Genomic DNA, 60,948 nt, shown 5'->3' with positions numbered 1-60,948 from the left:
AAATATATTTATTTTGGGTGACACATCCAGCCTAGAGACGAATCCCGCTCAATTTTAATGGGTATGACCGTTAATAATAGATATGCTCCAAAGTTTTATTATTTTTTATTTTTGCAGTGCAAATTGACAGCAGCTGAGTGCTCTGCACTGAGCAAGTCCGGGAGTGTGGTAGTGCGCATGCGCTGTGCCTGGATGCAGCGCTGCTTGCGCTCCAAGCCTCGCTGCCGTCTGTATTCCATCACTTGTTCTTTGCGCTGATTGGTGAGAAGGGAAAGAGACGAGACACTGCACATCCTCAGCAAGCAGCATGGCTCCGATGCTGATACTGACCGCTCTGCTCTCCCAGCTGTGCGCCGGACAACCGGGGCACCCCGAGTCTCCTGGCAGAATAGGTAACAGGCGGCATATGTTGTGCTTATTATTAATATATACTAAATTTGATGGAAGGTGCATATCTGCTCTAAAATCCTAACCATCAATCAGACCTATTTAATCATTTAACTTGCACTGTACATAAGCATTTCTGTTTGCTTTGGTTTTAGTAAATAAGTCATTGCGTACATTCTGTTATATATTGGATATAATGACAAAATGTGCTGCTACTTAGTACTTCACAGGTTACTGCTGCATCTCTCTAAGGTCAGTGTCGGACTGGGATATGGGGGGCAAATTCTTAAGAGGTGTAGCCAGCCACCACAGAGGCTTGCCCAACCACTATAGAGGATGGGTTGGTTATGAGTTCCCAGTGGTCGGGATGCCGCTGGTCAGAATACCGACAGTGGTAGGTAAGGGTTGGAATGAAAATCTGGTAAGGAATGAAAGCAAATGACAATCAGCAATTTGCTCCCAAACGGCGGATCAATTGATTGGCCAATGTAGCTGTCAGTGTGTACCCAGCATTAGTCTATAGTCCCTACCACATGCGCACACACACAATTGGGTTCATTTTTGTTGGGAGCCAATTAACCTACCAGTATATTTTTGGAGTGTGGGAGGAAACCGGAGTACCCGAAGGAAACCCACACAAGTACAGGGAGAATATACAAACACCATACAGTTAGGGCCGTAGTGGAATTTGAACTGAAGACCTCAGTGCTGTGAGGTAGTAATGCTAACCATTATACCATCCTTTTACAGTATACATATTTTTACTAGTAAGTCTATGAAAAAATAACTAGTTGTGCAATCTCTTTAAATTGGAAATCTCTACTGCATTTGGCTGGTAGACTGTAAAAAACGCCATGCCACCATTTTCTTTAACTACACAATAATATACCATAAAGGCATTTCATAGTTTCATAAATGCAGAATAGTTATTAGAAAAAGTTAATGCTGTATTTCTAAGCCAATGTAACATAGACTGTCAAATGGTGGTAAGGTAAATCCACAGGGGTGTATTTACTAAAGTGCAGGTTTTTAGAAGTGGAGATGTTGCTCATAGCAACCAATCAGATTCTACTTAACAGTTATCTAGCATCTTCTAGAAGATAATAGCTAGAATCTGGTTGCTATCAGCAACATCCCCACTTCTAAAAACCTGCATGTTAGTCAATATACACCATAGTCTATAAACTGAAATGAATGCAGTTGGTATATTTATTGAATTTGGGGCTAATTTTCCTCCATATAAATATAGTTTATCTCCACTTTGTTTCCTCCAATTCAATAAAACTGTCACCCATGAAGTTATTGTAGTAGTCGCTGCAATTTCTGATTTTCTCTCTTGTTTTCCCAGCTGTGGTTGGCGCTGGTATTGGGGGCTCAGCCGTCACATACTTTCTTCACCAGCACTTTGGACCCCAGGTGCAAATTGATGTCTACGAAGCAGACCGTGTTGGGGGGCGGCTTGCCACATTAACAGTGAATAGTCAGCAGTATGAGTCTGGCAGCCCTTCAATTCACTCATTAAACTTACACATGCAAGACTTTGTCAAGCTTTTGGGTAAGTTTTGGGTGGTGTTCGTTCTATAACTCTGTATGTGAGACTAACTTCATTCACACTTTACATCCGTAGGCACGCACCTGTATAAAGGGCTGTGGAGTGCCAAATAGGGGAGCATTATCTTGTATCAAGGGGTATGGAGACTGTCCTGCCAAAATCACACATTGGCCCCCACAGGGAAAAAAAACACACACACACTTTGGTGCTCACAGCAAAATACAATGCCCCCCCACAGGAAAAAAACACAACATTGTCCCTCACATAAAAAAACCATACATTAAATTGCTAGAGCCCCCCACAGAATACTGACCTGTTTGAGAGTGAGAAGCTCACAGTCCCTACCTGCCCTCAGCCATGGGCGACACCAGCAGTCCTTCGAGCCGGCCCTGCCCACCCTTAACCTGGCTCTGGCGCAATGGAGGTTGTTATATGTGGCAGCCTCAGCCCATAAGAATTAGCCTGATTGGTAATTGGCTATTGCTGTTACAGTAATAGCCAACAGAGACAGCCACAGCTAAGGTTCAGCGCAGCAGAACTAGCCGATAAGAATCATCCTGATTCATATTGGCTGCTGATGGGCTCCTGACCTTAAGTAACCATAAACATGGTAGCCGTGGCTTCAGCTAGCCTCAGCTCTACACCCCACCTGTGATTTCGGTGCAGCAGCCAAGAAGAATCGCGCTGATTCTTATTGGACGTTGCTAACTTATGCTGGATGGGCAAACACGATCAACTGGTTGAATGTCTGCGGTCGATCGTGATTGGCGCTTTGGCCACCTCTGCCAAAGCGTTTTCAGGAGAGAGTCTGTTTAAATATTATGACCCAGGATACCAAATGTTTATTTCAATGCTTTTAAATATTTTGAAGTTAACAAACCTTTGTGTGTACTATAGAGACCTGCTGAGTATAGGTGCTGGATGTTTATAAATAATATCAACAGCAGGAGGTGGAGTTATGTTTTAGAGAAGTTCATATGGGTGAGATTTATCAAAGCTTGTGGAGAGGGCTAAAGTACTAACCAGTTAGCTCCTAACTGTCATTTATCAAACACAGCCTGTAAAGTGACAGGAGCTGATTGGTTGGTACTTTATCTCTATCCAAGGCTTATTACATGTCCCCCTGTGTTTGAAAAATTAAAGTTAGGAGCTAATTGGTTGGTACTTTATCTCTCTCTAATATTTGATAAATCTGTTTTATAATTGTATAAACAAATTTCATTTTTTTTAAGTGAATATTTCGTAAGAAAAGTTTTAATTCCTCATACACCTACAGTAGGTCACAGGTTCTCAAACTCTGTCCTCAGGACCCCAAACAGTGCATGTTTTCCAGGTCTGCTCACAGAATCACAAGGGAAATATTAGCTCCACATGTGGATGTTTTATAATGTGTTGGTGAGTAATGAGTACACCTGTGCACTTGCCAGGAGACCTGGAAAGCGTGACCTGTGTGGGGTCCTGAGGTCCGAGTTTGAGAACCTCTTACCTAGGTGTTTTAACATTTAATGCCCGTTGTGTGTAATCTGAAGTTGATTGTCCAAAAAAATAATGTACACCTTACGCACGCACACATTTATGACCTGCGTTTGCTGTGTGTCACATGGAACATGCATTCTGTTTAAGCACAGACAAAGTACACTGTTTTGTCTACACTTTTAATCCTCTCCCACTAGCTCTCAGTACATTTGTCCGAGGCAGTTTTTTCAGTATGGTAGCCCCATGCTCTGTACATTGCTTGGTCAGGTAAGTGTCCAGGAATCATTACCAGTTGTTATTGACTACCATATATTACATTGATCACATTAAATCATTTGATGTCACAGTAGTGATGTCATCTTCCTAATGTGTAAGCCAGTGGTTCCCAAACTTTTTTGAACCAAGGCGCCCTAGTGTATCAGCATTGTTTTCACGGCACCCCTAAGCCAAAAGTATGTTTGAGAAATTCAGAAAACAATGTAGTGAAGTAAATTGTACTGACCTGTCATCCTTAGGCTCAGTTATGTGGTGGTGGACAGGTTTGCACTTCTGTTTGCCCACATATTTACATAACATTGACCATAAATAATGTGACTTGATGCTGGACCACCAACCTGACGCACCCCTGCATGTGTCCCGAGGCACCCCAAGGTGCCACGGCGCACAGTTTGGGAACCACTGGTGTAAGCACTTAATTTTTACAAGTATATTCATTTTAACCTGTTTAAATAAAAAGAGATGTCCTGAATAAACAATGTGGGATTTAGCAAGTTACACAAAGAAGCTAAAAATAACTTTTATATTTATTTTTTTTTAAACTGAAGAAAAAAAAAAAAGACTTAAAATAACTGAAGTATGGTCTGGTTACCTATGTTTATATGAGCCCTGATAGGATTTACTTTAGCTTCTTATGGAAAGCTATAACGGTGTTCCTCATTAGTATAATATTATTTCCCTAAGAAATTGTTCATGTGCCAATCAAGACAGTGGTTTAATCACTCTTGTTGATACTAATCATTTGTATTAAATGTTTAGGGGCCCTTACATCAGCAATCAGAAAAAAAACCAATACCGATTCTGCGTTTTTTTTTTTTCTCCTGAATTCACAATTCTCAAATCCACCAATACACACCCATACATTACTGATTGTTTTCAGTGATTTGCAGATCATTTTCAGCAAATAACAACAGATCTGTGAGAGGCTCAACATTTTACTAATAACGGTCGGCAAATTGGCTGATCGTTACCATACACTAACAATCTACCCCCCAATTGGTCATTGAAATACAACAAGTTGGACTAAGTGATTTTACAGATTCCGATCACTTTTTGGTCAGAAACTGCAATCTGTGAACCCCATACATTTGCAGCTATTTTTACACAATCAACTGCAAAACGCAGAATTGCTCCAATTTATTGGTGATATATGTGCCTCATTAGGTGCTGTTGAATAGGATAAGAGCTATACAATCAGAATGGTGGTGACTAACTAGCAGGAACTGTAGTGGATGGTGTTAGAAGGATAAAGAGCAGAGTATGTGAGTAAGGGGCACTACTGTGTGGCGTAAATGGAATTGGGGGGTATTATTGTGTGGCTAAGCCCATTACCCTCGAGACCATGCCCATTTTATGGTGCTTTTACCTCTGGCGCACTGTCCCCATTTAAACTATGGGAGGACACCAGTCCCTTACTTTGCCAGGGGCGCTCGGACCCCTAAATACACCTCTGGAGCCGACTAGGACATCAGACATTGTAGTGGAAGGTTGCTATACCCACACGTAGCCAATAGAAGCATCTAAACCAGCTGTTCCCAACCATAGTGTGAGGCACATTGTTGTATTGAGATACCAGGCTATATACTGTATGGTTAACAAGAAAAAGGTGTAGAAGTCTGAAGACAAACCTGTAAATTATATAAAAAATATCTGTAATCAACTTTATTTTCCAAACATCCTGTATGTATTTATTCACAATTCTAGTTTTATCCAGAACAATATTTATCAATGTGTCACAAAACATTAAACCTGTTGCATTTGTGTCATCAGGGTGATTCTCTGTGTGACGCACGTTACATTTACATACATTGAAGTACGTAAAATGTTTCTATACCACTATTTTTATTTTTTTTTAATCTGGTGTCCAAGTCTTAAATATACACTAGAAAACATTTTACTCCTGGGGTTTTTGAAAAATCTGTGTGATGCTGAGTCCTGTGCATCACGCAGAGTTTTCAAAAATTCCAGAAGGATCAGTTTACTGTAGTGAAATCTTTTCTGGTGTATTTATGACTTGGACACCAGAAAAAAAAACTTGTGGTATAGAAACATTTCACATACTATGTATGTAAATTTCCCGAGCATCACACAGAGAAACGTCCATTAGTTGGATCACAAAAATAAAAAAATATCTAAACACGTATAGCAGTGCACAGTATAGTGCAGGGCTTGACAATTTTTTCTAAAATCTAGGAGCCAGGATGAAAGTGTAGGAGCCAGATCACTGTCCACCCAAAAAAAATGACAGAAGTGAGGAGCACAGGTCTGTGTGTTATACACACTATACTAGTCCACAAAATGGTCACAGTTGAATGGATATAGTAACATGGAGGCCCCCTCACTGCTCTGCACAGCTCCTCTGCTCCACCCTCCAGTAATAACAGACCACATTTCTTATAAAACAATGGTGCCAGAACGTACAACAGAACCCCCCTCCCCTCGTGGTCACACGTGGTCACACCACTATCCCTCTGAAGCTGCTCCGCAATGCTGGCCACGCATAGACCCTATTACTGGGGAGCTCTATGAAGCCAGAGATAGGCGACAGTAGACAGCTGGGACATACAGGAGGATCAGCGTAGACTGAGACAGACAGCAGGGATCAGAGCAGGCCAGGATGGACAGGAGGAGTCAGCGCAGGATGGGACGGACAGGAGGAGTCAGCACAGACAGGCACAGCAGTCACTGCAGGCGACACTCTGCACGTGCACTCCTGTGCATGATATGAACACCGCAATACTATAGGCACGAATCTACGCAGGAGCTGATGAGGAGCTGCTTCCTCCCTCACTGCAATATCTGGTAGCCAAGCAGCAAAATCTGGTAGCCATGGCGACCTGGCACCTGGGATTTGTCAAGCCCTGGTATAGTGATGTGAGGTAGGAAGATTGTTGTTAGATCAATGATGTTCGGTGAGGTCAATGGCTGGAGAGGCACACATGTATAATAACACAGTTTTATATCACAACTCTGGGGCAGAACAGGGAGTATGACAGGGGAGGCCCTGACTGCACATCCCTGTGTTTGATACACCTTTTATATGTCAGTGTTAATTTATCCAATTTGTATTGTTTGTTGCTAACACCTTGTGTGAACATACAGACTAATGTATTGTCTGTGTGTGTTGCATAGGCCACTGGCTCACACCTAAATTGTTTTTTGATGAAGACTAATACCAACTTTGGGATGTTCTGCTCTCACACAATGCAGGGCTGAAGCATCGCAGAGATGTGGCTGGGAAGAGTGCTATTTTCAATGGGGAGCAGTTGGTTCTAGAGGAGACAGACTGGTATCTCCTGAACCTTTTCCGACTCTGGTGGCACTATGGGATCAGTTTTTTGAGACTGCAGATGTGGGTGGAGGAAGTCATGGAAAAATTCATGAGGTTAGTCACCATTTAATTGTGTATAGCTATGATTCCTTTCACAGATGACTAAAACATGAAACGTTCACAATTTCTATGACTGGTAAACACTCCCACGTTATATGCCCATTTGTTAGTGTAATGCAAGTTGGAAGGTTTATAAAATGCGCCCTTGAAAAGGTAGAATTTCAGCACCTGCCACTATTGATTTAAATTAAAAAAAGTGAATGCAGTATTACATGTGTGGTGTCCAGTCAGAATGTCGACAACCGACATGTCAACATTCAAAGAGCTCAACATGGTTAAAATGTCGATATGTTCATTATGTTGATATGTAATATGTTGACACCAGAATGTTTTTTTGTTGATTGTTAGGCTAAAATAAAAACTTATGTCGAGATTTTGGTCATTTTAACTGTCAGCTTTTCTGAATGTCGGCTTATTGGTTGTCGACATTTTGTCGATTTTCCATACCACACCCAAATGTGCACATTAGCCCATTCAGAAACGTGAATAAAATCCTTTTTATATGCAGATGTGACTGCGCCTCAACTACTTCTAGAATCTATTTATTTATTTTTAAATGTTAATGTATAAAGAATGGCGTTGCTTAAGTGATGCAACCGTAGAAGTAAGTGCACGATTCAGACCCGCTCGCTAGGCTGCATTCTCACGCAGCCTGCCGATGTTTGCAATCTGCGCATGCATCGCAGTGCGCAAACTAGTCCATGCGATTGGGAAGCGTTCGTCCGCTGCGCATAGCCACATCGCTGGAATGAGTGACAGGAGACGCCGTTTGTGGGTGGTGACAGGGCATGGCCGATGGAACGGGGTTGTGGTGGTGCGAACGCAGGCGTGCCTGAGCGTTTTAACGCCTTTTCAGAGGTAAGCATAATTAAGATGCAGCGCCATAGTACACATCACGTTTTTTTTACACACTGAAGCACTCTCAATGCTTGCGGTAGGGTATGGTCAGCCACAAGTGCTGCGTTCGCTTCCGATGGTACTCGATGTTACCGATGGTTGCATACACATCCTGGAGATGACATGCATAAGTGGGCATCTTAAGACAGGCTGGTGGGCGTCTGCATACACACCGCGAACGCATGCCAAGACATAGTGGGCGTGCTAATGCCATGCAATCACGAAAATGCATACTTTTCTTGCGTGCGAGCGGGTCTGAATCGAGTCCTAAGTTCAGTGGCCACCAAAAGAAGAGTCTCGCTAGTATAGTATCTAGCCCATCCATTGTCTATTTCTATCTCTATATTTTGTTCTCAGAAATAAATTGGCAAATTTTGTAATTTATTACACTCTATATCAGTTAACCTAGAGGTTCCCAAACTCCGCCATTACAGTCCATGTTTTAAGGATAACCTTGCTTGAGCTCACATGACTTAATTAGTACAACAGTCAATTTGATTTAACCATCTGGGTTCAAGCATGGATATCCTTAAAGCCTGGACTGTAATTTAGGCGTTTGGAACCGCTGAGTTAATAAATACAAGTAACATTTTCCCAAATACGTTATGTTATGCTGGGATGCAGTCAGGAAGCCGACGGTCGAAATGCCGACCGCCGGCTTCCAGACTGTCAAATCCCAGCAGGGTACTAATGACAGGCGTCAAAATCCAAATTTTTTACCAAATCTGCAAAAAAAAAAATCTATATATATATATATTTGTTGAGTAAACACCTTTAATTATGGAATTGTGTAATCTACTGTAGAAATCCTGTTGTGACATGAGAAAAGTGGTGTTGTAGGCAGGGGCGTAACTAGGTTATTTGGAACCCAGGGAATGTTAAAAACCCCCGTCCCCGAATGCACATGCACCGAACCCATGCCACAAGGGGCGTGGTCACTGCAAAATGGGTGCGTGTCAACGTGACACACCACTGTTTCTTCTAACTGTGGGAACATTCCATTCCTTTCCATTCCATAAGCACCTTAATGCCCCCAGTAGTAGTGCCCCTTATGCAATGTCCCCTGTAGTAGTGCCCCCTACACACTGCCCCCAGTAGTGCCCCTTATGTAGTGCCCCCCCCCCATGCAGTGCCCCCAGGAGTGGTCCCTCCAACGCAGTGCCCCCAGTAGTGGTCCCTTCAATGCAGTGCCCCAGTAGTGGTGGTCCCCCCTATGCAGTGCCCCTTGCATATATAGCACAAAAACAACCAACACAACACTTACCTGAATCTCCGCTCCTCCGTTCTCCCTGCTTGACGTTATGGGAGAGACATCATGACGTCTCTCATCACCCACTGTGAGATCTGGAAGACGGCGCTCACGAGTGAGCTCCAGCCCGGCATCGGCCGTGGGTGCAGCAGCCTATGAGAGTCTGTCTGACTCTCATTGCCTGCAAAACAGACACACCGCCGGCAGGTAGTAAGAGTTTACTACCGGCGCTGCTGGCGGTGTGTTTGTTACTGTGTAGTGGGGACCGTACTCTGTGCGGTCCGCACTACACTGACTAAAACCACTGTCCTGGACCGGGGCCCGGCCGACACCCCCTAGTTACGCCACTGGTTGTAGGTAAAATACCTCTAGAATAAAATAATTTCCCTCTCCAATCTATGTAGGGTGTACAAATACCAAGCTCATGAATATGCTTTCACAAGCATAGAGGGGTTGCTGCACTCACTGGGAGGAGAGCATTTTGTGAATATGACCAAGAAATCCGTGTCGGAATCTCTGCAGGGTATCGGAGTGTCACCTCGGTTCATTGATGATGTGATTAGTGCGGTGATGAAAGCCAGCTATGGACAATCAGCGGCCATTCCAGCATTAGTTGGTGAGTCTATATATTTGTTTATCATGTACAAATGACCACTTTGCTATTATTTTGGAGAGGAATGCATTGCTTGTATGAATGTCTTGACCACATTTGCTTGACATTTCAAGGAACTAGCACACTGTGGCAATTATGGCATTTGCAGTGAACCGCAAATAAAGTCATTTACGCAATGTTATGAAATGAACGTTTTATAACTCAGCTCTCTTACCCTCTAGCTTTGTATATTGACACTTATACCGCTTTTATACCAAAGTACCGGGTCTGACCCGGAGGTTGGAACAGGGTTCCAATCCGGAACTTCCCTGGCGCCGACCCAGGATATTTCCGAGTCGGCGCCATTCACACACGAGTCGGGTCTGCAGTGACCCGGCTCTTCCAGTTGAAGTGGATGCTTGGAGATGATGTCATCTCCACACGCTACTGAAGCCGGCCAATCGGCCAGCATGCAGTGTGATCCGGGTCATAGCAACTTGGATTGCGCCGTTTACACTGCAGGGTGGCACTGGAACAACCTGTGGCCATCCTGCAAATTACCTGAGTTGGATCCCCGGGTCCCTGGACCCGGGTGGATTCCTATGCACCGTAAGAAATCCCGCGTTGATGCGCATCAACTCGGGATTTTTAGCGAGGTGTAAAAGGGGTATAACATGCTTCTCTAATCAAAATGGAGAAAAACTGCATGGGTAATTTCCAAAATAAAAGTCCAGTGTTTGATACCTGTTTTTATGAAAATTGATTAACTTGTCTAGTTAGCGGTAACATTTTTCTCATTATATGGAGGGAGGCTTGGGGGGGGGTCAGTGCAATCCTTGGGAAACTTATGCAGTTGCAGTAATGTGCCATGAGCTGACGGATGGTGGCGTGTGTAGGAGCGGGGCTTTAGGTAAGTACAATGTTGTGTGTCATTGTGTAAGGGACACTACTACTGTCAGCATTGCATAACTGGCACTACTACTGTGGACATTGGGCCTGATTCAGAGCCGAACGCTCTGACCAGAGCGCTCGCTCTGAATCAGGGCCCTCCATGAAAATGGAGTGGCCTCCTGGCCGCTCGCATAGCTATGGGTGACCACCCACAGCATATGCGAGCGTCCATGATGATGGTCGCGATGGTCTTGACCTTCGCGACCATCGGGCTTGCGACGGAGACCCTGCAGTAGGGTCTCGCTGCCGCAAGCCCTGGAGTGATTTTGGCTCTATCAGAGCCAAAATCACTCCCACTGACATCACTAGTGATGTCAGTGGGGCCGGCTTCAGACGGTAGGCGTTCCCATGGGAACGCCTCTATCTGGCAGGCACGCCCCCGGCATGCCCACCAAAGGGGGCGTGCTGTCAATCAACATCGACAGCACGCCCCCTTTGGTGCGAGACCCAGAGCGATGGAGAGCCCGTCGCTCGCCGGGTCTCGCGTATGCGCACGACGGAGCTCCCTCCGTCGTGCGCATGCGCAGTGGGGGAACATCGACCAGCTTGCGAGCGTCCTGCGCTCACGAGCCTGAATGACCCCCATTACGCGTAAGGGCAATTACTCTGTGTGGTTGAGATGTGCGTTGGACAATTTTTGATGGTTTTGGTTCTAATTCGTCAGCCGGTTTTGGTTTTACCAAACCGCCGTGACTGGTTTTGTATTCATTTCCAAAAATTGACTAAAAAGCTAAACACATAATATGAGCCTTTTTTGTTTCTAGAGTATTATTAACCACAATAATATTAATTTCCACTCAATTTTGACCATCTCACAGATCACAATATTGTTTTCATCCAGTTTAGGCCAAAATGTTGCACCGAGCTAGCTGGCTAAGCATGTTTGCAGTTCAACATCAAACATAGCACATCTAGGAAACAGAGTGGCACTCCAGTAGCAGACAGGATGGCAGCTTGAGAAGCTGCACTCTTGCCTTGAGCTATTAAGATAAAGCACCTTTTAACTGCTGTTTTTAGAACCATATTCTCAGTTTATTTGCTTTTAGTATATATTATTGGGCCTGTGCAATATATACTATTGTCCATCTGCACTTTATTCTAACACTATGGTGTTGAGATTTATTGACATGCATTTTTAATTCAGTAAATATTATATAATATCATCTTTGCTCCTTTACCTTGTAGCCAATAGCTTGACACATGTACCATTCTGTGCATTCTATTTTGCATATTTATGTTAGTATGTCTTTATGAATTTTGATTAAATTGTTTTTATTTTACATATTTATTGCACTGTGCACTTTTATTATTAGTGACGCCGGTCGCTGTATCTTTTAAAATATATATATATATCTATTATTATTATTATTATTATTATTATTATTATTATTATTCTACTTCATCCACTAGGGGACCCTGGAGTCATTACAACGGGGGTATAGACGTGTGCTAACTGGGAGCTGGCACTTTAAAATCTTAGTGACTAGCTCCTCCCCCTCTATACCCCCTACAAGCCAGTCTTAGTAATGTGCCCAAGGGAGCTAGTCACGCTATACCTGTTCTCCTCAGGGCATTGTTTGCCTGTCTGCTACGTTGGAGCTGCCGAGGGGACCCTATCACAGCTGCTTGCGGTGTGCGCTAGTGTCCTCTGCTACAGAGACCACTGTCTCTGGGGTTTCACCTAAACGTGCCGCATGCGGTGCACGTCGCGGTCCCCCTCTAGCCTCTCCGCTGCCGGCAGCCTTGGCAGTCACAGTAAGTAATACCTGGCGCCCTGATTAGCAGGGTGGCCAGGTCAGTACAGGCAGTGTTTTTCAATAGCTAGCATGGCAGTCCGCAGCGCCAGTTTATAAACTGGCGCCATAGCACAGGGGGCGGAGCCTAAATGAGTTTGGCTTCTTCCTACCAGCTGCCCCGGTGCTTCCATAGTGACTGCCGTCGGCCATCTTAGCTGCTGCCGCTGCTAGCTGCGCTGACTGCAGCGCGGAGATTGAGAGCCTTCCCAGTGTGAGTTTTATCAGTGGGGTTAGTCTGTATAGGAGAGCTGTTCATATCATATGCTGCATCACTACAGCATTTTTAGCGCTGATGGGGTGAGTGTGTTCCTCCCCCTCTGTGCCCTTCTCTCCTTACTGCACATTTCTCAATCTCTATCTTCACACTGTTCTATACCTTTTCTAGTGTGTATGTGTGACAGTGGTTGTGTACCATGACTGGTAGAAAGGTCCAAGGCTGCACAGAAGGCTATTTCTTGCAAAAACTGTGCAGAAAAGGTTTACACAGGGACTGTTATCTAGTTCCCTGCTGTGTGACGAATGTGTTTCAGAGTCTCAAACTCCAGGTTCGGCTTATGATCAACCTACTTGGATATTCAGTTTAGCTCTGTTATGTCACACCTGTCTGCTGAGCTGGAGGTCTCTCAGTGAGAGAGAAGTTTCCAGAACTCAGACATCTACTCTGCCAGAGCCAGATTGGACACTCTCTCTGGCTAAATCTATGAAGGGGCTTTCTAAAGCTATGACGTCCCGCACTCCTACAGCTGGGACGTCTTAACAGCTTACAGATAAGAGACTGTTAACCTCAGTAGTAAGAGATAAGTCTGAGGATGAGAATGAGTTTCATGATTCTGAGGAGGAAGTTCCAGCGGATCCGGAACCTTTAGCCAAGGGTGTAGAAGTGTTGATTACTGCTATACGCCAGGAATTAAATGTGGTTGACATGGAGCCGGCTTCTGCGCGACAGTATATTTTCAATAAGAAAGACAAGCAGCCACATTTCCTGCCTCAGAGGAGCTACAGTAGACGCTATCCTCATCTCGGCTTGGAAGCACCCGGGTAAAAAAAAAAATTCCAGGTGTCCCGTAGACTGTTGTCATCTTATCCTTTCCCTATAGATAGCAGGAGGTTCTGCGTGCCTTCTCCCTCAGGAGACCCCTCCGTGTCTCGTCTGTCCAAAAAGACAGTCCTCCCAATACCTGGATCCACTTACTTAAAGGAACCTTCGAAAAGGAAGTTGAACACCTTAAAGGTTATCTACACGGTAGCAGGAGTGACGCTTCGTCCCGCTTTAGTAAGCTGCTGGCTCTACAAGGCTGTGGAGGCCTGGGCTACATAGCTATCAGAAGGTTTAAAGGCGGGTCTTACGGCTGAAGACCTTATTCCTTTAGCGGATCAAATTGGAGAGTCACTGCCTATCTGGGTGAGGCATCTAAAGATGTGTGTACTCTCTCTTCCAGGTCCTCTGCGTAGGCTATTTCGGCCTGCAGAGCTCTGTGGCTGCGTCAGTGGCAGGCTGATGCTGAAGCTAAAAGAGCAGTGGAGGCTCTTCCATTTACCGGTGACGTCCTTTTCGGGGACAAACTGGATAAGTGGATTTCACAGGCCACGGGGGAGTAAATCTACTTATCTCCCCTCAGCTGCTCCAGTATCCTGTAAGTTTTTATTTTTTATTATTTTTTTTTTTTTCCGAATCCTTCCAGTCCTTTCGTGCTCCAGGAAGATTCAGAGGCTGTCCCAGACGAGGTCCTACCCTTCCCCGAGCATCTAGAGGAAGAGGTAGAGCCACAGTGTCCTCTGCTCACCACGAGGGTAAGCCTCCTACCAAGCCCAGTGCATGACAGGCTTCCCACTCACCTGGGGGACCCCAGGGTGGGAGCTAGTCTTCAGGCCAATGGATCCGATCCTGTCCGGAATGTGTCGGGACATCATCTGTCAGGGTACAAATTTGACTTCCAGTTCCAATAAGAGGCCATAAACAAGTTTCTGTCTTCTCAGGTGGTAGTTCATCAGCTAAGACAGGGATTCTATGCCAGCTTGTTTGTGGTGCCCAAACTGGACGGTTTGGTGAGACCCATTCTGAATTTGAAGGACCTCAATCCTTATTAGCGTACATTCAAGTTCAAGATGGAGTCCCTTCAATTTGTCATTGCGGGGCTAGAGGAAAACTAGTTTCTGGTGTCCTTGGACATAAAGGACGCCTACCTTCCCATTTCCATTTGACTCTGCCATTCGGCTCATCTTTGACTCCTCCAAGAGTGTTCACAAAGGTTATACATGTGACGATGGCCCTTCTGCGGACACAGGGAGTGACTATTGTCCCTTGTCTAGATGATCTCCTCCTGAAAGCTCCTTCCAGAACACAGTTGCTTCAGAATATAGCACTGACCCACACTCTCCTAATACAACTCGGGTGGATCCTGAATTTTCCAAAATCTCTCCTACAACAGAGGCTTCAGTTTCTAGGAATGATTTTGGATACGGTAGCCCAGAAGGTTTTCCATCCTACGGAGAAGGCGACCTCTATTCAGCAGCCGGTGTGTTTAGTCCTACAAAATCGCGTGTCAGTGTACCTGTGTACCTTTCCTCGGAAAGATAGTGGTGGCATTCAAGGCCATTCCATATGGCTGTTTCCATTCAAGACCGTTTTAATTGGACCTCTCTGTGGTCGGGATCCCATCTATTCCTTCACCAACAGATGAAGTTGGGCCCCAGGACTCTGATGTCTCTTCTCTGGTTGTTGATTTCCTTCCACCTGTTGGAAAGAAAGAGGTTCTGATTTTGGAAAGGGATTCTTCTCACCACGGATGCGAGTCTTAAGAGGTTGGGGTGCAGTGACTCTAGGAAGACACTTTCGGGGCCGCTGGACTCAATGGGAAGCCGAATTGCCAATAAACATCTTGGAATTACGGGCAGTGTTCTACGCTCTTCAACTAGCACAGCACCTGCTGCGGGGTCAAGCGGTACAAGTACAGTCTGACAACGCCGCGGCAGTGGCGTACATAAACCGTCAGGGTGGCACCAAGAGTCGGGTGGTCATGAGGTAGGTCAGCCACATTCCACTCTGGGCAGAGGAATTTGCAGTGGCGATATTGATTCCAGGAGTGGAAAATTGGGAGGCCGACTACCTAAGTCGTCAGGACGTTCATTCAGGAGAATGGGCTCTGCACCCACTGTTGTTCCAACAGCTAGTCCAGCGGTGGGGTTTTCCACAAGTCGACCTCATGGCGTCAAGACACAACCATCAGGTTCCTCTGTACTACTCTTGAACAAGAGATCCACAGGCTGTGGCAGTGGATGCCCTCACAGCTCCCTGGCAGTTAAGGTTTGTGCACCTCTTTCCAGCAATTCTTCTTCTACCTCGACTCCTACAACAAGTCAAACGAGAAAAGTTCACTGGAGATTGGCGTGGTACTCCAGCCTATGTCTTCTGCTGATGAGGATCCGTGGCCCCTTCCGTTGCGAGAGGATCTTCTGCAACAGGGTCCTTTCGTCTATCAAGGCTTGAAGCGGCTTTGTTTGATGACGTGGCTGTTGATAGGGCTATCTTAACAAAGAGGGGAATTCTATCGGTTGTGATTCCTACCATGCTAGGAAGGAAGTCTCTTCTACGCACTACCATCACATTTGGAAGGCGTATGTCATCTGGTGTGAACGCAGAGGTTTGCCCCCTACTTTGTTTCAAGATGTCTAGGCTCCTCCTTTTCCTGCAAGCTCAGCGGGCCTTCGTCTCGGAACTCTGAGGGTTCAGGTTTCAGCATGATCTATTTTCTTCCAAGGACACTAGCTTTGCTACCGGATGTTCAGACTTTTTTCCAGGAGGTTATAAGATTACCCCCGCCATTTGTTCCTCCCACGGCTCAGTGAAATCTGAATTTAGTTCTACCTTTCTTAGTCTTCCTTGTTTGAGCCATTACACACTGTGGATTTTAAGTACTTGACCTGGAAGGTAGTTCTTCTATTGGCCCCGTCTTCTGCCAGGCGTGTAATCGGAACTTAGAGCCCTCTCCTGTCGCCCTCCTTATTTGATTTTCCATGAAGACAGGGCTGAACTTCATACACAGATGTCTTTTCTCCAAATGTGGTGTCTGCGTTCCACATTAACCAGCCTATTGTGGTTCCAGTACTTCCAGAGCACTCTCCGATCTCCAGTCAGAGCCCTCAAGATTTATGTCAACAGGACTGTTTCTCTCAGGAAGACAGATTCCCTTTTTGTCCGATATATCATTGCTCGGCGGCCACTCGGTCAGGCCGACTTAACATTTGATAAAAGTATCGTTTTGACACCTTTGCGGTCTTTGCCTCACAGTATGGCCATGCTGCTTTGCAGGGTTCTCAGCGCTCTTCCTCCCGGGATGGGAGCTCTGGGACGTCCCCATTGTGATAACGATACTGGATCAGAACCTCTATATACCCCTGCCTGTACCTTCTAAAATCCTTCCTATAAACCTCTAAGGATGACGCTAATTTGCGTACGCAGTCATACTGTAAATAAAGACTTAGACCTGGAATCTGTGGTTCCAAAGCACAAGTGTTATTCAAGTTAAAAGTTCACACAGTTACACGCAATTGATCCAGACACAATTTAGGCTCAAAAGGAATTATACAGACCCAAGTACAGTATACATACGCAGCGCTTCCGGACCCGAAGATAGGCATCAGCAAGAGACCCCTCGTCATTCAGCACGAAGACTAAGAACCCAGCGTTTGAGCACACATATTTATACCCCCCCCAGAATAAACAGGACAATAGAGAAGTTTGTTGCTGATGTCATTGGTTCCCAGGGGAGAAGCATCTGTTACAGAGCATTTAACAGGCTGGTTCAAATAGACTCTCCCTGCCTCTAACAGCTGGGGATCTTTCCCTTCCCACCCCCTGCAACATCCTAACAGTTGTTCATGAAATATACATTTTGTTGCTTGTAGGCTCTGCGATCCATAACTCGAGAATGCATGATGCGATCTCCCCACCAATAACACCGTAATACTGTAAAAAGAGTACGCATCAGTACGAAACCAAACACGACTTGTTTAGCATGTATAAAACCTTAGTTATCAAATATCTTGATTTCTCAGCATTTAAACTAACTGAACCAACTTAAATCATATACTTTAAAGCTTATTAAACCTTATGTGTGACTATGTAATGTGTGAGTATTCAGGGTTTGATATAAGGACGCTAGTTAACTTGGGGCAGATGCGTGCGCATAAAGCTAATAAAACAGCGGTTTCATACAAAGTCCTATGCATTCGCTAATATGCGACTAGTTAACAGCGCAATTGTGTGTATTAAAGTGTGTATGAGAAATGGTGAAAGATGCAATCGCATGGTGCTAATAGTATTATCGCCACATGTACTAAAATGTGAGTTTATCTAAAATGGCGCTTAGGCGGCCATTCGCAAAATGGCGTCTTGCGATCTCATTTTCAAGATGGCGTCTTGCGGCCAATCGCAAGATGGCGTCGTTGCTATTAAATCTTAAACTGAACTTGTCTCAGCCAATTATTCAGCTTCGACAGTGATGACTCCAGTGTTCCCTAGTGGATGAAGGAAAAAACAGGATTTTGGTACTTACCGATTTAAATCTTTCTCCAATTCCACAGGGGACACTGGTCGCCCGCCCCGCGCTGGTTTACCTGCCAGGTCTGTTTGTCAGCTTTACGTTTTGGCTGATTTGTTTTTTTTCTTCATCTGCTTTTTGCAGGCACATTGTGTTGGTTTGTTTTGGTTCTGTGTGTACTTGCTTCTCCTCCACTGCAGTCCAGCTCTCCTCGGGCACAGTTTCCTAAGACTGGCTTGTAGGGGGGTATACAGGGGGAGGAGCTAGTCACTTTTTAAGATTTTATAGTGCCAGCTTCCAGTTAGCACATGTCTATACCCCCATTGTAATGACTGCAGTGTCCCCTGTGGAATCGGAGAAAGGCATTTATTGGTAAGTACCAAAATCCTGTTTTGGGGTTTTTACTTTGAAGTCGCAGCTCAATTCAAACTGCGTGGAGTCACAGGGCTTAAATATGCACGTGAACAAAGAACACTGTGGTAAAGCGTACCTAACGGTACAAACAATAGAAGGATATCTTTATTTTTCACTTTGTAGCTCAACTCTCACTGTGGCAATTCAAAGGTGTTTTATTATGTACATGAATAATAACGGACAGGGGTACAGCGCACACATGTTGTGCTAACTTTAAAAATAAAGTTAAAATTGATTATTTAAATTTTTTAGCTTTTTAGCTTTTTATTTTTTTCGCAACTGACAGTGACAATTCACAATGTAGTGATGCTTGTGAACAGCCACTTTAGATGGACACAGCACAGCCAATTTACAGCAGAGTACAGCATACAGAAGCGTGTCCTTATACACACTGACTATACCGAGCACAGCCAATACCGCAGAGTACAGCGCACCATACAGAAGCATACCCCTATACACACTGACTATACAGAGCACAGCCACTTGTGAGTGTGGACACAGCTTTTCCAATACAGCAGAGTACAACATAGCATACTACAGTGTGCCTGACCGTGAAATGGTGCAGAGTCCTGGCCGCGGTGCCTTATATAGTATCCAGAACCCACGAGACTCCGACTCCTAGAAAATGACGTTTTGCCTCGAAGTGGAATCAGAGTCTGACGGGAAGACCCGAGATGCTGCTTGGATTGACTTGGATACCGAAAGTTTGGGCATATTGGGATTACAGCTGATCCGAACCACTCATCTCTAGTAGTAACGTGAATAAGGGCCACTACTATGTGGTGCAATGTGAATCAGGGTCACTATGTGCGGTGTAATGTGAATAAGACTGTGCTACTGTGCGGCGTAATTTGAATTTGGGGTACTATTGTGTGGCCACGCCCCTTTCGGTTGAGACCATGCACCTTTTTTGCAGACCTTTTATTCAAAAATAGGAGGTAGGGCGCAAATTTATAGTTTTCAGGGAGCGTGTAACGCCCTAGAACCAGCCCTGCCCCCACCCCCATTTGCAATGGGGGTAAAGAGTAATTACATTTTAATTCTTCGAAATCTGGTTACAGTGATATCCTACCAAACCCCCCAAAAATGTAAGAGGATCTCCTTATCCAATTGCCTTGATTCTATTTGTACCATTGGACTTTTGAGCATGTTTAGAGTGGTATACTGTTTTATTGATTCCTAATCTTCCCCTGGACTTTCAGGCATATCTGTTAATGTAACCTTATTGCCATAAGGGGAGATAACCGCTCTTATTTTTTTTAACTGTGCACTGTTTTCTAATTAGACCGATCAGCGTTAATGTATTTTATACTGTATATTGCTCGTGATGACTTGGAGCATCTAACCCATGCTTTTTTATTTATTTTTATTATTCCTGAGCATACTGTTATTGTTCATCAAGAATATTAAAAAAACAAAACACTTTATACTGTAGAGCACCAGCCATAAATGAAAAAAAAATGATCATCCAACAAGCTGTATTAAAAAATAAATAAATAAATCTGTAATCAGTTTGTGGTATGGTCCAAAAGTTATATCATGTAGGACTTTGGAGGGACTATTTTTTAACTCTCTTTCAGCATGCACAATCTTACAATAGGGAGCAATAGTGCAGATTGCATCTCCTACCAACTACTCTCTTTATGTACACTTTATAAGCAAGAGTTATACTATTCCTTCCTCCCTTTTGTTTCATTCTCCTGTATCTGTTCCTCAGCACACTTTATTTCTGTGCTGGCATTGACACTAGCTGAGTGATTACTTCATACTAGGCCATTATGCAAAACAATGACATCTATATTATGTTTCAAGTTTCCTATTTGCTGCTTCTTCTTTAAATAATAATTTGTAGCATAATGGACCCTCTAGGTTTGTTTAATTGTTTGCTATTCTCTTGATAATGCATGGTATATTCAAATTCTGCACTCAGATTGTGCAGCACTGCAGAATATGTTGGTGCTATAGGAAAACGTATATGATTACAATATGCTGTATTAAACGAGCAAATATAGAGTAGCTAATTACCATCATTGTTGGTTTACATAGCACTACCAATTACACAGCGCTATACAGAGAATTTGTCATTCACATTGGTCCCTGCCTCATTGTAGCTTTACAGTCTAATGTCCCTAACATACAAGCACACACTAGAGTACATTTTAGTCAGTATTCAGTTAACCTACCAGTCTGTTTTTTGGAGTGTGGGAGGAAACGGAACATATGTTGTAAACCTACACAAACGGTGGAAGAACACACAGATGGGGAACTTGTCGAAAATCTAATTCATGACCACAGTGCTGTGTTGCACTGCAGACTAATGCCAGGTGCACACTAGACAACATATCTGGCACATCGTCTAGTGTGTACCCGCTATGTCGCTAACGATATACACTCCCGCGCGTCGTCAGCGTAATTTCCCATCGGGCGACATCTTTGGTAAGGGCCATGCTGCCGAATGCAGCAACGCCCTTGCCATCGATTCGTCGCTGCCTGCACCCCGCCGGGTCCTGTCGCCTACGAGGTCGGTACACACTAGACATTGTCTAGTGTGTAGCGGCCTTAAGGGCACATGATCACTAGCAGTTGCTCACGCTACATTACAAGCAAGCAATTTGAGAAAGTTACTGGGGAAATAGCATGTCATAGAGATCTATTTATCAACTGCCTCTGCTGCCCGCACCAACAATGTTGAGATCACGTGGCTCAGAGTGTTTCTTGCAGTCTCTTCCAAGGTGTATATCTGTGTGGATAGCCCAGTCAGTGTGCAGTAGAAGTCAACTGATTTCATGGCCAATCCCTAAATCTGTATTTGTTTTATCATGTGTTCTATTGGAAATTGTTATAAATTGTTCAAATTTCATAAACCTATTGTAACATTTAATTATAGAAAATGTTGTTTTCACAGATGGACGTATTGTATGCTAAGCTATTAATTTTCACCAGCTTTTTAATAAAACAATGTGACTTTTTGTTTTCTCTGTGAAATGCAAGCTACAGCAGGGTAATTTGTTCTTATCTAGTAAAAAGGTGTTTGGCAGTGGCTATGGATAGGAGGCTCTGCAATTGCTCTCTGTAGGATCTTTGTGCGTGCCTAAGATAAGGTATCGGCATAGCAGCTACCATTCATCTACAGATAAGGGATTTTCTTAACACGCAATGAATTGTGCCAGCTGGGGCTTATTATCATTGCTTATAACCGGTCTAGTGTGTGTTGTCTGCTCTTTAAACTTGGAGTCGTTTTTTTTTCTTCAATATTGCTTTTTCCAAACTTTAATACAACTTGCAAATGGGCTAGAAACGGCTATACTGACCTCTTCTTGTCTGACTCCCTTAGGGGCCATGTCCTTGGCGGGAGCCCAAGGAAATATGTGGTCTGTGGAGGGAGGTAACAAGCTGGTGTGTTCCGGCTTGCTGAAGCTGACAAAAGCCAATGTGATCCACGCAAAAGTGACAGCGGTGTCTCTACACAACTCAGGTATAATATTGTTTAATCAACTAGGAACCCCCATTTTGCATGCACGGAATGGTAAGGACAGATTGTAAAAAGGGAATCTTTTGAAATTGATTTGCTCAGATCCTGTCATTCTAATTAATTTGCCTATTTCTATTAGACAGTCTGAAATGCACTCTTATGCTGCAAACCCACACTGTGATCAACCACTGGGCTTGTGTAACCCGAGAACAGCTGTCAGCTCCACTAATAATCTGAATATCGATTAGTTCGGTTTTAGGGATGTTGGTTAATGTGGTTGGGAGATGGCTGTATGTGGGCAGTTATCCTGCGACTCCACTGACTGGCTCTTATGTGATATTAGAATAGACCACTAGCTTGTCTTGAACGCAGTCTGCCATGCCCTGCAGTTGCACTGACATCTTTTCTCTTCCGACATTTGTGGCCAGCTTTATCATAGAGAGCAGGGGTCTTCAACCTTGGCCCTCCAACATGCACTGCCATAGTTTTAGCTTGCTGTTATATAAAAAAGCTGGCAGTGCATGCTGGGATGTGTAGTTCCACAGCAGCTGGAAGGCCAAGGTTGAAGACCGAAGACCCCTGATATAGAGATTATAGGTCTTTTGAACAAGGCAATAAATATCTCATATTTACATTGCCATTTAACAAAAATCTGATTATATAAAAAAAAAAAACACTCTAAAATAAGTGTGTAAATCTTTTCACCGTAAGAACGCTACCAATGGAAAACAGATTCTCAGTTACTGTGTTCAGTCTAGAATTCATTAGCTGAGAAACACATTATACAACACTACATTTGAACTATTTTAAAGCCATTCTCGTGAACATGTTAATGGCTACATTAATTTTTTCTTATTACTGTCTGGGTACTGTAGCTCAGTAGTTAGTTTCTGGATCAGAGATTTTTCTAAAATTTGGAGCACCTTGCCGATTATATGCTAAATTATATTTACATATTGTGGCTATGCTATCCCTCCAACTGTGTAACACTGGCCTTATGACATTATGGGGAGAATTCAACTGTTTTTATTGTGGCTTTAGTGGTTGCCTGACAGAGCAATTCAGTTGTGCCTCTGATCGGGCACGAGTGCCGGTGACGCACATGCACTCTCCTAAGGTGGCGAGCAAAAAAGTATGTAGATATGATGGCCGCCGGTCTCCATCCCTACATCGGAATCCCGGCAAGGGATTTAAGATAGACGTTGAAATATTGACGCTTATCTTAATCCCAACGCCGAGGACGAAGGTAAATCTGGGGCGTCCTTAGCATTAGCCGCGCGGGGGATTAGGGAGTCAAGTGAGGTTAGGTTTGGGGGAGGGGAGATTAGGGTTAGGCACCCCTAAGGAGAGGGTTAGGCACACCCAGAGACATATTAGGGTTAGAGACTGGGTGGGGGGGGGGTTAAGCGCCCCCTGGGGAAGGTTAGGCACAAGGGGGAGAGGTTAGGGTTAGGCACCACTAAGGGAAGGGCTAAGGGGGGGGGGGCAGGGGAGGGTTGGTGTACTTACCTTCCCCAGTTGGAATCTTCATCCTGTTGGGCATCCGCTGTTTGTATTTCAATCCCGTTCTAGCAGAAATGTGCGAAAAGACAGTTGTTTGAGCGCCCTAACCAAGACTTTACATGGGTTAAGCCGCTTTACATTGATAAAACTGGTGCTTTTGTGTGCGACAAGCTTGATAATTAATCGGAGCCCAAAACAAATGAATTGCTTTGCCGCGCGACCATTAATTATCACTGCCCAATAAACAATTGAATTCCCCCATTAGTGAAAAGCAATAAGTATTGTATAATTTATGATAGAACATTGCATGACAGAGCTGGAGTATCAGAGGAAGGAAAATGGACCTCACATAGGGGCATTAAGCACACACTACATAATCATCGCACCCGTATGTGTTTGTTGAACATCTCATAAAGCATGAGGATTAATATGGAGTTGGTTCTCCCCTTCCTGCCATAACGGCCTCCACTTTTCTAGGAAAACACTACATTTAGAAATATGGCTGATGCTGACAGCATTAATGAGTTTGGCACTGATGTTGGGTCATAAGGCCTGGCTCGCAGTTGGCTTTCCAATTCATTCCAATAGTGTTCGATGAGGTTGAGGACAGGGCTTTGTACAGGCCAGCTACATTCATCCACACCAACCTCCGCAAACCATTTTTTTTATAGAGCTCTCACTTTGTACATGGGGACATTGTCATTCTGAAACCGGAATAAACCTTCCTAACATTATAGGTGGTATTCAGCCAAGAAGTGTTTTCCAGGCATCCGCCAAACCCAGATTAATTAATCAGACTGCCAGATGGTGAAGCAAGACTAGTCACTCCAGACACATTTGCTCTGCTCCAGAGTTTAATGGCAGTGTGCTTTTACACTATTCCAGCAGCATTGTGAATGGTGATCTGAGGCATGTGTGTAGCTGCTGGGCTGTGGAATCCAATCCATGAAGCTCCTGATGAACAGTTCTTGTGCTGCCGTTGCTTCCAGAGGCAGTTTTGAATTAAGAAGTGAGTACTGCAAACAAGGACATAAGATTTTCAGCCTCTACTTTCTCCTGGTTCTAGTCTGGGTTCCGTGGCCCTATCTCTTTGTGTCTCAGCTGATGTTGCTCTTATGCATTTCCAATTCACAATTGCTGCTTTTGACCAGGGTAGCTGTTGCTGGGTAGAAAATTGACAAACCGACCTGTTGGATAGGTGGCATCCTATCTCTGTGCCACATTGGAAGTCACTGAGCCGTTCTGTACGACCCTTCTGCTGCTAATGTTTGACTATGTAGATTACATGGCCGTGTGCTTGCTTTTATGTACCTGCTAGCAATGGGTGTAGCTCAAATAGTCAAACACACTACCTGTGAACGATGTATTTCATAGATGTGTCCGCTGTACACACTAGCAGTTGCACTATAGATATATTGCCCATTCAATGGAAAGGGTGATGTATCCATCAGTGTGCACCTTACTTTAAGCCGGGTACACACCTGGATGACCTATCTAATGATTTTGTAAGTGTATACACTGTTACCAATCGTTTGCCCGATGTGTTCACACTGACATGACAACTGGACGAGCAGTTAAATTTGCCTGCCCAGTTGAGATGTCAGTCACCGGCAGGTCCCTGCAGCAAGTGTACGGGCGGTCAGGGGATCGTCCGTACACACAGTCAGAAGTGCCGATATACATGCAAGATAATTCGGCATTGGCTGTGTTGCAGGACAGTAGCAACATGTCTGAGAACGACGATGTTTAGACATATCGTCTGTATATAACCGCCGATTCATTACAAATATATCGCCCGATCAATAGAACGGGCGATATAGCCGTCAGTGTGTACCAGGTGGTTAAACAAGTTAGTGAAGGAAAAGTAAATATGAAGATGCAGAGTAATGTCTACAACCAATTACTACCTTCAAATCTCCTAGTAAATATAATTAGATAAATAAAAAGTATCATAACTGCCCCATAAAGCCAGATTCAGTGTGTGTGTGTGTGTGTGTGTGTGTGTGTGTATATATAACACACACACGTGCATAAATATTGGGACATTGACAGAATTTTCATATTTTGGCCTCTATTCACCACCACAATGGCTTTGAAATTAAACAAACAAGATGTGCTTTAACTGCAGCCTTTCAGATTTAATTTGAGAGTAATTACATCCAAATCAGGTGAACAGTGTAGGAATTACAGCAGTTTCTATATGTGCCTCCCACTTTTTAAGGGGCCAAAAGTAATGGGACTATCAACTCAAAAGCTATTTCATGGACTGGTGTGGGCTATTCCCTCGTTATTTCATTATCAATTAAGCAGGTAAAAGGGCTGGAGTGGATTCTAGGTGTGACATTTGCATTTGTAATCAGTTGCTGTCGACTCTCAATATGAGATCCAAAGAGCTGTCACTATCAGTGAAGCAAGCCATCATTAGGCTGAAAAATCAAAACAAACCCATCAGAGAGATAGCAAAAACATTAGGTGTGGCCAAATCAACTGTTTGGAACATTCTTAAAAAGAAAGAACGCACCGGAGAGCTCAGCAACACCAAAAGACCCGGAAGACCACGGAAAACAACTGTGGTGGATGACAGAAGAATTATTTCCCTGGTGAAGGGGTTTTTCTTCACCAACAGTTGGCCAAATCAAGAACACTCTCCAGGAGATAGGTGTATATGTGTCAAAGTCAAAAATCAAGAGAAGATTTCACAATTGTGAATATAGAGGGTTCACCACAAGATGTAAACCATTGGTGAGCCTCAAAAACAGGAAGACCAGATTAGAGTTTGCCAAACAACATCTAAAAAAGCCATTACAGTTCTGGAACAACATCCTATGGACAGATGAGACAAAGATCAACTTGTACCAGAGTGATGGGAAGAGAAGAGTATGGAGAAGGAAAGGAACTGCTCATGATCCAAAACATACCACCTCATCAGTGAAGCATGGTGGTGGTAGTGGGCATGTATGGCTGCCAATGGAACTGGTTTCCTTGTATTTATTGATGCTGTGACTGCTGACAAAAGCAGCAGAATGAATTCTGAAGTGTTTTGGGCAATGTTATATGCTCATATTCAGTCAAATGTTTCAGAACTCATTGGACGGTGCTTCACAGTGCAGATGGACAATGACCCGAAGCATACTGCAAAAGCAACCAAAGAGTTTTTTAAGGCTAAAAAGTGGATGTTATGCAATGGCCAAGTCAATCCCCTGACCTGAATCTAATTGAGCATGCATTTCACTTGATGAAGACAAAACTGAAGGGAAAATGCCCCAAGAACAAGCAGGAACTGAAGACATTTGCAGTAGAGGCCTGGCAGAGCATCACCAGGGATGAAACCCAGCGTCTGGTGATGTCTATGCGTTCCAGACTTCAGGCTGTAATTGCCTGCAAAGGATTTGCAACAAAGTATTAAAAAGTGAAAGTTAGATTTAGGATTGTTTAGTTTGTCCCATTACTTTTGGCCCCTTAAAAAGTGGGAGGCACATATAGAAACCGTTGTAATTCCTACACCGTTCACCTGATTTGGATGTAATTACCCTCAAATTAAATCTGAAAGTCTGCAGTTAAAGCACATCTTGATTGTTTCATTTCAAAGCCATTATGGTGGTGAATAGAGGCCAAAATATGAAAATTCTGTCAATGTCTATTTATGCACCTGACTGTGTGTGTGTGTATGTGTATGTATGTATATGTGTGTGTGTGTGTGTGTGTGTGTATATTTCTATCCAATCCTAGAAATAGTGACTACGAGAAGTTTAAACAAGTGTCAAGACTGATAACAAAATCTACAAAACAAAGCTATGTTACTAAAGGGGCCTCCTATCCATTACCCAATCCTACCAAGACCAGGAGGTTTTGGTCGCATTGTTCACAAAGTCGGGTAATGGATAGCCGGCAAGGACAAGCGATGCGTATGCATGCTGGGTCCTTGCCGACCATGACTATCTACTGAACATGCCCATCAACCTGACTACGCTCGTCAGGTTCGGCATGTTCAGGGATAAGAGGTCGGGCTCCTTCACTGAATGACGTTCAGTGAACGCTGTTCAGTGCAGGCACCGCACCTCGGCGACCTGAAGGTCTGAACGCTAGACGTTCAGACTTTCAGGTCGCCTAATGGTAAAGCACTTTTGGAGCAGATAAAAGGTGCCTATCCAACAGGGTTTGCCCCAACAAAGTAAGGTTACTGACAAATGGTAGATGTAAAAAGGAGGGGAAATATGGGTAGAAAAAGTTGACTGCCTTGAATGGCTGGCTCTTGTTTTGATATATAACTCATTGCGATACCTACCTTTGCAGACATGTCTAGATTCCACATCTCTGCACATTACAGCAAGTTTTATTGTATGCCCCTTATTGTGTATGAGTTTGTTCTTGGTAGATTCCAGACAATCAATAATAGATAAAAGATCCCCATAGGATGTTTCTATTGTCTGTAGCAGGTAGCAAGGCCTGTACATTCCTACCGCCTGTGGCGCAGGAGGAGTTTGTCTGGAATAATCAAACAGGATTCAAGCTAGCTCTACATCTGGCTTTGTTTTTTACTGAAGTGGTGGGAACTGCATGATGTTCTCAAATTCTCCACCAGAGGGAACTTTAACATAGTTAAACATAAAATGATGCATCATTCTGCTTTTGTACTGCTCAATCAACCCTGTGTTTCACAACTCGTTTACTGATAAGGTTTCAACAAATATAACAGCTATGTTGTCACCATTGATAGTAAACCCAAACAATGCTGCTATATCTAGAACAAACATTAAAGGGAGACTGTCACCAGGTTCTGGGTTCCCATCTTATTTATATATTGCATTGTGCCTTGTGTAGACCAAGGCCAGCACCTGAAACGTAGTCTGACACATCTCCCAAGCTGTGATGTTTTACGAACTGTAGATCTATCCTCCTACACCGGCACTGGCAAGACAAGTAGCTGTGATCTGAATGCAGATCATACTGCATTTTGCAGATTAACTCAGGAGACAAGTTTGTTACCTTTTTAAAGCAGTGACAGGGACTCGGCAGGATAGCATTATTCTGTACATTCATACTGCACATAGCACTGTTCAATTGGGAGTCTAGAACATGGTAACATGCTTTCTTTAGTAACAGGCGAAAAGCACAGCAGTGTTCTTGTATTGAGCTAATTAATTCTAAAGGACATTGATTCAAATGTGATTGTTTTATGATGATTAGACTGACATTCATATAATACTACATACAATGTGCAGGGATGGAAAATGCCAGATATCAATTTTGAAAATATTTTTATAGTAACTTTCACCCAAAGAGTTTGGAATTAGGGTTACTGGTGGTATCCTGGGAAAATTAGAATTGTTATATGTTTTTTGTTCAATAATTATACACTAGTTGAAAAAGTGGAGTGGTGCAATGTGTCTATAGGTACAGGGGATGTAGCCATTAAGTCGACATTTACAATGTCGATACCACAATGTTAGGCACTTGTGGGAAAGTTAAGTGTGGGGATTAGGGATAAGGGTACTGTACATACTGGGTCACAGGAGCAAAAGATGAACCTGTTAGAAGCAACGGTCACATGACTGTCAGGACCTGGAAGCTGTGCTCGAGTCGCTGCAGCCGTCGGGAGCAGGTAAGTCACTATGCGGCCACTAGTGACGATATGTCGACATTCTAACATGATGACATTTAATCAGTATCTACATGGTCATAACACTGACCATGTCAACATTTATCATGTCAACACTATGAATGCCGACATTATGCTTGTCTACTTATCAAACCACACCTGGGTACAGGATAATGTTACACATGCTGAAGGATAACCACATAGTGTATTACATTGTTTTTTCTCATGTAAATAGCTGTGAATGTGTTAGAAGGGCAAATAGTATGTATTTTCCAATGACAACTTTAGTGTTTACAGTTAGCTGTTTGCTTCCAATAACTATCTCAAAGTAAACTAGGTCCTATTGTGCCTGGATCCTGTGTGACTGGTAGCTTTCCATAATAATGTTTTTGATTTTGTTTGATCATTATTGGGCATCATGGTTGTTTTGGGCCAATAATGGGATATTTAAAGATATTATGAATAGTTGAACTTGATGGGGGATGTAATCAGCATCTCGGCAGACGGGATGCTGACTGTTTAAATACTGGTGCCGTAATCCCGACAGCAGTCTGATCCCAGGTTCAGAATCCCGACTTCCGGCATCCCAAAGGTAAGTATCTGTTAGGGGAGGGTTAGGTTTAATGTTAGGCACTAAAGGGAGCATTAGGGTTGGGTACTAAGGGGGCAGGTTTAGGGTGCAGGTAGGGGTAAGGATTAGCGTTAGGGAACTTACCTGATAGTTTCAGGATTGTGATTGTCGGGATGCCTCTGTCGGTATTGTGAGAGCTGCCATCCCGACAGCTGGGATCCCATACCCATCCCCTTGATGGATCACTGTATTTTTTTTTCTCCATTTTATAAACCGTATTACTATAATGTTTCCAGCCATTCAATTGCTAGTCAGCAATAAACCACACGGGATCACTTATTGGGGATATGGACTGTGTGTTTTATCTTCAGTGTTGGTTACTTCACCCTTTTGTATACGTGTGTGTGTGTGTGTGTGTGTGTGTGTGTGTGTGTGTGTGTGTGTGTGTGTGTGTAATATGGATTACTTGGAGCCGATTATTATTTAAAACTACAGTACTGGGTGACTGCATAACTTCACACCTAACTTAGATGTGGGTAATCTGTTGAAATATTCATGGGCACTACTATAGATCAGAATCCCGTCGCTGGAATCCTGGCTCCAGAATTCTGACCACTGACAGCCTGATTAGGGGGAGGGTTAGGCACTAGGGTACAGGTGGGCAATAAGTGGTCCCCCAGCTGTTGTAGAACTACGCATGCCCTGCCACAGTTTTGCTATTTGACTATGCTATAGCATGTTGCAAAGGCATGCTGGTATGTGTAGTTCAACAGTTGGAGGGTCGCTTATTGCCCACCCCTGCACTAGGGGGAGGCTTGTGGCCATTCACTGTGAGATTCAATAGTTGGTCAGATCAGTTGTACGATTTCCCTTGAAATTTCTTCCTTACAGATACAGGACGATTTGTATTTAAAATGCAACTATTTCATATAAGACCATACGATTTGATCAATCCCATCACATAATGTGTGTCAATTCCTAGACGATCAGTTGAGATCTCTCTGCAAAGCCATTTGATCTGCAATCCAACTACACGAGAGCGAGGGCGCGCATCAGGGTCACAGATCAGTGTCGCAGAAGACTCTAAATACAACTATTTTCATATGATTGGTCTGTCCAACTTGTAGAAACTGGCCAAATCGTGTGATCAATTGTCCCGTGTATGGCCAGCATAAGGGTTAGGCTGCAAGGGGGAGGGTTAGGCTGCGGGCAAGGTGGGTTAGGGGGAGGGTTAGGCTGCTTACCTGCATACGTCGGGATTGTGGCGGTCGTGCTGTCAGTATTCTGAGTGCCAGCAACCTGACCGCTGGGACCCTGTACCCAATCCTATAAACCACTTTAATTTTACATTTATGGTGTTTGTCACTGCACTGATTAATTTGACATGCGACACTTGTATTTCTGTGTGCGACTGATTCTGTATAAAGTACAATGGAATTTGGCGGGGGAAAAAAATCAGCTGCCGCTGCATCGTAGCATTTTGTATACAGATTCAGAGACTCTGTCGCACACAGATACACAAGTGTCATATATCAAATTAATCAGCACAGTCTCCTGGTGTGTCCTAGTCACATCACATTGAGATTACGATCACACGTCCAGGGTCTGCTTTGTGGCTTGGTGCTAGTGTCTTTGGCTTACCCTGGTTTACTGACCTCTTGAATAATCAAAAATAATGTCCTGAATTTTTTAATGAATAAACTGGAACAATTGCACCATGATAAAGTATCTTTACAGTGGTATAGTGCATGCAACACACCCAAATACATCATTATTCCCTATTGTTGTACTTTTTAGAACTCCAATTATTTTGTTTCTTTTCTTCCAGAGACGAAGCGCCTGTATGAAGTACAATATGAGCGAGAGGGAACTCTGGGTTCTGATTACTATGATTTGGTAATTGTGGCGGCTCCTTTGCACAAAGCTGGGCACCCGATTTCATTTCTGAACTTCGAGACTAATTTTCCAGAGTCCACAGGTTCCTATCATCGGGTGGTATCTTCCATTGTGCATGGCTATCTCAATTCCTCCTACTTTGGTTTCACAGATCCCAAGCTTTTTCCTTTTGCTAGTATCCTTTCCACAGATACCCCAGATGCTATATTTCATAGCCTAGAATGTCTGTGCCCTGTAAATGTATCCGTTGGCTTCCGTCGCAAGCCCCCACAGGAAGCTGCAGTGTGGCGGGTGCTATCTTCACGGCATTTGGACAGAAAAGAACTCAAGACTCTGTTTAAGTCGTATTACTCTGTTCAAGTAATTGAGTGGCAGGCGTTTCCAAGCTATGGAACCACCAGTTCTTCCAGGACATTACCTCCCATCGTTCTTCACGATGGTCTTTATTACCTAAGTGGTGTGGAGTGGGCTGCCAGCTCTGTGGAGATGATTGCAGTAGCTGCAAAAAATGTTGCTCTCCTGGCTTTCAATCGCTGGTTTGAGCTCAATGAGAAAATAGATCAGCCAGACTTGATGCACAAACTGAAGACTGAACTTTAGGGCAAATTGCCATTAGCACCGTTTTTTGACACTTTATCATAGCATTATGCTAAACCTGGCTTTATGGCTCATCAGATCCCCTGCTCTACATTGGACAGCTGTTTCTTCCGTATGTTTTGTGATTGGAACTTGGAAGAAGGTTGTAAAAACCTTACTGGATTTTGTGTTTGGAATAACTGGAAGATATTGGTTTTTAATGATATTTTCATTTTACACTGGAGAAAACCGACATCTGTGACTTTTAATCTTCTAGAACTACAGTAATATGCAGGACTTTGAAGATGACTATTTTGATGAGTTACGGTGCATTTTTTTTTTTATTTATTTCAAACATTGTGATTGTGTCTTGTACTTAGTGTTGGCCATAAGTTGCGATTACTTCAAAATAATTCCCGATGGTCAAGTAATACACAAGGAAACAGTGTGATTGTATAGAGTGGTTTAACCCTATATAAATTTGTGGTTCCTCAGATGTAGAGCTTCGACTCTTTGGTTCCTTCCCAAAATTGAAAATTATACATAATAAAATTTCACAAATTTTTTGAAGCTAGCGACAGGCAGCAGAGGCCTGGTAGCATAAACCATCCCATGTTTTCTATGATTGTGCATGGTGCAAGGCAATAAGCACAACAGCTAGACATGACCCATCTGAGCAATGTATGTACAGTTTAGAGGAGAGATGGTGAAGACACAAGTCATTGATGGTTTGTATGATGAGAAGGTCAGATGTTCTCAGAATCTAGTGGTGATAATAAACTGTTTAATTTCTTTATTCATTATTTTTACCAGATTGTGTTGTTAAGTTGTTTTCCTGGCATCAGGGGCTATGGCTGGCTACCTGCCAGTAGACTTGCTAGTGGGTAATGTAATCAATCGGGGCAAATCAGTACTTAATTGAGCCTTCTCAGTTACCAACTATGATACAATAAGGACAGGTGGGACTTTATCATTGGTGTCATTCAATATGTCTTTAGGGCAAGGCAGAGGTCTTGGTCTGTGACATTATGGGGGCAGAATCGAGCAGCTAGATATTATTAAAGACCATAGCGCAGTACTGTGAAAGGGTAGCAAATCCAGTATAGTAAATTTGTTTTTTGATCTAGTAAATTAAACTGTATCAGGTAGCAGAGAAATAGGAGAAACATTTCTAGGCACACTGTCATAAATTGCTCCAAAATGTAGTGCTTTGAACCATTTGGTATTTGCACACACATATATGCAGAGCCATGCACGTCTCGAGATGCAGCCGGATCTGTCGGCCAGTATATGTGCCTATTTTGCGACAAGTAGTCATCATAACTATGTATTTGAACTTTCCCCTAAGCAGGTGCTAAAGATATGCCTCCTAACAGGTAAGTGAATCATTGCTGGCCTAAATAAAACACATTTGCATTAATACACCCTTACAGAGCAATGCCTATGTGAGAATGCCCCTTCACACCCCTATTCCTCCACCAGTCATTGTGCTTTTTGTGTCCATAAGGCCTCCCACTCTGCAGTGCTCAATCTGTATCTGTCTTACTGTATTTTGCTAGGTAGTAGAATTCATCTATGTAAATTTAAGCATCTCTGCAAGGTTTGGAGGGAGAGTTTTCCTTACATAGATAAATCCACACATACCTCTATCCGCCGTGCGCTACAAGTCTCGTTACACATAACGCGTGAGTGCAGTGTGACTCTCTAGCGCAGAGCGTCTTTTTCTGCAACTATTTCCCTTCAACTGTGTCTTAATTGCAGAGCGATGTGAATAGTATGCACAAGCAGCTTCTGCTGATTAAATGCGGCATGCCTATATTCTGTGTGCAGGCGAAATGTTACTTTTACAGTGGCTGTGACACTGTAATGTAGCATTTCGTATGCAAACACACCGGTATCCGTATAGAGAATATAGACATGCCGCATATAATTTTAGTCTGCAGAAGCTGATTGTGTGTTCTATTTACACATTTGAAGGGAAAAAGTAGCACAAAAAGACGCTCATGTCATGCCATGGCATGGCGCAACTAGTAGGGTTGTTTAACGTGAAAGGAGGCTAGATGTATGTGGACATATCTGTACACAGAAATGCTCCAACACCACTGGAGACAGCACGGTGTAGTGGTGAGATGCTGTGATCCCAAATGGTCTTCAAATCAACCCGACACCTGAGCATCTTGATCATTTCTTAACTGACCATTGATCATAACAGATACTGAGCAGATGATTGCTTTCAAATCCAGGTTGTCTCTGGGAATCATCACCAGGGGGTACATTTACTAAGGTTCGATTTTGGTATTTGATTTTATTAATCTATAAAATCGTCTGAAATCGAATTTAGATCGAATTGCAAAATCTCTTAAGAAATCCCTCATTTACTAATGTTCGATTTTGCTTTCGATTGTTAAATCCAATTCGATTAGGTTTGATTTTGAACAGTGATTTCATGTTCGATTTTGCAAGCCAAAAGGCAGAGGCTCATCTCTCTCAGCCAATGAATGCTCAGCCCCGCCATTTCTAAGGGAAATTCCGCAACTGCCCTGTCATTCGGGAAGTACTGTCCTTAGAGGACGGTACAGTTCGGGCTCTTCATTTTTGTTTTCAGAAGACCGTGGATGTCTCCAGTACTTGGACAAGAGGACCAGTCCAGGTATTGTAGGTGTGTGATAAAATTATACTGTCACAGTGTGTGTCTTTTCTTTTAACATTTATTTATATAGGTAAACTAGAGGTACCAGCAGACACTTAATGCCCCGCATGCTGATACTTGTGGTTCTCCAAATACAAGCATGCGGGGGAGGCTTGCTGAGACCTGTAGTTCTGCTGTTAAAGACAATGTTATCACTTGTATTTTTTACACAACACTTTACACTATCAACCTGGCGCTCACCGTCCAGGGGTGCCGGGAATAGCCCTGGGCTATAAGCCCAGGCCTAGGGTTCCCTGGAGAGGGGGACCCCTTTATTTGGGGGGTGTCCCCCATCTTCCCCGGTGAAAGGGTTCCCCTGGCTTGTGGCATTACACCCCCTGCTAGAAAGTGTCTACATCGTTTGTCCCCTATATTTCCAAAACCAGGACTGGCTCTGAAATGTCCGGCACTGATTTTGCTTTTAGGAGGGGACCCCATGTAATCTTTAACACTTTTTTTGAAGCTTTTAACACACATGCATCCACGAATCTCACTAATCTGTGCATGTCTGTGTGTCATGAAGCAGTTCTACTTGGGTATTTGAAGTTCAATTTTGTGTTTGATTTCAAATCGAATAGTAGTAAATAAGGGATTTGTGTGTTAGTCTATGTAAAAGTACCAATGTATTTCCGATGTTCGATTTTGAGTAAAATTCGGTTTTATGTTCGATTTGACCTTTAGTAAATCTCCAAATGCAAAATCGAATGAAAAATTCAATGTCAAATCGCACTAGACTCAAATGTTAGTAACCCCATCCAATTGAATAACAGAAATCTCGCACCTGTGGGAACAACCCCATAGGTGTAAGATTTTTTTTTTTTATAAACTCGCACCTAATTGAATATGACCCTAAATGTAGTAGTGATTCTTGCTCCTTTTGTAAATGACAAAAAAAATAACAAAGTTGAGGAAAAAGGACACAATTCAGTTATAACATACAAAAGATAAGTCCCATACTGAGTGACTCTCGCCATGCATCATTATGCTCAACCTGTAACTTTATACAAATTTCCATTTAACAAATGCAAAATTGAGGAAAAAGTAGCACAAAAAAGTAGCAAAGTTGAGAGAAAAGAAGCAAAATACATCAAAAGTACACATTCCAGATTAAACAAGCAAAAGATAAGTCCGATCCTCCTCATTCATCATTATGCTCAACTTGTGACGTTATACCAATTTCTATGCAACATGCAAAATTGAGGAAAAAGTAGCAATATTATTGAAAAAATATGCAGTTCAGGAATCGTGCCAGGCGCATTGTGCCATATGGTGCAAAAATGAGAGATATGGTAAGAACTTACCTTTTGTTATTTCTCTTTCCTCAAAGTCCATAGGGTCCACAGGGAGACGTTGAGGTATAGGTGATGATTGAGTCATCCAGGCACCATGCAGTTAAATTTTTCTCCCAGGATGCACTGGGTCTCTTTCCTATACCCTGCTCCCGGGCCAGAGGCCGGAGGATAAAAGAAGAAAGTCTGGAACACTCAAGAATCATGTTCTCACACAAGGAGATGGAAAACTGGTGACCAGAGCGAAGCCCATCTGAAGCTCAGGTGCGTCAGGGTGGGTGCCCTGTGGACCCTATGGACTTCAGGGAAAGGGATACCAAAGGTAAATTCTTACCATATCTTTTTCCTCTTCAGGGTCCATAGGCTCCACGGAGAGACCTGGGGATGTCCCAAAGCAGTCCCTTTAAGGGTGAGGACGCTCCTGTGCAGAGAGGACAATCCGCCACCCAAAGGAAGCATCCTGAGAGGCAAAGGATGCAGAATACCTCAGAAATGTCTGGACAGAAGACTACGTGGCCGCCTTACAAAGCTGAACAGCCGAGGTGCCACGGCGAGCAGCCCACGAAGGACCCATAGACCGAGTAGAGTGAGCAGTAACAGAGGGTGGCATTGTAAGGCCCTCATGAGTGTAAGCATCAGAGATCACCATGCGAAGCTATCTAGCCAAAGTTTGTTTATTGGCTGGCCATCCCTTCTTGCGAAAGCCATAGTGGACAAACAAGGAAGGGAACTGGCACTGTCCACATGAATCCCGAGGACACCTACCACATCCAAAGAGGCCTCACCTGCCGAGAGGTCTGGAGAATTAAAGGCCGGTACAATAATTTCCACAATGTGGAACCTAGAAAACACCTTAGGAAGGAATCCAGGGTGAAACCGCCCTGTCCTGGTGAAAGACAAGAAATAGGGAATGGCAAGAGAGAGCCCCCAAGTTTGACACTCATCTGGCGGAAGCAATAGCCAAAAGAAAAACAGGCTTACCTGTAAGCCATTTGAGATCCACTGAGACCAGGGGTTCAAATGGAGGGCCCTAAGGACAATCGCCAAATCCCAAGTTGCCACAGAAGGGACAAAGGGAGCCTGAATGCGAAGGACACTCTGTAGGAAAGTGCAGATATCAGGAGAGGAGCAGTCCTTCGCTCGAACCACACTGAAAGAGCAGAGACATGCACCTGCAGGGAGGCAAGGCGGACACCAAGATCCAAACCCGCCTGCAGAAAAGCCAAACTCTGGATATCCGAAATACCTGGGAGTCGTAACCCTTGGGATGACTCCATTGAAAATAGGCGCCCCACACCCTGTGGTAAATTCTAGCAGAGGTTGGTTTACACGCCCTAAGCATGGTCTCAACCACAGAGCCAGAAAACCCCCTAGACCTTGGGAGGGATATCTCAAAAGCCACGCCATCAAAGACAAACGACCCAGGTCTGGGTAAAGGCATGGACCATGAGGCAAGAGGTCCGGATGTTGAGGCAACAGCAACAGAGTGTCTATGGAGAGACTGAAGATCTGAGTTCCAGTGACATCAGGGCCTCGCTGGAGCTACCAGAAGGAGAGTGCCTCCCTCTTTTTAGAACTTCTGAAGTACACGAAGAAGAAGGGAGAATGGAGGAAACCGGTGCGCAAACTGGAAGAGCCACTCGACTGTAACAAAAGAGACAAACTGTGTAATCACAAAAACCACACATCCCCCTCCTCAACCCTCAGGAGTTTGGAAAAAAAAACCAGGATTATTGGTTGAGAAAGGTGAGCACAATGGCCTTTGTGATTTCAACAATCAAGCTGGATTTCTACCCAAAAACAAGGAGAGTGAAGAGCTTATACCTACTGAACCCTATTGGCACTGAAACTCAGTAATCACAGTGTCATATAAGAGAGACTATAGCAGACATACATATTTTATAAATATCAATGTATACCAGGAAGATATTATCGGGCTTCTACAGGTCTAGCCTGTGGATTACCAGTAATTAATAATATTAATTACCTGTCATGCGTCTAATACTCCTGTGGGTCATCTTCTGTTCTGAGCTTCGCTACTATACTGTCACCAGGGGAAGATGACGGAACGTGTGCCAGTGGAAAGATCTATAACATGAGATACAGCTCACATTGGTCCGCAGCTGAAGTCTGAGTTGCAGTAACTTCACACTATGGCCGTAAAGTTTGGGGTAAAGATGACCTCACAACAGTCCAGAAAGGTAGTTCTTTTGGTTGTCGACCTCACATTTTCTTTCATGGAGAAGGCCCACCTGAAAAACAAATTTAGAGGCGCGATAATATGTTCCTGCTATACATAAATATTTATTATTATCAATACTATTACTAGTGTTTCTTTATATAACATTACCAACTTATATAACAGTGCCGTACAGAAAATACATCATTCATAACATTCCCTGCCCCATAGGAACTTAGTTTAAATTAGGTATTACACAAGCACTCTCATACACATACTGTGTTTCATATATATATATATATATATGTTGGTAAGGGGAATTTGCACTAAGACAGCTGGATTTTTAGAAAAAGTAAACTTGAAATATAACATATTTCATATATATATATATAACATATAAGGAGACCAACTGTGAAATCACAAAAGACCATTCTACAACCAATTTACTTAGCGCTGAATAGAGAATACATGTCATTTCTACTTCAGGGTCCATAGGGTATCCACAGGATACCTTGGGGTATAGGTGTGACGTCAGTCGCAGGGCACCAAAGAGTTAAGCTTTCAGCCTCCCAGGATGCACTAGGTCCCCCTCCTATACCCCGCCCCCGGGCCAAGGCACCTCAGTTTAGTTTGGTGCCCGGCCGGAGTCGGGTGCACCTGTTGGAGTGGGGGCTAGAAGAGCCCCTGAAGCTTATTCTTCATGCAGCTGTGGCTGCACAACTGGATGTACAGCATGGACAGTCAGTCCTGACGTCCATGCTGTCTTCCCTACACCCCGCCGGTACCAGAACGCCGGTACTGATCCGGGGATGCTGGTGGGCGTCTGGGGTCACAGCTAGCGGTGACCCCAGATGCTCCGGACCATGGCCGGATTCAAGGGGGACAGAGGTAAGCAGCGGGGTCCCGCGGTGGGTCCCCGCTGATCACATGGTCCTAAGTCCCCAGGCAGGGGGCTCCCTGGGGACTGGCTGCAGCGTGGAGCCAGGCGACCAACCTGCGCTTCCACTACCCCCTGGGACAGCGGACCGCAGCAGAGCGGTAGCGCTGCGGCGTCCCAGGGGTTAAATGCATGCCAGGGGAGCGCGCCTTCCCTGTCTCACAGCCGGCGCCTCCCCCGCTGCACACAGCCCTCTCTGCATGCTGCCGACTGGTCCTGTGGCAGCGCTCCTCCCCCAGGCCAGCTTCCTCTCTGCTCCTCGGCGGCCATCTTCTCCAGAACGCATGGTGAACGCTGCTGGAAGCGCTGGACGGAAGCATCGTGGTCTGGGTCCCCCCGCATACCTCTCCTCCGCTGTGGTCAGGTCTGTGTATGCAGCGCTGTGTCCTACCAGGCCCTGTGTCTGTGTAGTTGAGTGATCAGCGCTGTTAGTGCAGGAATTGTTATTTCTCTGCATTGTATGTGACTGTGCTAGCGCTGCTGCCTGTAATCTTTTCTTCATCTAAACTGTCAGCTTTATTACTGTCCCTGTTCTTTCTGCTAAAGCCCTTGCGGTGCGGTGCTGCAGGGTGGTCTCTCGCCTATTTAATACTTAATTGGTGAGAGAGGTCACATACGTGGTGCCATCATGTCTGAAAGTGATTTTCCCCTCCGGCTACAGTGTACCACGTGCAAAGTACCGTTAGCGGAGGGGGAGGGTAGCGCGGAGGGCCTTTGCCGGCAGTGTTTGTCCATGGCGCGGCCTATTACGGTTACAGCACCGGTACAGGAGCCGCCCTGGGCTTGTTTCGCTCAGGCGTTAACAGCTTTAGTGGGCCAGTTAGCTCCGCAGCCCGCGTTTACTCCGATGGGTTTGTCCCAGCAGTCTGTGGTGTCGTCACCCATGCAGGGGTTCCCACGACAATTGGTGGTACCCCACAGTCTCCCTATTTCCCCGCTCCCGGGTTCTCAGGAGCCAGCGTGGGTTAACTCCCTGACGAGTTCTGTACAGCACTTGTCGGATGTGTTGCAAGGGGAGTCTGTGATGCGGTCTCATAAAAGGCCGGTGGCGTCTCTGTCCGCTCCTTATGAGGATGACGAAGGGACGTCTGATGATGGGGAGATTCTAGATCCTTACGATCAGGAACCTCTCCATACTAAGGACGCTGATGCTAAGTCCAAAGTATATATTCCTGGACTTATTCGGGCGGTCCGCACAGCCTTGGTGATTGAGGACGAAGTTCCCCCAGCGGCTAAATCTAAGTATGCCTTTTTCAAAGATGTGAAGGGCGATGCCACAGTCTTTCCTCTTTCGGGTCAGTTGGTGGACCATTTAGAGGAGGCGTGGAAACAACCTGGCAAAAGATACCAGCCGCAGAGACGCCTGGCGGTGGCTTATCCGTTCGCGGATAATTATTTTGCGAAGTGGGAATCCCCTCCACAGGTGGATTCTCACGTGACCCGTCTTGTCCGTAGTGCCACATTGCCGATGCCATCCATGTCCTCCCTTAAGGATGCTACGGACCGCAAGGTAGAAATCTGCCTGAAGTCCGCTTATTCCCTTGCAGGGGGGGCAGCACGGCCGGCTATGGCCATTTGCTGGGTTGCCAGAGCGATGGAGCGCTGGGCGGATTCATTAGAGGCTTCTTTTGAATCCGACTGTCCGGCCGATCAGGCGGAGTTGATTGGCAATCTCCGTGATTCGGCCACCTACATCAACGAGGCGGCTCTAGACATTAGTACTCTGGTGTCTAGAATTTCTTCAGCAGCGGTAGCTGCTCATCGCACCTTGTGGCTGCGATCCTGGAAGGCGGACGCAGATTCCAAGAAAGGTCTGGAAGCGTTGCCGTTTACCGGAGAAGTTCTCTTCGGTCCGGATCTGGATAAGATTGTGGCCACGCTGGCGGCAGCCAAATCTGCCTGTCTCCCGTCGGCCGCTGCTCCTTCTGGTTCGGGACCATCGTCCTTTCGGTCATCTAGGGCCCAGGGCAGGCCCAAACCACAGTCGTTTCCTCGACAGGCTGGCCCTAAGAAATCGGTCAAGCCCCGGAAGCAGGCATGGAGTACCAGACGTCCGGCCCCCAAGCCAGATGACAAGCCTGCGGCCTGACGGTCCGGGCCTCCCTTTGGGGGATCCCAGGGTGGGAGGCCGCCTGCTACAGTTCGCCCAGTGTTGGTCGACCACTACGACAGACACTTGGGTTCTGGAGGTGGTTTCTCACGGATACGCCCTCTCCTTCCGGCACAGACCCCCGGCTCGCTTCTTCACCACGGGTCTCCCATCAGACCGGAACAAGGCTACGGAGCTGCGGAAGGTATTGCACTCTATGCTCCAGGCTGGAGTTATAGTGGCGGTTCCATTCTCCCAGAGGGGCCAGGGTTTCTATTCAAATCTATTTTTGGTACAGAAACCCAATGGGTCATATCGTCCGATTCTCAACCTCAAAGCACTCAACAAGTCTTTGCGGGTCCCGAAGTTTCGGATGGAGACCCTACGGTCCATCATTCTGGCGCTGGAACCTGGGGACTACTTGGTGTCATTGGACATACAGGACGCTTACCTGCATGTCCCTATTCTTTGGCGCCATCAACAGTTCCTCAGGTTCGCAATCAGCAGCGACCACTTCCAGTTTCGGGCGTTACCTTTTGGCCTGGCAACAGCACCACGTGTTTTCACCAAGGTGATGGCGGTCATGGCGGCTTCTCTGCGGCTGCAGGGAGTCCGCATGTTGCCGTATTTGGACGACCTGTTATTGGTGGCAGGATCTCCAGAGCTCCTGTTACGCCACTTGGACCTGACCATTGCACTGCTGCAACGGCATGGCTGGCTAATCAACTGGCAGAAGTCCACTCTAATCCCGTCTCGGAGGATTCTGCATCTTGGAGCCTTATTGGACTCGGGACAGCAAAGGATCTTCGTGACGGAGGACAAGATCTCTGCTTTACAGTCAAGGGTGCGCAGTTGTCTGCACAGCCGCCGGGTGTCCTTACACTCGGCGATGAGGTTACTGGGCTCCATGGTGTCGGTGTTCGACATGGTGGAATACACCCAGTTTCACTCCAGACCTCTGCAGCACCTGATCCTGTCCAAGTGGAACGGGCTGACTCAGTCTCTGAAGTCCCAGACGATTGTGCTCACCCAGGAGGTTCGCCTGTCCCTTACGTGGTGGTTACAGACGACCCACCTCAACAAGGGACGTCCGTTCTGGGTTCCAAATTGGGTCCTGTTGACAACGGACGCCAGTCTTCGGGGCTGGGGAGCAGTTTCGGGTCCACACTTGTTCCAGGGCAGGTGGACGCCGACAGAAGCGGAGCTTCCAATAAATATCTTGGAACTCCGTGCGGTCTTCAATGCTCTCCAGCAGGCACAGCGGTTTCTCCAGGGTCGCCCGGTGCAGGTCCAGTCGGACAACGCTACCACCGTGGCCTACATAAACAGGCAAGGAGGAACTCGCAGTCGGGCGGCTCTCGTAGAGGTCTCTCGGATCCTGGTTTGGGCGGAGCGCAATCTTCCGGCCATATCAGCGGTCTTCATCCCGGGAGTGCTCAATTGGGAGGCGGACTTTCTAAGTCGCCAGGACGTTCATCCGGGGGAATGGTCCCTGCACCCGGACGTTTTTCAACTACTGGTGGACAGGTGGGGTCTTCCAGAAATCGACCTCATGGCGTCCCGGCACAACAACAAGTTGCCGGTGTACGAGTCTCGCACAAGAGACGAAGGGGCGTCTCTGGTGGATGCTCTGTCCGTCCGGTGGACGTTTCGGTTCGCATACCTGTTCCCTCCGGTCTCCCTTCTTCCACGGGTAATCCGGAAATTCAAACAGGAAGGAGGGGACGCTCCTGTTGATAGCTCCCGCGTGGCCCAGACGGCACTGGTTCTCAGACCTTCAGGGTCTGTCCGTGGACATTCCTCTGCGGTTGCCGCTACGACCGGACCTTCTGTCTCAGGGTCCTTGCCTTCACCCGGACCTGACTCGGCTGTCTTTGACGGCGTGGCTGTTGAGACGGCCATGCTGAGGTCCCGGGGGTTTTCCAGCTCTGTGGTGCGTACCATGTTGCGAGCTCGGAAACCGTCTTCCGCGAGGATATACCATCGCGTGTGGCATACGTTCTTCCAGTGGTGTCGACCGAGAGGTTATGCACCGCGGGAGTTTCGTCTGTCTCGGATTCTCGCCTTCCTGCAAGCGGGACTAGATCATGGGCTTCGCCTTGCTTCTTTGAAGGTACAGGTTTCGGCCCTATCTGGTTTCACCGTAGGATTGCTACAATCCCGGATGTGCGCACCTTTATGCAGGGTGTTCTCCGCATTCAGCCGCCCTTTGTTCCACCTGTGGCGCCTTGGGATTTGGCTGTGGTCCTGAGGGCTCTCCAAGGACCGCCATTTGAACCACTGGGCTCAGTGGATCTTAAATGGCTAACAGCTAAGACTGTTTTCCTTCTGGCCATTGCTTCGGCCAGACGTGTTTCTGAGTTAGGGGCTCTTTCTTGTAGACCCCCTTTCTTGGTTTTTTATGGGAACAGGGCAGTGCTCCGCACTCGGCCCGAGTTTCTTCCCAAAGTTGTTTCCCAGTTTCATATTAACGAGGAAATAGTTGTTCCGGCCTTTAACTCACCGGGTCTTTCCGTGGGTGAGGCCTCTTTGGATGTTGTGCGGGCCTTAAGGACTTATGTTGACCGCACTTCTTCGTTTAGGAAGTCGGACGCTTTGTTTGTCCTCTTTGGCTTCCGTAAAAAGGGTTGGCCTGCTTCAAAGCAAACTTTGGCAGCCTGGATCCGTATGGCTATTTCTGAAGCTTATCTTCATGAAGGCCTACCGGTCCCTCCTTCTCTGAAGGCTCATTCCACTAGGTCTGTGGGTCCTTCGTGGGCAGCTCGACGTGGTGCCTCGGCAGTTCAGATCTGCAAGGCTGCTACGTGGTCTTCTGTCCATACCTTCGTGAGGTATTACAGGTTTGACACCTTCGCCTCTCAGGATGCTTCCTTCGGGCGGCGGATTCTCCTTTCTGCACAGGAGCGTCCCCACCCTTAAAGGATACTGCTTTGGGACATCCCCAAGGTATCCTGTGGATACCCTATGGACCCTGAAGTAGAAAATATGAGATATGGTAAGAACTTACCCTTGTTATCTCTATTTCTACGAAGTCCATAGGGTTCCACAGGACTCCCGCCCTGTCGCACCTGTGCTGCAGATGGGCTTTGCTCTGGTCACCGGTTTTCCGTCTCCCTCTGGTGAGAATGTGATTCTTGTATGTGTCCAGATCTTTGTTCTCTCTCTTCCTTCTCCTCCTCCGGCCTATGGCTTGGTAACTAACTGAGGTGCCTTGGCCCGGGGGCGGGGTATAGGAGGGGGACCTAGTGCATCCTGGGAGGCTGAAAGCTTAACTCTTTGGTGCCCTGCGACTGACGTCACACCTATACCCCAAGGTATCCTGTGGAACCCTATGGACTTCGTAGAAATAGAGATAACAAGGGTAAGTTCTTACCATATCTCATATTTTTGTTGAAGCTGGATTATTGGCTGAGACAAGATCAGTTTAAAATTGAATCGCAGCGACACCATCTTGCGACTGGCCGCAAGACACCATCCTGGAAATGAGATCGCAAGACCCCATTTTGCGAATGGCCTCCTAAGCGCCATTTTAGATAAACTCACACTTTAGTACATGTGGCGATATTACTATTAGCATCATGCGATTGCACCTGTGACCATCGCCATAAGTTACGGCGATTCATCAAAAGCCCATTTCATGACTACGTAGTTTCAGTGCTCTGGATAAAGTGTATATTATTATAATTCCCCTAAAGGATATATTTCAGAAATGGCTGTACAGTATGTCAAAATTGGATTGCATTAGCAACAACAGAGCAAATGGCCACGTGACAACTAGCCTGTGTAGACAAGCTTCCTGGACATAACGTCTGCTCTCACTCCAGGTGGCCCTGCTCGAATACAGCAAGAGGGTCGTTTGTAGCACCTTACATTAGCAGGCTTCCTACAATAAAATACCTTCAAAGCCAAGAGTGTTATCTGAGGTTTGGGTCTTGTAGCTGTGCTAATTTGCATTTACACAAGAACCTGGGAGAACAAAGGACTGTACTTTTTAGCCTGGGAAGGGTGGGGGCTGCTGAGCAAGGGGGGCATGTGGAACTATAATGCTCAGCATTCCACACTGCTAGGTGTTCACTTAGTTTAAGTGAGATTTAAGTGCACCATTTCTCATACACACATTAATACGCACAATTGCTTATTAGAGAATGGATATCCTGTATGAAAACGCTGTTTATTAGCTTCATGTGCATGCATCTGCCCCAAGTTAACTAGCGTCTTTACATCACACCCCGCATACTTACACATTACATATTCACATAAAAGGTTTAATAAGCTTTAAAGTATAAGATTTAAGTTTGTTCATTTAGCATAAATGCTGTGAAATAAAGATTATTTGGTAACTAAGGTTTTATACATGAAAAGTAAGCCGTGATTGGTATTGTACTGATGCGTACTCTTTCAACAGTATTCTCGTACCATCGGTGTGGAGATCGCATCATGCATTCTCAACTTATGGACCGCAGAGACTTCAAGCAACAAAATGTACATAATATGAACAACTGTTAGGATGTTGCATGGGGCAGGAAACCAGAGAACCCCAGTTGTTAGAGGCTGGGTTGTGTCTATTTGAATCACCTGTTAAATGCCTTGTAACATATGACCTCTCCTTTAGGACCAATGGTATTAGCAACAAACTTCTCTATTGTGGTGTTTATTTCTGGGGGGTATAAATATGTGTGCTGACCCTGGGTTCCTAGTCTTTGTGCTGAATGCTGATTGACGAGGGGTTTCTTACTGATGCCTAACATCTGGACCAGAGAGCGCTGCGTATGTATAATTGGGTCTGTATAATCTCTTTGCGCTAAGATTATATGAGGATCATAGCGTGTAACTGCTGTACTTTTACTTGAATAATACTTTGTGCTTTGGAACCACATGTTCTAAGTCTGGAGTCTTTATTTACTGGATGACTGCGTACGCAAATTAGCATCTTCCTTAGAGGTTTATAGGAAGGATATTAGAAGGTATAGGCAGGGGTATATAGAGGTTCAAAGGCAGTATCCTTAGTTGGGGGATCATCGTGAAGTCACTTACCTACTCACATGGCACATGCGGTTATCGATATCTCAGCAAAGGGTGGAGTGGCCACATGCAGGGTTTACCTGCAACCGCTTTGTGCTGAAAGATCGCTATCCGTTTTCGTGTGAGCCAAGGAAGCTGACTAGAATCCAGGGATAAGAGAGGAAAAAGTTTGTTTTCCTTTGTTGATAGAACCTAACGTTTAAAGGGGTGCTGCAGTATTGAGCACGCGGCTGAGTCGCAGTTTTGCGCACAGTAAAGATGCACTTTTGTATACGCAGCTAAAAAAAAGTTGTCATACGGTTGTGTGGTAGTCGCATTATTGTGTATGTGACTGGTCGCACAATAGCGTTTACGTACTTCCGGTTGTGCTGCCACGTGTTTAAATAAAGCAGTTGAGGTTTACATTTTTCAATTGTTATCAATATCTGGGTTAACGTGTATTTTTCTGCGCAGGAAAAAGTGTGTAACAGTGAGTATTTGTTTGTAGAGGTAACTTGTTCCCTACAGTTAGAGGTACCATATGACCTTTAAGGGCTAGGTGCTAGCCGCTCATTAAGCAGCTTACCGTTCAGTACACAGAGCAGGTGTATGGTTTGCTATTTTTGTTAGGGACCGGCTCTCAGTGTGATTGCAGTGTTCAATAATTAGGTTGGGTTATTTGAGCATTGTAGTTAAGCCGCACTAGGAAACTTGTGATTGTAAGCTGAGAGGTAATAGGTGAGCGGGGGCATCTAGAAATTTCTTCCGTAGGTGAGTGGGGGCATCTAGAAATTTCTTCCGTAGGTGAGCGGGGGCATCTAGAAATTTCTTCCGCAGGTGAGCGGGGGCATCTGGAAATTTCTTCCGTAGGTAAGGGAGAGTATCTAGACTGTCTTTCACCAATTTAAATCTTTATTGAAAAACTTAGGGTTCTCCAGGATGAGGGCCAAGCGATCGGTAGAGATGTTAAATGATTTGCTGCTGTTGGAAGTGCCACTTGGGTCGGCGCGGCATATTCTTTATATTAAGTACGGTGCCAATGCAACCAGGTATTGTGATTTATGGTTTAATATGACGAGGAAGAGTGTTAAACCGTTTCCTAGAATTGGTAGTTTTGATAAAAATGTATTAGATAATGTCCGGGACCACATCAGTCTGATGCGCTCTCGAGGTAAAAGGTAAAATATTATGAATGTTTAAAGTTGTGGCAGCATGAAGGGGATGCGTGGCTTAAAAATGTGCAAGCGACGCAAACTAGCGTTGTGAGCGCATTGCCAGAGAATACATCCACGACGCTAAATTGCAGTGTGGGCGAGCCGCAAAATGGCGCGCACGTGCTGCAAGGTAGCGTTGTGGAGAGTATTGACAGCAGTTCACGCTCACCACCCCCACCTTATGTGGATGGAGGTGCAAGTACAGTTACCAAAAATACCCAGAAAAATGTAACAAGCAATTTGTACCCTCTCTTACGCAACCATAAGGAAAATGTTTATGATGTGGATGATGAGCCTATTGTAATGTCTGCCATTTCCCATGCTGTGCAAATGATAGATGCTGCATCACCACAATCACGACCGGTGCCGCCATCTTCATCGGTAACAGCAAGGGAAGTGCTAACACACTCTGCACCCGTAGAGGAAGTTGTTAATACCATACGTAGCAGCAGCAGATTAAACCCCCAGCCAGGTAACCAGGTCAAAGGTAGCAGTGCTACCGGTCTGCATCCCATTCGGACGATAACTGTTCCGAATGGAAATGCAGATACAAACTGTGTAGTGCCCACGAGGGAAATAGTAATGCATTGTCCTTGGACAAGAGCAGAACTAAATTCCATCATAAATGATTACCCCGATCCCAAAAAGGACCTAGCCAAATGTCAAAGATTTTTGAGGAATTTGGGTAATTCTCATGAGCCAACTAATAAAGATGGGCGTGTGGTGTTAAGGGCCTGTCTACCACGCAATATCGACGGGACAAAATTTATCACGGATTGTGTATTGGATGGTGACGTTCCCTTAACAGACCAACTAAACCAAGATAATATTTCCCGCATCATAACTCAATTGGGTATATATTTTCCAGTAGTAGTTAACCGGAACAAAATTTTCACCATAAAGCAAAAGGAGAGTGAATCTGCAGAAGATTATTGCGACCGGGCTCTGCAGACTATCACCCAGTACACTGGGTTAGAGGATATTAAAGATAGCACTCACCACAGGAGAATGATTGTCATCATACTCATGGACGGTCTGAAAGATGACTTAAAGACTCGGGTTCAGACCTCTCAACCTGGCTGGAGGGGAGTCACAATAGATACACTCATAGAATGTGCCATAGAACATGATAAAAACATCTCAAAGAAGAGAGAGACCCAGAGCGAAAAACAAATGGCTGTCAGTATCCAAGCTCTGGAAGGAATGACGGTAACATCATAGCCAGTAGACACACCTGCACCTATACACACACTTGCACCTGAACAGTTACACGTCCTCACCAATCCCCCACCACAGCAAACACATCCTTACCCCACATATCATACACAACCACAGGTCTCATGCTACCCACAAACTTCATACCTCCCACCATACCCTTATCCTCCATATCCTTACCCATACCCACCATCTTTTCCTCTTGCTCAACTCCCACAACAATCCTTGCATCCGCCCCGTTCAAAAAGATGTTTTAACTGTCACCAAGTGGGACACATAAGTAAGTACTGCAAAGTGAAGAACACCACACATGAACACGAGTTTCCCCTGGGTTCATAGGCAACCCCAGTATCTTCTCCCAGGCCTTATATGACTGTTTACAATCTTTTCAACCTGCCAATGGATCTGTTATAATGTAAAATGTGGACGATTTATTGTTGTATTTAGCTCATGTTTAAATGATATTAAACTGTGTGCTTTATCTCTTACTCACAGGACACAAAGTTGCTAAGGATAAATGGCAGCCATGCCAGGCTAAGGTCAAATACTGAGAATACTATCCAACCAAGTGGCCCAGGCATTATTTAGAGCAGTAGCTATTAATAACAAGATTTAATTGCAGGAACCTGTATGCAGATACTATATCCCTAGAACTATTAAAAAAAATGATAGGGGGACTTATTTTACAGGTGACGTTTCCAAGAACATGTGTAAGGTGATGGGTAATAACACTAAGATTATCCCAGACTGTCTTTTCCTTTATTTGTCCCCCTTTGAGATACTGTTCAAACAGGCAGCCTCATGTGAAAATATGATAATGAGGTTACTGTGCAGGGTCTCACGAAGATGAATGAGAATAACAGAAATGTAAAGTATTAACTAACATGTCTAATGCAAACTGTCATGTCAAACCTGGAGAATTTGTTATGATCCAAAAAATTTTTAGCTCAGATTGTTTGATCGGTGGAAAGGTCCGTATCTGACGATACCACATCCTCAAAGGGTGGCCGGGGCAGATACGTGGGTCTATTCCACTCACTATAAGGAGGTTAACCAACCGGTGGAGATACAAGGCGGAGACCAGGCCGATAACATGGACCTGTCGATTGCGAGCTTGTGCTGGGAGGATTAAAAAGGTGACGGTGAGATATCTGAGCTAAAGAAATGTGTAGATCAGTGCTTCCAGCAATGGAGTGGTCTGCTGTGGTTATCCTAGTTCTTTTTTCCAGAGTTTCTGTCGTGATGATCTGTTTGGGGATACTCAGTGTCTGTGATGGAGGACCGATTGAGGAAATGGAAGCTGATGGCAGTGCTGATGGAGTGGAGTCAGGAGGAGTGCAATGCCAATCAGGGGAGTGTCTGACCAATCTTAGTACTGTTATTGTGTTACCTGGGAAGAGTAGTCCCAGAAGTTATGACCCGCACACATGTTGAAATGCTTGGTATACATAAAAACACACCATCACCATATCTTCACATGCAATATGAACACAGAGGAAAAAGAAATATGATACCTGGTGACGTGCATAAAGCCACTCAGTTAATTAGTGAGACAACTGGCTTTCAAGTTTTAGTCGCACTGGATCCCACCAGGATTGCTCGGGGTACATTAAATTTTAGATATATTCAGGAACTTGCTAAATTGATAGATAATATCACCGAGATGTACGATGACACATTCAGGTATACAGGGAGAGAATTGCAAGCATACAAGAAAGAACTGGTGCAACACAGGCTAGTGTTGAATTATTTAATTGCTGTTACTGGAGGGTATTGCGTAACGTTAGCCACCCAATTTGGAGTAAAATGTTGCACCTATGTCACCAATGATACCAGCGACCCCAAGGAGGTGATAGACCGGAAGATGGATGAAATTCTGCAGCTAAAATGGGAGTTTCGTAAGAACCATAACGCTTCAGTGGCTGAATTAGGGGAGAAGATAGAAGGATGAGTTTCATGGCTGAACCCAGTGAAATGGTTCTCAGGTCTAGGGGAATGGGTCCAGGAAATGATCGCCAGTATAGGCAAATTCTTAATCCTTATACTGATTGTCATCATAATAATTGGTATATGTGTCCGGTGTGTTCCTATTGTGTTGAAGTGTGGAAAATGTAAAAATAGAGTAAAACGAAAGAACGAAATTATGATGGTGGTCAGTATGAATACCGAGGTAAATACAGAACTGCATTACAACCGTGAACTAGGAAATACCATCATTTAATGTATTATATTTAGACATGCATAGAATGTATTGTTGAAATGTTATTTTTAAAACACCTCAGATAATGTAAAGTCTCAATTCCCCTTCGAGACTGCCTTTATAGGACTGGTGTGTCCCCACACCTTTCACATGTTCTTCCAAGATCCGCGGTGTGCGTATAATAGTTTTATGTCCCCACTCAGAGACACATTATTGATGGATTAAGAACCACCTTGTGCCATCCCATAATAACACTAAATAGTATAGAAATGTAAGCCTAAATTATATTTTAAAATCTGATTGTGATAGCATGTTGTTCGCTATCAAAGGGTGGACTGTCGAAGCTGGATTATTGGCTGAGACCAGATCAGTTTAAAATTGAATCGCAGTGACACCATCTTGCGACTGACCGCAAGATGCCATCTTGGAAATGAGATCGCAAGACGCCATTTTGCGAATGGCCTCCTAAGCGCCATTTTAGATAAACTCACACTTTAGTACATGTGGCGATATTACTATTAGCACCATGCGATTGCATCTGTGACCATCGCCATAAGTTACGGTGATTCATCAAAAGCCCATTTCATGACTTTACGTAGTTTGGGTGCTCTGGATAAAGTGTATATTATTATAATTCCCCTAAAGGATATATTTCAGAAATGGCTGTACAGTATGTCAAAATTGGATTGCATTAGCAACAACAGAGCAAATGGCCACGTGACAACTAGCCTGTGTAGACAAGCTTCTTGGACATAACGTCTGCTCTCACTCCAGGTGGCCCTGCTCGAATACAGCAAGAGGGTCGTTTGTAGCACTTTACATTAGCAGGCTTCCTACAATAAAATACCTTCAATGCCAAGAGTGTTATCTGAGGTTTGGGTATTGTAGCTGTGCTAATTTGCATTTACACAAGAAACTGGGAGAACAAAGGACTGTACTTTTTAGCCTGGGAAGGGTGGGGGCTGCTGAGAGAGGGGGGCGTGTGGAACTATAATGCTCAGCATTCCACACTGCTAGGTGTTCACTTAGTTTAAGTGCACCATTTCTCATACACACATTAATACGCACAATTGCATATTAGCGAATGCATAAGATCCTGTATGAAAATGCTGTTTATTAGCTTCATGCGCACGCATCTGCCCCAAGTTAACTAGCGTCTTTACATCACACCCCGCATACTTACACATTACATATTCACATAAAAGGTTTAATAAGCTATAAAGTATAAGATTTAAGTTTGTTCATTTAGCATAAATGCTGTGAAATAAAGATTATTTGGTAACTAAGGTTTTATACATGAAAAGTAAGCCGTGATTGGTATTGTACTGATGCGTACTCTCTCAACAGAATTCCGGTACCATCGGTGTGGAGATCGCATCAAGCATTCTCAACTTGTGGACCGCAGAGACTTCAAGCAACAAAATGTACATAATATGAACAACTGTTAGGATGTTGCATGGGGCAGGAAACCAGAGACCCCCAGTTGTTAGAGGCTGGGTTGTGTCTATTTGAATCAACCTGTTAAATGCCTTTTAACATATGCCCTCTCCTTTAGGACCAATGGTATTAGCAACAAACTTCTCTATTGTGGTGTTTATTTCTGGGGGGTATAAATATGTGTGCTGACCCTGGGTTCCTAGTCTTTGTGCTGAATGCTGATTGACGAGGGGTTTCTTGCTGATGCCTAATATCTGGACCAGAGAGCGCTGCGTATGTATAATTGTACTTGGGTCTGTATAATCGCTTTGCGCTAAGATTATATGAGGATCATAGCGTGTAACTGCTGTACTTTACTTGAATAATACTTTGTGCTTTGGAACCACATGTTCTAAGTCTGGAGTCTTCATTTACTGGATGACTGCGTACGCAAATTAGCGTCATCCTTAGAGGTTTATAGGAAGGATATTAGAAGGTATAGGCAGGGGTATATAGAGGTTCAAAGGCAGTATCCTTAATTTATATTAGTAACTGCCCCATAGGAGCTCACAGTCTAAATTTCTAATATGCAAGCATTCACACATATTCTTGGGGATAGATTTATTAAGCCACGATCATCAGCGACATTGATAATCCATGGCAAAAAAATATATACCCCCTAAATGTTGCATAAATATCTCTTTGCGCCTGTCCCTGTTGCAGGGTGATTTTACACAAAAACAATGGAGATAAATGGCGTATTAACAAGTCTGTTCTGCCACCAATTCACGCAGCACTGTATAGAGAATGTCATTCATATTTATCCCTGCCCCATTGGAGCTTACAGTCTAAATTTTCTAACAATCATTCACATTGTTGCATAAATATTTCCAAGCACCTATCACTGTTGGCAGGATGATTTTGCACTATGACAGGAGGAATTTTGACAATATGATCATGCACTGTAAAATAACAGACAAGCAGAGTAGTCACAAAATCCCATGCTGCCATAAATTTACGCACAGCTGTACAGAGAAAAGATGTAATTCCTATTAGTCCCTGCTCCATTAGAGCTTAAAGTCTATATTTCCTAAAACACAAGAGCTCACACACATACTAGGAAGTAGATTTATTAAACTAAAGACTATCAAAGCCACCAAAGATCACAACTTTGAACAATGGATTTAAAACAACTGTAATAACTCCGCAATCAGATTTGTTTATTACAGTTACCATTTTGAAATAACCAATAAAAGCTGCCGATCATCAGTAGCTTTGAAAAAACGCGGCTTAGAAACTCTACCCCACAGGGTTGCATAAATATCTCCTTGCAACTTTTCCTGTTGGCAGGGTGATTCGCACTACAGATGTGTCTACAAACATTTATCCTTAAATTGCACCAAATAGCCCTGTTTTATGGTGCTGCAGACTTTGCTACTTAGCTGCACCAAAAAACCCTAATCCTAGGTACCTAAATACACTATAAGCAAATTAAGATAGAAAAATGGGGAACATGTAACACAGTGAAGGAAAAAGTAGTAAGAAAAAGAAGCGAACTACATAAAAAGTACACAAACCAGGTAGAACAAGCAAAAGACAGGTCCAATCCGAGTGACCCTCAACATGCATCATTACACCAAATTCTTTGTGGGAAAACAAAATCCTCAGTAGCTGGTACACTTTTTGCAAACTAAAAGGCAGAACTGAGGAAAACATAGCTCAAGGAAATAAAATGTAGCAGGAAAAAGTAACAAAGTTGAGGAAAAAGTACACAATCCAAGTTAAATAGGCAAAAGATAGATCCCATACTTTGTGACCCCCGCCATGCATTATTATGCTCAACCTGTAACTTTATACCAATATCTGTGAAAAATGCAAAATTGAGAAAAAAGTAATACATTGAAGGAAAAAGTATCACAAAAACAGCAAAGTTGAGGGAAAAAAGCGAACTACATCAAAAGTGCACATTGCAGGTTAAACAAGCAAAAGATTAGTCCAATCTGAGTGACCCTCACTATGCATCATAATGCTCAACCTGTGACGTTATACCAATTTCTATGTGACAAATGCAAAATTGAGTGACAAATTGCACAAAAAAGTAGCACAGTTGAGGAAACAGAAGCAATATTAAGGAAAAAATATGCAGTAGCGGAATCGTGCCATATCTCAAATATCTTGTTAGCAGAGTGATTTCTCATTAAGACAGCAGGATTTTTGTAGGGTGATTTTGCACAGTAACCAGAGACAAACTGTGTAATCACAAAAACCACACATCCCCTCCTCAACCCTCAGGGGTTTGGAAAAAAAAACAGGATTATTGGTTGAGAAAGGTGAGCACAATGGCCTTTGTGATTTCAACAATCAAGCTGTATTTCTACCCAAAAACAAGGAGAGTAAACAGCTTATACCTACTGAACCCTATTGGCACTGGCACTCAGTAATCACAGTGTCATATAAGAGAGACTATAGCAGACATACATATTTTATAAATATCAATGTATACCAGGAAGATATTATCGAACCTCTACAGGTCTAGCCTGTGGATTACCAGTAATTAATACTATTAATTACCTGTCAGGCGTCTAATACTCCTGTGGGTCATCTTCTGTTTTGAGCTTCGCTACTATACTGTCACCAGGGGCAGAAGACGGAACTTGTGCCAGTGGAAATATCTATGACATGAGATAAAGCTCACATTGGTCCGCAGCTGAAGTCTGAGTTATAGTAACTTCACACTACTGTATCTTCATTAAGTTTTTAAGATGACCTCACAATAGTCACTAATGATGACCTCACAATAGTATAGAAATGTAATTTGCTTGTCTGCTGGCCTCACATTTTCTTTCATGGAGAAGGCCTACCTGAAAAAGGATAAAGGTGTGATAATATATTCCTGCTATACATGCATATTTATTGTAGTAATAATAATATTCATATTTTTATTAATATTTTATAATTAACATTATTATTGCTTTTGTCTGTATATACCTTCACCAACTTACAGTACACAGTGCTCTACAGAGAACATATGTCATTCATATCAAATACTGCCTTATAGGAACTCAGTCTAAGGGGTAATAGGGTGCAAGTTTGATAAATTATTGTATTTTCGGTGAGACTGAAGTCACCGTATTAATAGAATGTTTGTTAGTAGAGGCAAACTCTCCACAACACTATACGTCCTCACTGTGTTTCCAATGTTAAACATACAACTCACTGGATGTAAAAGGCAGCAAGTTCTAAACTCACCAGAATAACTCGACAAACAATAGACTGTCCTTAGTCCAACAACACTGATGAAATCTGACAGTGAATTCCTACTAGTCACATAAGTGGCCTAACAAATTCAAAGGGTAAAAAAAAACCAGAGTACAAGCCACTAAACTACAAAAACCTACTTTTTGCTTTAATGTTAACAATTTTATTTGAAATACATTTTATATATATATATAGTTGTGCAACCATTTTTCATGTAATGTGTTGTTATGAGGTCTAACTTGCTCAACATCTATCTCCCAATGCATACAATGATGTCTGTGAGAAAAATATTCAAACACGCTGGAAGTTGCGGGAGATTAACATTGGTAGCATCTTAACCACATCTTATTACATCCGGCAAGTTACCATACATACTCACCGAGAAACTGGACTCTCCTTCCTGCAAGTTTAATCTCGCCTAAAACTCGTACCATATTACATTTACCTTTGTTTTCTAAAGCTGGGTACACTACACACTAGATGGTATCTTTAACAATTTTGCCAATTCCCACGCATCGGAATGACAAATAGTTCATATTGTCCAGTATGTCTGTTCTATCACGATGCAGAAGTGCGTTCCCGCGGGTCGCTGGTCGCATCTTCAGATCTTTTGTATATGAAGGAAGATCTGTCAATCTCATTAACGATTCCCTTCTGATCGTGCAGTGTGTATGTACTACAGAACAATGAACGATATGTCGGTCCAACCTAGACGATGAGGGCGTCAGTTGACAGGCATTCCCTGCACGCTCCCCTCCCATATATGATGGCGATTTTAGCATGAGCAGGTATGAATGACACAGGGGCATACACAGATCAGTGAAATCCGTGCATGCATCTGTGTCTAAAAAGCTTAAGTGTTATAAAAAAAATTACATGGGGTCCCCCCCTAAAAGCACAACCAGCAACGGACTTTTCAGAGCCAGTCCTGGTTGTTTAAATACGGGGAACAAAAGACGTAGGGGTTTCCTGTATTTTGCACAACTAGCACTGGGCTCAGTGAGCCGGTCCTGATCTTGGAAATGCAGGGGACAAAATGAGTAGGGGTACCCTGTATTTTCCATAACCAGCACAGGACACTTTCTAGCGGGGATGTAATGCCACAACAGGGGAACCTTTTCACCAGGTCCCCCGGACAAAGGGAGGGAGCAAGCGTGGCATAATGCCTCCCCCCCCCATTTAAAAATTTCAAATGCAATTTCAATGTTCAGGTTTTTTTTTCAGAAAGAGAGGCTGGGGGGGGCCTCTTAATTTGGGTTTCTAATGGCCTCTATGAAGTTCTGAAAGGGACAGGGTACAGAGTATGCAGGAACACAGTGGTAATGCAGGGGTTAACAGCAATTACTAGAGGTAATGCAGCAGTAGTATTAAACAGTTGTAATTACAGGTATTATTTTATTTGTTGGTTGAGAAAGGTAAGCACAATGGCATTTGTGGTTTCGACAATCAAGCTGAATTTTGGCTCAAAAACAGGGAGAGTAAACATCTGATATCTAACCCTATTGGCACTGAAACTCAGAATCACAGTGTCTTATAAATAAGAAAGACTATAGCAGACATACATATTTTAAAATATCAACGTATACCAGGAAGATATTATCACAGGTCTAGAACATGAGTCTAGTCTGAGATTTACCAGTAATTAATAATATTAATTACCTGTCCTGCGTCTAATACTCATATGGTTCATCTTCTGTTCCGATCTTCGCTATTATACTGTCACCAGAGACAGATGACTGAAGATATATCAGTGGAAAGATCTATGACATGAGATACAGCTCACAGCTGAGGTCTGAACTGCAGTAACTCCACACTATCTTCAGTAAGTTCTATGGTAAAGATGACCTCACAATTGTCACTAATGGTGACCTCACAATAGTCCAGACATGGAGTTTGCTTATCTGTTTACCTCATGAAGAAAGTCAACCTGAAAAAAGATAGAGGGCTGATAATATGTTACTTCATGCATAAAAATGTTTTATTAGAATTACTATCATTTACTTATATAGCATCACCAAAGTACATTACACAGTGCTGTACGGAGAATACATAATTCATATCAGTCCCTGCCCCATAGGAGGTTATAGTCTTAAGGGCCATATTCAATATGGGGCTTAAAGTCAGAGGTCGGACTTTTCACCCTCATCAGCGTTTTTTGCAGGGATAAAGTATCGGGCGCGTGCCCACTTATCCCCGCATTCAATTAGGATCCGGCGAAAATGGGACCCGGTGGAAAGGTAAGTATTGAAAAGTCCTGTCAGTTTTTGGGAAAAGCATGCTGTCACCCCCAAAAAAATTTCCTGACATGGAGGATCACTATGGGTAACACTCCTGGGTCTGGGGGCACTATATAAGGTGCACTAATGGGGGCACTGTATAGGGGGACCACTACTGGGTCTGGGGGCACTATATAAGGGGCACTGCATAGGGGGACCACTACTGGGGGCATTACTACAGGCGACGGTGGTATATAGGGGCCCCCACAAGTTTGTTGCCCAGGGGCCCCCACAGACCTTAATCCGGCCCTGTGTGCAAGACATGAGATGCCCACTTTTAGTACCTACGCACACTGTAATACTGATTTGAAAAGTCCTTATACACCACCATCACTAGCACCATCGAAACTTCCAATAGCCCTACGGCAAGTGCAATTTCTCCGTCTCGTAATAAGGCAATACGCCTCTTATGCTTATGGCAGTGAACGCAGCTTTGCTTGTATTGACATGCCCGCTACATTCTCATAACATGTCCATGAGATGGACAATTTTTGGGTGCACTTCTAGCCACCACTCAGTCACTGTGCAGGAACGCCAATCACTTTTCAGACACGCGTATGATACCGTATGTAGTGTCCTATCACAGCAGCACCTTTGTGCATAGACTCTGGGTAATGCATGAGCCATAGGATATTTTAGAATTTTTTGCACACTCATACACACCAATACTGTGCTAATTACATAGGGGTGACTCTCATACACACTATTACTGTGGTACACACCAACACTGTGCTAATTACATAGGGGTGATTATCATATACACTATAACTGTGGTAATAACAGGGCAAGTGCGACCAGTGCCATGGCACAGAGCACCGCAGGACAGGGGGAGCTATTTGGACCTGTCAATTTTCCTGTTTATCATTCTCACTTGTAGCTTCCTCTTCTTTTATCCCCAGCATCTCCTGGCCTCCCCTATCTCTTCCCTGGCCCTTCCCCATGAGGCCATGGCCCTTTTTCAGGTAGCACTCTCTTATGTCCCTATTTAAAAAATGAGGGGGCACCAATGCTCTCTCTGGCACAGGGCACCAAAAAGGGGATCGGTAAGGAATCCTGACAGCGGAATACCGGCAGTGAAGATCCCGATATGTAAGTATTTTAACTATTTACTAACCTAACCCTCCCTTAGGGGTGGCTAATCCTAATCTCCCCACGAGTGCCTAACCTTAACCCCCCCTGTAAGTGCCTAAACCTAACACCCCTTCCCCGCAGCCTAAACCTAAGTCTCCTTCAGGGGGGGTGCCTAACCCTATGTCCCCCCCGGGAGCCCATTACCTAACCCTTCCCCTTTGTGGCTGTCCGCGCCCACTGCCCGGCTTACCTTCGATCGGTATGCCAGGTGTCAGGCTCCCGGCGTAGGTAAAATGACAGGCGTCTGGTTTTCAATGCCTGTCATTAGACCCCTGCTGGGATTAGACAATCTGGATGCCGACAGTCAGCATTTGGACCGTCGGCATCCCGACTGCCACCCCCAAAAAGTCTAGTTATAGCTCTGGGTAATAATATAACTACTGATATTCAGTCACCATGGCAGGAGGAGTTATCTGATGGAAATCCATTGGTGTGGGAGTGGTTTACGGCTATAAACGGGGCAGATTGTGAGTAGTGACAGTGATTGCTGGAGCGTCTACGTCATCCAGATGACAGTCGGTGATTATCCGTACCATTTTCTGTCAAGACACTAACGCACACCAACGGTGCGGGTGCAGCGTGAGCGTGAGAGGTTCAATAAGGGGATAGTCACTTATGTGTGATAAACCACGATGAGCAGGGGCAGATGCTATTCTCTGCCCTCGGCCTCTCCCCCTTATTGCCTGGCCCGTTATTTCATTATGTACATGGCAGAGGCGGATAGTGGGCTGGAGACTGATGAGCTGGCTGGACCCGATGCTGCGTGGTAACACGGTATGAAGAACGAATGGCAGGTATGGTGCTGAGAGGTTTTAAACAGACAGAACAAGCCCGGTTGTCAATCTAATCTAATCTTAGTGGCTTGTTTGGTCTGGTTATGTAGCTGGAATCCCAGTCTGGGGTACTAATGTGATGATGTGTCTGGTCTGGGATAAATATGTTTATGGGGTACTTGGTCATAGCTAAGAATGTGGGGGGCGGGGTGCCTGGTCTGCGGGAAGTATGTGGGGGTGACCTTTCTAGGGTAGGTATGTGGTGGGGTGCCCGGTCTGGGCTAGGGATGTGGGCGGAGTGCCCACTTTGGGGTAGGGATGTGGTGGGTTGCTCAGTCTGGGCTAGGGTTGTGGGAGGATGTCTGCTGTGGGCTATGGATGTGGGAAAATGCCCGCTCTAGGCTAGGGATGTGGGGGGATGCCCACTCTAAGCTAAGGATGTGGGGGGGGGACATCTAGTCTACAGTAATATAGTTGGATGATCCTTCTGTTGTTTAAGTCATGGTATATTGTTATCTCACACTGGACTAGAGAGGTGCCAGGTTAGACATGGGATTTTCATTGTAATAGTAATGCAATGGGGTTTTTTTTTGCTGAAGGCAAAGATTTGATACAACCAGGCTTCAGTAGTGGTTATTGTTATACTGGGGTACTCAAGTAGTATAGGGGATGATGATGTTCCAAGTAGCAAGAGGTGTGTGTGCTATGCTGGAATAACAAGGCAACAGGTTGTAAGGGTTGTGTGTCATTTGTTTTGTGGTACTAGGTTGATACTGTCTGAAATGGGCTTCCTCATTGCATGAGATTTGTGCTGAATTTGCTGTCATCCCTTTCAGCACAGTGTGGTGTGTTTGAATTTGTTATGTAGACATTCACCTTTGATTTATACCTATGCATACGGTATGCGGTCAGGAAGCCGGTGGTCGAAATGCCGACCGCCAGCTTCCCGACTGTCAAATCCCGGCATGGGACTAATGATAGGCGTCAAAATCCCGACGCTTATCTTTATCCACCCACCGAAATCCCGTTGCCCGGCATACCGAAGGATGGTAAGCTGGGCGTCGGGAGCGGACAGCCGTGGGGGTTAGGTTTAGGGGGTACTCGGGTTAGGCACCCCTGGGGGAGGTTAGGGTTAGGCACCCC

At 44.5% G+C, this 60,948-nt stretch overlaps 1 protein-coding gene across 1 annotated transcript; it reads left to right on the top strand.

Annotated features, from left to right (window-relative positions):
- Positions 1-240: 240 nt before the first annotated feature.
- On the top strand, positions 241-32,947 carry PCYOX1L (prenylcysteine oxidase 1 like). The gene is made up of 6 exons (XM_088475804.1): positions 241-392; positions 1,736-1,942; positions 6,902-7,076; positions 9,633-9,844; positions 21,856-21,996; positions 31,495-32,947. The coding sequence occupies exons 1-6, from the start codon at positions 308-310 to the stop codon at positions 32,160-32,162; spliced, it is 1,488 nt and encodes a 495-aa protein (XP_088331930.1). The 5' UTR covers positions 241-307; the 3' UTR covers positions 32,163-32,947.
- Positions 32,948-60,948: the final 28,001 nt, after the last annotated feature.

The sequence above is a fragment of the Taudactylus pleione genome, unplaced genomic scaffold (genome assembly GCF_031769625.1).
Source record: "Taudactylus pleione unplaced genomic scaffold, aTauple2 ptg000178l, whole genome shotgun sequence".
Lineage (NCBI taxonomy): Eukaryota > Metazoa > Chordata > Amphibia > Anura > Myobatrachidae > Taudactylus > Taudactylus pleione.
Note: the sequence above shows the minus strand (reverse complement) of the source record. Positions and strands in the feature narration are given on the sequence as shown.

Excerpts from the sequence above, each read along its gene's own strand:
- PCYOX1L (XM_088475804.1), top strand. The coding sequence starts at position 308 with ATGGCTCCGATGCTGATACTGACCGCTCTGCTCTCCCAGCTGTGCGCC. Across the intron at positions 393-1,735 it reads CGAGTCTCCTGGCAGAATAG|CTGTGGTTGGCGCTGGTATT; the intron begins GTAACAGGCGGC and ends TTGTTTTCCCAG. Across the intron at positions 9,845-21,855 it reads GGCCATTCCAGCATTAGTTG|GGGCCATGTCCTTGGCGGGA; the intron begins GTGAGTCTATAT and ends TGACTCCCTTAG.